This window comes from Glossina fuscipes, unplaced genomic scaffold (genome assembly GCF_014805625.2).
Source record: "Glossina fuscipes isolate IAEA_lab_2018 unplaced genomic scaffold, Yale_Gfus_2 43, whole genome shotgun sequence".
NCBI lineage: Eukaryota > Metazoa > Arthropoda > Insecta > Diptera > Glossinidae > Glossina > Glossina fuscipes.
The window spans coordinates 3136691-3208779 of NW_023998427.1; the positions used below are offsets into that span (position 1 = coordinate 3136691).

A 72089-nucleotide genomic window follows, 5' to 3' on the forward strand; every position below is an offset into this window, starting at 1 on the left:
CTAGTGGGACTTACTTCCTCCAACGAAACAGATTAGTTTCATGACAATTACTTAAGTATTTGCCAAGACACGTAAAGGAAACGGCCACGTCATTCGGAATTCGCGGAAAAATCGAACTCTACATCGAAAAAAATCAATATCAAGAAATATCAAGGAAGCAGATGAACCCCTCAAATAATTGTAAGTAAAGAAAACGAAACTTTATTATTTTAAATAAAGAAGATGGAGGAGTACTTAAGTCTACTTAAAAGATATTGGAAACTGAAGCTCTGAAAGCTATTGGTACAATTTATCGCATTAAAAAAAAAAACAAATTTATAAATTTCAAAGTACAAATACGAAGTTATATGAGGTTGCAAGAGGCAGGTGTGGATGGTATGCGAAATGGAAATTTATAATCCACCGGTATTTTATGGCGGTTCCATTAGACCACCACTGCCAGAACTATATGGTTCCTCACTACAAACCTCATCTTCGCAAAAGGGGCGGTTTAGGAGGCCTTATTGTGCGCGAAAGACGCTCCTCTTTGTTCTATCAAGGAGCGTCTTGCACAGTGTACAATGAACATGTTTAGAGTCCTTTTCTTTAGGGATATCTCTTATTGTTTCGTTTTTTTTTTTTTTTCTTTCCAAATAATTATGACGTTGCAAATATTGAACTTTAATTTACCCTGCCTTTCTAAATAATTAAGGCATTGAAGAATTCCTTTGAATAATGTCAAATACGTAATAAAATTTTGATTTTCAGTCTTGTGATTTTCCTCCTTTCATACAAAGTTTGTTTCCAGACACGAGTGTCTTCCCGTTTTTCTCTGATATTCCATCGTTGTTTAACATAATCAAATTCCTCCTTCTTTGTTTTCACTTAGCCGTTCCTCTGCTTCAGCGTCTTTTTGTACCCTACACCACTTGCGGAAGAAGGCACATAAAGTCTGTGCGCACGTATGTAGCACGCAAAAGGTTTTAAGATAAACGCATTTTTTATTATACCACTCGATTCAGAATCATTATTCTCAATAGATCAAAGCCTGCCTGTCCGTCTGATATCTGTCCATGTAAATTTGTGCTCAAGCTACAGGTCGCGATTTTTAAGATATTTTGATAAAATTTGGTATACTAACATACTTTGGCCCAACGCCAAGCGCTATTGAAAACTGTTTAAATTGGTCCCCTTTTTTGACCACATACCATATAACAACCTATTTTGAAAAATCGTTATATGGGAAAAATTGCAATTTTCAAAATATCTCTGCAAAAATGGCTAACCAATAGTATTTAGGCATTCTAAATTGGACCGGCTGGTGCAAATTTTTGAACCCCCTCTAATATAACAAAAACTAAATTTCATATGACAAAAAGCACTAATTTTCAATGCTTCATGATGAAAATCAGATTATAATAGTAATTTAAGATAAAAAAATCGTCTATATCAAATTTAGACTATTTCGACCTACTTTTTGGATCCTACTCTGTCTATAGATTTTCACGAAAACTGTTATTTTGTAGGGCAGACAAGTCCAGATTTTATAATATAATATAATATATACATAATAGTAGTTTGATGCAAAAATTAGCTACACTCTCTAGGGCACAACGATTCTTATGGAAAGTAAATCTTTATTTGCTACGAGATCTAATTTTTAGTATACAGTCCCATAATAGTAAGTTATTATAAAAATAAGGTATAATTTTTCTGTTCTATGGCATAAATAAGAATTATGTTAGACAATGTGGTGTTAAGCAATTAATAGTCGGCCTAGCCCGACTATAATACTTTCACATATTTATTAATATTTCCTACTTTAAATAAGATGTTTTTTTTTTTTAATGTTTCAATAGCTGGTAGGAGATAGAACTCCTTAACTTACAGAATGAGGAACACGCCTGCAGTACTACATCAAGTAAGGATATCTCTCTTTTTCAAATATAAAAACTTGCTTTTTATTCATTATTCATAAACTACAGCGGATAAATCTAGAAGTACATTCTGTGGGCAATCTCTGCAGAAATGCAAAAAATCAGCCACGCCTACTCAATTTTAAAATGCATCTTAACTTCATTTTTCATTATAAAATACAGAAGTACTATTCATGAAAAGCCTTATACGGAGTGTGGTCGAAGAAATAGATTATTGTAGTTTAAATTTGGTTCATTTAATTTTAACGTCAAATCATGACCACATGTCCATCATAAACGGTGATATCCAAAAAGTAGACGTACGTGGTCCAAATTCAATAAGGTAGATTTCTTTGTCGATTTACTATTATGAACTATTGAAAATTATACCTTTTCACCATAAAAGATTATTGAACGGGGTTTCAAAAATGTATCCCAGCCGGACCAAATTATTCATATCAGCATAGAATGTCGAAATATGATTGCCCAGCGACATTTGTCAAGAAATGCTGAAAATTGGAATTATTCCCCCCACAACTTTACAATACAAGGCTTTATATGGGACGTGGTGGAAAAAGTAGACCAAATGCCATCAAAATATATTAAAACCTCCGACCTGTAGACTGAACAAAATGACTTAAGTTTATCTTAAGACCTTAATATGCCCTTGTACCATAAGTGGTGTAGGGTATAAAAATACTCAAATGACTTTAAAAAAATGCACTTTCAAGAAAAAGAACATTTTGTTTTGAATTTTACTCTCACTAACCCGCAATCTATCTTTTATTTAAAATTCAAGCACATATCCAACAGAAGCACAATAATTCTGCTAATTTTCACTTATACTGACGTAAATCAAATAGACTTTATTCAAGTATTCATTTATTTACTATTTTTTTTTGTGTTTTTTTATTTTCTTTTTGTTTAATATATTTATTAATGTTTATTTAACACTGAAATATAATAATTAATAATTTTCCTTGTTGTGAGATTTGTTTTTTATTAAGATTTTTTTTTCACCGTTATTGTTATCTAACAGATTACTATATATTTTTAGTTTTATTCGTTTCCTTTCTCATCTTTTTTCTTTTCTTCCTTTTCATTTTGTTTTGATATAATTCTTAATCGTTTCGTATAATTTATTCATTCCGAATATATGAAGAACAGCGAGCGAGTCGTCTCTCTATGCTCGTTTTGTAAGTTTTAACGATAAATATTCAAAATCGATATAATTCATAATAAGTAGATACAATAATAAATTCACACAATTACAAGTTACAAATACGTACGCACGTATACGCTCAAAAATTTTTAATATAAATTTATAAAATACGACAAAAAACGACGAAATAAGGAAACGCCAACATGACATAACGATATAAAGTCAAATTGTGAATCCATCTCTAAATCTCAGTTAATGGTAAACAAATAACATAAGAAAATCGAAAAAATTCCTCAATTCAATCTTCAGAATGATATTTTATATTTAATATAAGCTTTTTTTCTCCTTAATATTTCTTTTTTTGTTTTTTTCTTTTTTTGTTTTTTGAGGCTATGTGTGTATGGGTTGACATCTTTTCGTTTTCGCTATTTCTTTTTTTTTTTTCTTAATTTTTTAAATAATTTGTTTTTGTTTCGTTTTTTACTGATTTTTATTTAACATCTTATTATTGTCATTTTTAATTAGTTAACGTCATTATTATTATTTTTATTATTATAACATTTTTATCATTTGTTGCCATCTTCCATCGTTTGCAGCAGTTGCATGTGTGTATTTGTAAGAAATTAAATGTAAAAAATTAAATAATTAAATTAATAAATAAATGAACAAGTCTTCTTAATTTAATTTCGTTCGCCCTCACAACACGAAAATCTCGCGGTCTTGTTCCTTTGCATAAAATCACCTTTATTTAAATATAAAACTGTTAACAGCAGTTACGCCTCTTTCATCTCAAAAGTTCCATCGAAAGACATGACATAAAAAGCCCAAATTACAAATAAAATCGAGACAAATTGGCTGTTGGCGAACGCAGTCGCAATTCGGAGTACCCGAAAGTACCCATGTGATAAAGAAGAATCACTTGTCGCTTGGCTTGACACGTATTACGACTCAAAACCATAAAAGTGATAATAAATGATTATTACCTTAGCACTTCCATGACACTGACACTAATAACCAATTCGAACATACATTTGATACATTCATTCATCTATTCCTTCATTCCACTCTTACATGATATGGAACTCTTCACACAATCAGCACAATCGCGTTGCAATTTAATCTGTCACGCGCCGATCTCGATCATGTCGTTGTTGATTTTCTATTTTCACATCTTTTTTATTTAGAACAGTGTTGCAGGTCATTTTATTTTCGTCTCAATATTTCCATTTGTGTTATAGTTCTTATTAAAGTAGTAACTAGTGTTTGTGTTAATTTAAATGCAAAAAAAAAAAAAAAAAAGAAGAAGCAATATTCTCATTAAGAAATGGTTAAAATAAAAATTTCAAATTATTAAAACGGGTTCTTAACATAAAAGCATAAATTGTCCAATAAATTTATTAATATTATCGTTATTATAATTCTAAGGCTAAAGAGTCGTAAAGCACTAGCCTATCTAAGATTATTTACTTTATTGAAAAACTCTATCGCACTATAGATTTGTACCTGCGACCATTGAGTTGCTAATCGGTATCCTTTGCCTACTCCACCACACAAGGTTATGAAATAAAGAACTAAGCTCTTTAGACTTTTCTTTTTTTTAATATCTTTTGGATAAATATCTTATCTAAAAAATCGTTATAATTTTTACAAAAATAGTTTTTAGAAAACGCAAAAACATTTCAAGTCATATTTTTGCCAAGAATTTTGATAAAAAAAAAAAAAGAAAAAAAAAAAGGTTTTTTGCTTAATTGAAAATTTGTTTTCAAATTTTTTTATACCTATTACCGAAGGATGAGGGGTATATGCATTTCATCGAGACGTTTGCAACATCCAGAAAGAAGCCTCAGATATCAACACCAAATTCTAAACCGATTTAACCATGTCCGTCTGTTTGTGGGAAATACACACTCGGTCGCAAATATGCAACAAATTTAGCACAAAGATTGAAAAATGCCGCTCACAAATTACCATAAAATTGGAGCCAAATCGATCAAAGTTTACCGCCAAAGAACAATGCAACCTTAAACCGCCTCTTTTTGCAAAAATAAAGAAAATTTGGTTTTTTGCTTACCACTTATAAACGACACAAATGCCAGCGTCTGTAGAAAAGTGGAAAAAATTGGCTACGCTTTCTCAATGTTATAGACCGTCTCATCAAACCGTTTGCAATACTCAGAAAGAAGCCTCAGAGACTATGCTTAAAGTCTACATATTATTGATCACTATCAAAAGGTTCGGTCTGAATCGAATATAATTTTCTTACTTATTTTAATTATTTTCAACAATATATTTTAAAGAATTTTCTATAAAAATTTATTCGAACATTATTCTTCTTCATATTTTTTATATCCACCACTGACGGATTGGGGTATACTCATTTTATTATTTTTTTCATTCTGTATGTAACACCCGGAATGAAGCTTCAGCCACCTCACAAGGTACATATATATTTTGGATGAGCACGAACTGATTAACCTATGCCTATCCATCTTTATGTCTGAGTGGCGTTAAACTTTTGAACACAAATTCGGATAAGAATGGCACGTGTTCAACAATTGAAGTCTGTAGTAAGTAAGACCTATTTTAACCCGTAGATTACCGTTGTCCAACACAACTTTATGAAATTCAAAAAAACCATTTAATTTGCGATTTGCTTTAGAACTTTCATGAAGCTTGTTCTCTATACATAAATTTTTCATACAAAAAAGTATACCAAAAAGGATTCTTATTCCGCTTTTTATACACGTACCATGCCTGTAAAGAGTAATAATCTTAGCAAAAAATCTTTAAGCATAATTATCAGAAAAATTTGCGCTTGAAAGGGTTTGAATTTGAATACAATTAACGCAAGTTGATCTCAATCGTTTCAGTGACACTAACTTGTCTACAAAACGAACAAGTTTTCATGACCTAGCGATTCTTCATAATTCTTGAATATAAATTCAATTAAGTCCACTTATATACATTTGAAAAGTCAAAAAAAAATAAAAGGAAATGAAAAACCGACTCGTCAAGAGATTAGGAGATACACTCTTATGTGTTGCCGATATGTGTTTCCTAAAGAAGACATAGATACATTCGCCACTACTTTTTTTAGTTCTTTTAAAAACATATTCAAATAATAAAAGTGAAATTCGTTATTCGCATTTACCAAAACCGAGTATTCAACACAAAAAAGAGCAAGACAGTGATGTAGTATTCATCTTCAGTCAAATTTTTTTACACCCATCATTTGATTGTTGAGGGTGCTTGGGCACGTAAGACGCAATTGTTGCGGCAAGTTTCAGTTTTCTATATAAATATTTTGCGAATGCGACTGTACTAACAACAAGCAACAGCCAGGCGAATGGACGAACAGAAAGACGGACGTGCAGATAGACCGACAGACTTAAATTGATTAACGCGTTCAGTGCCAAGCGAATACTTAGGGAAATCCCCAATAGACCGCGGGAAGTGCAGTTTTTATGTTTACCGTGCTTCAATAAAATTCATTAAAATGCATTAACAAAATTATTCCTGCAATAAATGAAAACTTTCAGCAATTACGTAAAACAATATGACTTTTTTAGTTTTATGTCATATTTAACAATGTCAGTAAATAGTGACTGACACTGAACTTTTCGTTTAGGCCATGTTTTTTTTTTTTTTGTATGTAATTAAAGGAATTTGAAAACAGGAACTTTTCTCTAAGATTTAATTTCCCATGTTAGCCTTAGTTTACTAAACGACCATAGGTTACTTTTTAAACCGAGAAATTTATAGGCTGCACGTGAACATGTTCGTGAAATATTGGAACGTTCAATGGCAAGCAGCTCATAATGCAAAATTATAAAAAAAAAAAAAAAACAAAGCTGAAGAGCCGAAAAATTATGTCTTGCTTCTCTTTTCTGCATGCAAACCTTCGATTTTTAGTTTTTGAAAACTCCTCCTTTAAACTAAAAAAATGTTAATTACAGCCTTTATTAGAAATTTCATATTTCATATTCTGACCAACATCACAGAGATATCATACGTCTCAAGACATATCTTTGTATATAGTCTGTTATTTGTATATAGTCTACAAACAACTTTAACAAGAATACACATGATTTTCTTGTATGAGTATTAATGACCGATCACAATGCCAGAATATAACTCTAGAGAAGTATACAATAGCAGGCACTCAAAGCCGGTTCAATTCAATCTATTTTTTCCTGCTCCATTTGATTACAAAAGCTACAAGAAAGAGCATAAAATTTGATGATGGTGCAGGGAAGCGGTCGCTTCTACTCATTGCAAAGGCTATCGGAAAACTCTTTTTCAGAAATACGTTTATTTCTCATTCAAGATGAGTAATTTCTATACTTTCATACACTCAAATATTGAATCGATGACTACAATGTTGTACGAAGAAGCGTTTCCATAACGTCGGAAAAATGAAAAAAAAAAAAAAGGTGTAGTAAATTCTTTATTAAATGATACTCTGTTGTTCAGACTTGAATATATTGAAAGTAAGAAAAAAATAAAAATAAAAATGAATAAATAAATAAATAAATAAAATGACCGATGAAAATAAATTATCTGCTATAAATATAATTAAGTAAAAGTCAGAGTTTAGTTGAGAAACCACCAGGTCTTTTCTTTATATAAACCTTAGCACTATATGGATATGGATAACAATAAAAACATGGGACTACGAAATCAAGTTGTATTAAAAAGTTTAAGGACTTTTGGTGCAAAAGAAATTCATTCAATAACTTGGACTTAGTTCTTTTCTCGCATTTCGCTGTTCAATGCTTAGTTTATATGCAGCAAATGGCTATAATGGAAAAATAATTAATTATTCGTCTTTGTATTTGTTATTATATACAATATATCGAGCATGCAATGAACTAAATATTATTATAATTTTTACGTTTGGTTTTGTTAGTAATTTTTTTATATTTTTTTATTTATTTATTTATTTTTTGTTTTTTGTTTTATTGAATTATCTCATTATTATCAGCGTGAACAACTGCTGCTGTTATCACGCTTCCATCATTTTGCAATTTTATCTAAAATTTTTTATTCGAGTCTTCGTTTTTTTTGTAACGATATTATGATTGCGATTGAAAAAACTGTATACAATTGTACTAATTTTTATCATTCCTGATACGGATCCAATTTATATAATGAGAATGAAAATAAATCTTAAAAACAAATACACAAAAACACGCACATACACACACATACATACTACATACATACAATCAAATTGAATTTCAGATTTTAAATTCTCTTAATTTTTTCTTCTCTTCTTTTCATCTTTTATTTTAAATAAGGAAAAAAAATCGTTTAAACATTGTTCAGCATTTTGCCTTTGTTTGCATTTGTTCTTTTACTGTTTATTTGCTTAAGAATTTTTCGAATTTTCCCATTAGTTAATTATTATTATTATTATTATAATCATTATTGTTGTTGTTTTTGTTGTTGTTGCTGTCTTTATATTAATAATAAGTTATTAATAAATATTATGGCTCATTTTACTTCTTTTTTTTCTAATTTTCTTTCTTTCCTTCTTTTGTTTTTTTGTTTTTTTTTCTTTTTTGTTTTTTTTTTTTGTTTTGTGTAAACATTCTTATAATTTATTAATAATAATATAAATACGAAATCTTGTTGTTGTTGTTGTTGTTGCTGTTGTGGGGAGGATGTTCGTTTTTCTTCTTATTTTGTTTGTTTTATTTTCCAAAATGTTTCGTTAATAAATTTTTCATTTTTGTAGGGGAAGATATATAAGAAATAAAGGAGAAGGAAAATAAGCGCGGGAAGCAGAATAAATTATATTTTATATAAACAATTTTTAAAAAAAAGTTTCTTGGATTTTTTATAATATTGCATTCATACACTTATGTGTTGCAATTCGTTTAATATTTAATTTTATTATGTGTTTATTACGTGAACGTGGCGTTTTGTCTGTGTACTTTCGTATGTTTATGTGTGTGCATGCATGTTTTTATGTGTGGTTTTGTGTGTTTTATGTCTTTCTTTTTTTTTTTGCTTTTCGTTTTTGTTTCATTGCGGGAACATAGGATGTGAACATGAATTGAAGGAATAAAGGCAGAAAGAGGGAGATAGAGAGAGGGAGAGAGAAAGTGTAAATTTGTGTGTATGATTAAGGGTTTTGAGAATTTATATGCCGTGTAAAGAAATTGAAGGGCTTAGATGGGTACATAATTGCCCTTGGGCTTGTAGAACAATTGACCGGTTCTCATTCGTCGGAAAATCTCGGCAAGCAATAAACGTTTCTCCTTTCGAATTTTCTGAAGCACACCCTTATTCTCTTGGGCACGACGTGACAGATAGGGCAGCACCTCTTGCACAGGTCCGTAGGGTATGTACTTATATGCAGAGTAACCAGATTGACCTTAGATGAGGTGATTAATTGCAATTAAGTTTTCATCCTTTTTTCCGTACTATACTAAATTTTATCGCTTACCTAAGGGGAAAGTGATATAGTCACACATGCCTAATAATTGCCCAAAGCATATGACTTTGTCTTCCGGGGAAATACCGATTTCTTTCATTTTTTGTATAGCATAGCGTACAGTATCTTCATTGTGCGAAGCTACCATAATGCCAATTTTTTTGGCATCCTCTCCACAATCTTTGAGTATCTATAATAAGCGTAATAAGCATAAGCCGTCTTCAAGTTCCTCTCTTTTCTATTCTACAGTGTTCTTTTCACAAACCTTAATTCTTCTCAAACATTCAGTTAATGTCTTATGATACATATCTGTAGTTGCGTCGAAGTTGGGATTTATTGGATCAGGATAACCCAACGCTTCGGCACGTGCTCGCTCCTGCTCCATGTAAGCACCGCGCACTAGTTTTGCACCGAAATAAAAGTTTTGACGTTTAGCTTGCTCCAAATCAGTAGTCACCTGGAAATTGTTATTTGCAATTTTATAAATTGTGCAAGATGAGATTCGCAAACGTATTTACCTCACGAAAGGCTTCACGCAAATAGCATTGGTATGTATTGAATACTATAGCCTTGTCTTTGTTGTATTTGCGCATCATTTCCAAGGTTATACGTGAGATGGCAGGTTGGAAATATGTCTGTTCAGCGTCAACCATTATACGTACATCCAATTCTTCAGCAGTCTAATGGAATCAAAAAAGTGTTCACTTAATATTTTTACATTATGAAACGGCATTTTATGTTGTAAAGAATAACACGGCTTGTCCTCACGTTCAGTATCTGATCAAAAGAGTTAGTCCTAGACACTTCTCTAATATCATCGCTGGCATTTTAGTCTAAGGTACTATTGAAATAAATTTCGTTTGTTTGAAATCTATTTACAACAATAAAATAAAATTTGAAATAAATCCAATTTGCTAACTCAGCCCCCAATTTATACGCAATCACTTGTGTAACAATAGCAAATTAACAAATAAGAATGGTATAGTCGAGTAAGGCCAATCATTACATACCCTACACCACATCGCTTAATACACTCGTTCACTTATATTGTTTATAATACACCGATAATTATACATGATTTTCATATGCCAGAGGGAGCCGTTTTCAGTTGGGTTCGTCCTTGGGCCAAAACACGTCAGTCTATCAAATTTCATCGAAATATCTCGAAAATTGTAACCTGCAGACTGAAGACAAGAACGCATGGACAGACATCGGATCGACAGATATCAGTTGGATCGATTCAGAAAATGACTCTGATCAATATAATAAAGGGTTAGTCTATCCCATATCCTTCTGAGTGTCATAAACGTCCATATCTAACTTAAATTAACGTGTACCAAAAGTACCTGCGCCGCTGTAGGGTATCAAAGTAATAAAAATATAATTAGTTTTGCAAAATTTCTATTCGATCGATAGTGAAGAAAGAAAGATTGTGAGAAGTAGAGATTGCGCAATAGACGGGATGCCCATATATAGCAGTATACAATAGATGACGTTAGAATCACGTAACCTCACAAACGCTGTCAACCCCTATTGTAATCCAAATGAAAGGTGACGGTTCACATATAACTAAAGTAAAAACCTCTTAGGGTTTGGTAGTCGGCTTGAGTCGAAAGTTCTGTAAAAAAAATCGCTATATTTCACAAATTCACTTCTCCGGAAGCGGTAACGCGTCCCAAGGTAATGAAAAAATTTATAGTACCTAATGGTGAAGATGCTTTATCGAAGGAAACCCTAATCAAAAAATGAAAATTTCGAAAAACTGAAGATGTGCCCCACACTATTCGATCAATCGCTAATAAAGTTGATGAAATTGTTCGCAAAATGGAGAAAAACGTTGCGAAATTGAACGTTGATGAGAAGACAGTTTTAAATCATTTGCGTAAATGCTATTTGCGCAATCGTTGGATAAATGAAACGAAATCCAGCTATTCTTAAAGAAATTGATAAGGGCTATAGAAATTGAGTCAAATGCAAAGACAATACTGTGCGAAAAAGATCGTGATGACCATTTATAGAAGCGCCGTCAGAAACATCAAGTCAATAAAATGATAGCTTTTGGATGTTAAAATTCTAACAAAAACAACAACATTTATGAATATTTTAAAATAACAATAACAAAATAATGTTCTCGTCGTATTTTTCATTTTTAAGAAAAATTCACAAAAAAAAAAAAAAAAAAAAAATTGGTCACAGCGTCTTATATTCTTTACTGCTGCTGAATATCGGGAAAATTTTTGTGTATTTTTTTTTTTTTTTTTTTTTTTTTTGACAGTAGAGATTACCTTGACAATTGTATTTAAACGACGTATCATGTTCCTAAACATCTCTTCCTCTTTGGGCGGAATTTGTGAGATCAAACGGCGCATTTGACCAGTCTTTGGATCGGGCACTCTAAATGTATCACTTAACTGGAATTCGTCATTGACAATACCCGTCCAGGGGAACAAGTGCAAAATACTGGAAAATTAATGAATAAATCATTTCAAATATATTTGCTATTTACTTAAAATTCCAAATGTTAATAAAATTTAGAACAAGCAACCGTACCCTTCTTTATCGGAGGTAACATTTTTCAGGAAATTTTTCACTTCTTTATTATCGATGCCCAAGCTGACATAATATTTTTCCAAATCGTTAATGGTTTTATGATAATTTAAAACATTACCATCGCCACCAACCAATTCTTCAAAATATTGACGGGCCCGCGAGATTACCTCTGACAATTGCAACTGAAACACAAATGTAATGTATGAGAGTTGAAAGAAAGAAAGGATTAAAAGACAAAGAAAGCTAAGAATAAAGCCATCAAACTTACCAAAAGTTGTGGACGACCCAAAGCGGTCAATTTAATAGCCGTAATACCAGTACCGAAGGTAGCACCTATATGAGAAGAAAGACAAAAAAAATGACGAAAATGATGAACATTTGCAACCAAATATAAATTTATATAAGAACGACTACCAAGCTACTTAAGAAATTAAATCTAGTTCTAAGAGAATATCGTAACTGTCGTATAAACCATGATATTATAAATAAAAGACATCATGTGATTGCATAAGCTTATGCGTACTACTAAGGAAGTTTGACGAAAATAAAAGACAAAATTCAGGCCTTTATCAAATATTACACTCTGAGAAGGAGACACACCTCTCTCCGCTGCAATGCTCGAATCAGATACGACAGAGATCGTAATGGGTTTGCTACAATCTATTCTCTTCGGGGTATGTACCGAGAGTGAACCATTTTAGTTATAATCCTTATCGCCATGTATTATACTACGACTAGAAAACGAAAAAGAATGTGTTAGTTAATGGATTTGAAACTGAAATGGTTCTCTTTCAAGTGTTTTAAGCATAATCTTCGCATTCGCAATTATTCGCTATCCGCTATTCTTTAAGCATTAAAGGAGAAAAGTTGCAAATTCGCATCTAAGTGAAATTTAATTTTTGCAAGAATTGCGACAACAAAGCAAATTGCGCTTAGGGAAATTTATGAGAATTGTATCACAGACAGAATTGGAGGCTCTAGCTGTCTGCCTCTCTCTGCCGTCATAATAACGTTTCACCATTTTTTTCAATATATAAATTTAAAAAAAAAAGAAAAAATCTGTTCCCTCCATCAAAACACAATTCAATTCCCATGAAAATATATTTTGAATTTGAAAAAGCGTTATTTTATCTCAAATTTTCTTCTTTTTTGCGGTCAAAACAGTTACGATGCTATTAATAAGCACAAACGGCACAGGCATGTGCGTGTATGCTTTGCTTACTAACAAAGTAATTGGCTACAAAAGGAAAAAACATCTCATTATCATTAATGATTATTACAAGTCAAAGCTGTTTTCATGAAATAGCGCGATCTGATCCAACTTTATGGGACTGTAAGCAAAAGCTGCAATTGGAACTGAAGTACGCTTTATTGCAAAGTAAGAATGAAGAAGATTGCAATAGTTTGTGTGCTGTTAATGTCTCTGCCGCCCATTCGTATTTCAAAGAATTTAAAGAAACAATCAATTACGTGTTTGTTTTATATTCAAGCTTAGTATAATCAAAATTTTCTTTTGTATACAGCTAAGTAATTAAAACAACTTCGTAAGCAAAAAACAATTTGAAATAATTAACATTTTAAATCTATATGATATATTCGGACAAGAGAATAAATATTAAAACGCAAATTATTGCATATAAAAACTGAGACAATATTATTTCAAGATCTATTACGAGACACAAGACGAGGTAGACGATTAAATAAGACGAGCATAAAAAAATAAAAATATATATTAAGAGAGAATGCAAATCCCTTTAGGATGATAATCCCTTTAAGAATGGACGACCGAATTGGAAGAGGGGGTTAGAAAATGCAGTCGTGACTTCATCAAAAACTTCATTATTTTTCGCAATCCCAATAGCCCTATAGACAAATTGTCATCCTCTTTCCTGTCTTGCGTACTTGAATACTTCTCACTATGGAATTTATCTCCATTTAACCTTAAGACCCTCTGAACACCATTAAGTATACGTTTTCATTGGTTCTTTCATTACTTTTTTTTTCTCATTCCGAGAGCTAAAGAGCTAAGACTTAAGAAATTCGATGAGTCAATAGAGTCAAGTCACTTAATAAGGAGGTGCGAGCGCAAAATCACACTATTTGAAAGAGCTTCAAGCGCGAACTTATGCAAACACTGATGGGTTAAGATTTCAGTTTATTTGTGAAATAATTTTTCTAAACACTTAATAATTTAGTTCCGTTTACAGAAGAGTTTCGAGCAGAAATATATTTACGATATTCAAGTGAACTCTTCTTTTTCTTTTTACAAAACTAGGAAGAACTGACTTATACGACAAAACAAGTAGAGCGATCGCTAAAAATATTACAACAACAATAAACATTTAATAAACAAAAAAAAAAAAAAAACACATTAGTAACTAAACATAATATAATTATACAGAAAAATTTTAAAAAACAATTTTTCTTTTTTTTTCTTGAAGCGTAAATCAAAAGCAACATCAATAACAACATAATAATAATTAAAGAATAACATAATAGAAGCAGCAACAAACTAAGTTACAAAAGTAAAGGAAATAATTTTCATTTGTTTTTGCATTTTTTTGCATTTTTTTTTCTTTTTTGTTTAGTATTGTTAGCTTACCCTCCGCAACGCGTTTAGGGACATATTTAGCATCATCGGCTTTTGAGAATTTCCCGAAATTTTGTTTTTTAGTAATTTTCAGTTTAGTATTCATTCACGTAACAAAACAAAGATTATAGCGAAAAAAGAAGATTGGATGGGATCCGTAAGTCGATGAAAAAAAGATTTATTTTTCGGTTTTTTTTTTTTTTTTTTAATGTATGCATGTGTGTAGGTGCAATGGCATGAAGAAATAAAGATAGGATAAAGTTAACGAGTAAGAGAGAGAGAGAGAGAGAGAGAGAGAGAAAGAGAGGGAAAGAGAGAGAGAGAGAGAGAGAGAAAAGAGAATCAAGATGTTGGTAACGATAATGATATATATGACGTTGATCGTGTTGTTGTTGTTGTTATTCATATTAATATTATTATTATTATTATTATTATTGTTGTTATAGTTGTTGTTGTCGTTGTTGTTGTTGTCGTTGTTGTTGTTGTTGTTAGCGTTGTCGACGATGATCATGATGACGTTGATGACGACGGCAAGGTTAATTGCATTCATTAGTTAATTGTTTATTAAGCGCGCATTCAAACACACACACAACAAACCACACAAATATTTATATACAAAGGCACATGCAATTTTATTAGTTTTTTATTTTTAATTTTTTAAATCAAAATGTTTTTTTTTTTTTTTAATTTTTATATTTTTTCAAATCATTTTTTATGATTCGTGTGTTGGGTAAACAGATTACGTAAAGTGAGGCAGAGGGTGAGATGGATGATGGTAAAGATTTTTATGCCAATTTTTTATTTTCCAGGTTTAGTATAAAGAATGAAAAGGAAAACGAAAATAAAAAAAATATTATAAAAAATAAGTAAATAAGCATAACTGTCTTTAAAATGTTTGTTAAGAGCTTTAATAAATTAGTAAATAATTTCCGTTTTTTTTTTAATGCAATTCATATTAAATTGTTCTCTTTTTGTGAAAATAAAATAAAGGGCCCAAGAAGTAAATTAATCAAAAAAAAAAAATAAATAAATAAATAAATAAATAAAAATATAAGAAATAGTAATAGACCATGAAGTTAAACGATGCGTTTATTCAAATATTGCATAAAAGCAATCGTTCGATAGATGTCCGATATTTCGGGCCAAGATGTAATGTGTGTTTATAAAAAATTAGAAACGTATACTACTACTCCCCACTCCCCACACCAGCAGATTATAATTTGCTCCACCACCATTTTAGAGACTTTCATACCAACAAGAGACAACAATTCTGATCAATTTCACTCACTCCGCTCATAACTTCATTATAAATCATGACAAATTTTCATTTTTTTTTTTTTTTTTTTTTTTTTTTTTTTTTTTTGGCAAATAAAACGCTAGCGCTACTTAATCTTTATGTAGATATCAATCGTATGCATATATAGTTTCAAGTACGTAAATAGTGTTTTCATTTTCCTTATTCCCCTCTGCAAGCAATTATGTTCCTATAACTGAAATTTATTTCGATTTTTAATATATAAAACTAGTCAACACACTCACTTCTCGAGGATTGTTTCTTCACATGATGCATTATTCCAATTGCGTGTTAGATTTTTTTTTTTATATCCGCACAGGCAAAGTAATCAACTGCTGAAGCGCTATAGCGGTTATCCGGCGTTAGCTGGATAGGTTTACTACTTGTCTGCCATTTTAATAAACATGAAGTGTATTAATAAGCATTTTTAAGGCGATTGGAAACATTTTATTAAAATCGAAGCTCAATTCAATTACAATTTTAAGTGAGAACATCAAATAGCGTTGATAACGAGATCAGGCCAATGCTAACAGAAGTTAGACCAGGTCAGAACACTTTTGTTCTGCCGTATAGAAAATGTTGAAATCAATGCCCTCTTCGGCATCATACTTGCGGACTTAATCTCCACGAAATAAGCTGAGATTTTTAGACATTAAACGAAAATTTTCATTTTTAGGGATTTGAAGATCAATGACTACGTCGCAGGTGAGTTGTTACTGAAAGGCATGGATGGAATCCGCTAAAATGCAATCGCAATATAAGCGAAACCAATTTTTTTTCTTTTTATATCACCAATTGCTCAGGAACGTTGCCTATGCTTGCGATATACTTTGATGTTTAGGAAGAAAGGGAGGAAAAGAAAAGAAAAGTAGGATAGAGAGTGTCCGCAGCTTAGCGGGTCTGTGCCTTTAACAATTGTGTCACTCACTAATCGACTATAACCAAGCACGGGTTCTACCCGGTTGGAATCTGTATTCGCGAACACCGACTTGATATTAGCTACTCGGTATTCATTGTTATCTACTCGATTATGCACAACAACATCAAACGAGAAACTGTAGCGAACAATGAAAATGGTCTTACATTGCAGCAATAGTTTGGCTCCACTTCTTGCAAGCAAGCAATCACTTTTACACTATGTTTACTAGACGTCATCTTATGATTCAAGGAAAATAATTTCTTATTCTCCTATCGAAACTCTTTTACAACTAACAACAAAAAATAGTTATACACTGATATTTCTATTTGTAAAATTGAGAAGTATCCGTATATTCCATATATAGCCAAAAAACGGGTCCCCAACCTTTACAATATTAGTGGTTAAAAGCGGGCCAAATATCGCTGTTCAACAACCAATGATACAATTGGGATATTAAATGCAAGGTTTAATGTGAAAACTCCTATATACTTACGATCAGAATAGGTCTTTTCACTCATCCGCTTCTCTATCAGTCTGTTTGAATTTGCCATGATTAGAGAGAAATGAAGAGAGACAGATAGAAAGTGAGCGCAGCTTAAGAGATGGGCTCTGTTATGCAAATAAAATATGATCTAATGTGCTGAGAACTGAAGAACCCGGGTATACTTGCTACTCATATGCATGTTCATACAACAGGTCGAAGTGAAAATATCAGGATATATTTTGTATATATTTTCGCGACATCATTAAAAGCAAAAAAAAGCTCTAGAACTTTTACATATTCACTTAAGACGATAGATAATCACGATACGATTCAAAGTGAATTCCGCCTTCTCGCTTTTTATACCCCACAACACTTGCGATATGAGGGTATATTCAGTTTGTTTGTGCGAATGTATGCAACACCCGGAAGGATTTCACATATACGCAGCTTTTATTATACCGATCGATTCAGAAAGTGTCTGATGAAGTGTATCTGAGAAGTCTCTCTGTCCAGCTGATTTTCTTGTGTCCAAGGTACAAATCGAAATCGTTTTGAAATATTTTAACGAAATTTAGTACCACGAACGTTCATTCACCTTACGAGAATTAAAAAATGTTACATTGGATCGTAAAACGATGACGTACGTATAATAAAAATAAGCGCTAAGCTATAAAATCTAGAATCAAAAATTGTCCCTATATATGTATCCCTATTGTCCTATTTACACGCGCTCAACTTTATCGATTGACTTTCTAGTTGCAGCGATAAACATTTGAGGTAGTGCAACCTAAGGGAGGGCAATTTTAATCAAGTGTATACACTTCGGTACTTACAAAATAAAGTAAAGTAATATTAAACCTATGTTAATTCGATAATAAAACTCGTACAAAACTTTATCAATCTTCTCTCAATGGCATGTTAACACAGATCATAGCGTCTATATTACGCTTTGAGTCTAGTTGGTTGGTTTTGGCCGCCTTTAGAGTATTCCTTGCTTAACGAAAACTGGAAATTTGCCCTTAGTAATAGCTAAATGTATTGATTACAATTAAACACATGAGGCTACAAGATGTTAACACTTTTGCTAGCGCAAACAAGTTTCATGCTTATGTAGTAAGCCGATCGAATTTCCCAACTAATCTCATTGATCAATTGACTCATGTGCGTTCAGCCGTATTTGAAAGCATTAAAAAAATTAAAAATGCCAGATAATTTCATCAACAATATATGAATTGTAAACTAAATCGTATTAAATATTTAGCCAAAAAATTTTTATAAAAGTTTATGCACGTTTGTTTTATTTAAATGTTCTCTCAATTAAATGAAAAATTTATTTATTTTCTCACACACTTAACTTCTAAAATCGGGCATATCAAAAAACAATAATAATAATACAATAATAGTGCAATAATAGTAACAACAATAATAACAAAATTCGCCTAATAAAGACTGTGGCAGGGTCTCTTGAGCTCATTATAATTTCACCTCAATATTTTTGAAAATAATACAATTTTCTTCTGATAATTTCTGTAATGTCACACACACATTGCCAAGTTAATTAAATGACGTAGAAACTCATGTCCGATTATATTGAAAATAATAAAAAAACAAAAATGTTTCGAACGATCTCCTCATTGGATACTGTTTACTTATAAACAAATAAAAAAAAAAAAAAAAAAAAAAAAAAAAAAAAAAAAAAAAAACACACACACACACCTATAAAAACATGCATAACTAAGTCTAAAAGTGTTTTATTTTATTTTATTTTATATATATATAAATATATTGTGTTTTGAATGTTTTATTGGCAATTCAAACTGTACCGAATAAAAATATACGTTTGTCTTTCTTTGTTTGAATTTGTTTAAAAACAGGTAGTAAGTAAAGCAATCATCTCGTTAAGGTTATCTTTGGATACCTCATCATTTCGAAAAATGATTTGTTAATTGTGAACACGTGTCACGTGAGCCATTTTCAAGTCAATGAACTACGTTCCTGTTCTGATCTTTCATATATCTTTACAAAAATGTCTATGTATTCGTTACGTGTTGCAAAGTCGTGCGACGTTATTTTGGAAAATTTCACATAAAAATTTCCCATTTTTTTAGTTTTTATTTTTTTTATTTTCACTGTAAATATGTTATTGCAAGCGTACTTTTATAAATGGAAATAGATTTGAGATAATATACAGATTGATTTAAAAAAGAAAACATTAAATTAGTGTCACTTTTTGGACACAGAAGTGTACAAATTTTTTAACTTATTATGGGATATTCTGGCCTTATGATCGGTCAGCAGCACGAAGCGCACGCTTGTTGTATAGGTGTTTCGATTTTGTATCAATTTTGATGTTCCGGAAGAACATCTATCGCAAGAAAATGCTTCGATGTCGATCTTATTATAAAAGCAGGGTTGTTACTTAAGTACCCATAAAAAATATCTTGTAAGATGTGTTGTCTCTTTGATAAGTCTCAGAATACGGCTATTAATGTGTCATATTGTTTCAAGCGAATATAAGTTAGCATGCTATATAAATACTGGAACAGTTCGAAGAAGAAGATTCGACGATAACAGACTGACTGACAACAACAGACTCAATAATAGAATATCGAAATCTCATGCTAATCAAGCATATCTTTTATAAGATCCCAAATTTCATACATATTCTGACCTGTTACTTATTTCAATGTAGAAGAATGGGCGGGCAACGCTTGACTTTCTGGACATAAGGGATACAAAATGATGTTCTTTGGACAAAACATATAATTGGAAAATTGAAAGACGCACTCAAGAGCTTAGATGTATTAAAGCGGCGCAAATTATGTCACCTGCAGTCGATATCCCTCTGCCATTTACGCCGCCAATATTCAAGCAAAGTTAAAGAAGAAGAAGAATGTGTGTGAAAATTATGCCAGTTTTTTAATAAGACATGATCTGGTCGCTTGCTGTGCCGTAAATTTTCAATTTTACAAGACCCATATTTCATTATACCGATAAGATTGTCTGTCCATCAGTCTCTCTTGCTTTCTTATGTTTAACCTACAGGCCACAGCTTTTGCAATATTTTGACCACTTGTGGTATGAAGTTTGCGCGGATGCATACAACACCCAGAAAATGGTTCGGATCGGACCACCCGATCGAGCACTTTTCATGTAATGCTTTATTTTCAAATGAATCGTTTTATGATTAACTACAGGACGATGTAGGGTATTCAATGGTGAGCCGTGGCCCACTATAGTGTTTTTACTTGGGCTTCTAAACAAATTTTGATTTCTTGAAAATAGCTTTCGGTACTCATTAGAAAGCAGTTAAACTTTCAAACATTTGGAAAAAAAAAAAAGAAATTGAATTTTGCGAACAGTATGCACACAATATAGACTATACATGCATAACGATTTTCAGAAAAACAAAATTTTTAATAATTTAAAATTTTTCCCGTTCGACACTCATCCTTTTACATACATGTGTATGCATATAAGGTGACATACTCAAGTCAACAAAAAAAAAAAAAAAAAAAAAAAAGACGCGAAAAATAAACCCCACTCGGTGATATTACCCGTTTTAATAAGGAAAATACAATATACCATTTATCTCTATTTCAAAGTTAAATCACATCATATATCAAAACGTCTATTAAGTGTATTGTCAAATTAAAGATAATCAATAGATTATTTGAGCATACGAGTTCAAGATATCACAAAAAAAAAAAAAAAAAAAAAAAAAAAAAAAACAGTTCTTAGATTTCCATTTCATTCTCCATACGAATTTGATTTGCATGCATGCATATGGTGACGTTTTATTAGCTCTAAATAGGATGAGCAATAATGTTTATAAAACCGTTCCAGCGAGGAAGATCGCGATCTAAATGAAAAAATGGTGAATCATAAGAGAGATCTTTGTATATATAATTGTTTTTTTTTTTTTTAACAATCAAAATCCAGTTTATTGATTGCTAAGTGAGGATAATAATGGAAAATTTTAATCGCGTTATGCTGACTAATGTTCGATTATTGATTTTTATTTCGCGCCCAAAACAAATGATACCAGAAAACAAGTTATAGGCTGCATAAGTTTAGGACTGCATTTTCAAAATACCCAACAGTAGATAGTTTTTGCACGATATATGTTTGCAACAGATACAGTTCAATCGTCAACTTTACGAAACATATTGACTACATTCATTCCATTGGCCATTGTACCAAAAGTGCTATACGTATCTACATATAATTATTTCGTAGTTATAGGGGAATCCCTGGAATAATTTTAATTCCTATTCAAAATATATCTATTTATGGAACTTCCTGTGTGAAAGCTAACAAAAAACTTATTCTAGAAAAGGTTTCGTGTTTACCATCATAAGTTGAATAAATGGACAGAGAGAAAGACAGACATGCCTAAACTATATGCTTTATGATCTATGATCTATGCTATTAGATCTTTATGTATTCGTATTTTTTTTTGAATTATCATTTTTTTGTTAATGTGACTAACAACCGAGAGCATGTCCCTGTTGTTCCACCTTCCATCTTCCACCCTGTTATGTAACATTTTTAAATGCTCACAAAGTAATTTTCTTATTCTATTTACAACATTTAGAAAGATGCAAAAAAGCCTCTTTAAATAATTTATTTAAACATATCGACTTATTCGGAATTCAGAAATGTTATCTTAAACCGATTGAACTTGGCCAAAATTACTTTAATCCGTCCGATTGCACTTAAAAATTCATTAAAGATATTCAAAAGAAAAGAAGTAAGTAGAGTCGTGACCGATTCTTTTGTACCGATTACCGTTCTCCTAAAAATTATTAAAAAAAAAAAAAAAGTACCTAATTTTTACAGTCTACAGTAATGAGTGGGCGCGGCTGATTTTTTTTTATTTTCAGAATATAAATAGTATATGTGTTGTATTTTATAAGTAAGAAGCAAACAACAGGGAAAGGAAACCTGTTCACAATTTTTGTTGTATACGTATATGTGAGTTGTAGGCGTGTTCTTTAAAGGGTTTGGCCCATTTTTAAAAAGTTTTGCAAGTTTGTAGGCGATATTTTCATTTTTGCGAATGGGAAAATGTTAAGCAGACCGAGCGATGAATCGACGGACATGTTTGTGTGCACGCCGAATTTGGAACTGGCCAAGAATTCATATACTTAATCGAGTGTTTGAAGCCTACTTCTGCGCTTTATAAATGTATTGAAAAAAAAAAAACAGTTAAAATTTCAAACAATATATTTAGATAGGAGTGGTCAATATTTCCTATTTCTGTGCAGGCCCGTAAAACACACGTTCCAATTTTAATCGATTTATTTGTCGTAGTTTATATAATAAGTAATGAACAATAAACCTTTCGAAAAACAAATGTATTCTTAGTTTACGCGTTCCGGTAGGCATATCCTTCAACCGATTTAGGCCATTTGCTTTTATTAACTTGCGTGCGAGAATTTCTAATTACCGATGGCTGCATTTTATCACAGACTTGAGACAAGCAAAGAGACGAATGGGTAGGCGGACATGCTTAAATCGGTTTAGTATTTGAGCCTGATCAAATTTATATATATATATATATGTCTTATGGGGTCTCTGAAGCTTTCTTCAAGATGTTGCAAAACCCTTTAATCAAATGAATATGAAAAAAAAAAAAAAAAATAGGCTTTAAAATTTTTCATTCCATTAGAGAGAAAACGTTGCGATTTCTTTACATTTACTTCAGGTGAGGAATTAAGGAAAATTTTTGTGTTAAGACGGATGATTACTTGCTACTTAACATATCCACCCTGAAATTGAAATTTTTAAGGTTATGTTCAAAAATTTTCTGTAGTTTTCTGTAGATTTCCCAATATGTCAAAATTATCACGATATTCATCATGAAGCTATTCACGCTGCAAAAACAATAATATTATATATAACTATGTATGCGAGAGTATTCACGATGACCCGATCGGGCACATTTCTCAGCAACTACGTACGACCGGGAACCAATTTGTTGAACATTTTTAATATTTTCATGACAAAATAAAAGAATGACATTCGTCGGGCATATGCTAGATGCCGCATATACGATGAAACGCAGGCCAAGCGAAGGTGTACATAACTCTGCGCTCTTAATGAAACTCGCTCTATACTTATTCAAGTCGTTAAAAAAGTTGAAAAACGGAAGTACAAAAGCAATGTGAGCGGTATTTAAGGTCATCAAAATTGAGAAAATTGATTTCTAAAGACATAATATATTTGCAAATGATTTGAATTCATTTAAAAATAATGGTAGGTAACCAGAAAAAGTTTAAATTAAATTAAAAAAAAAAAAAAAAAAAAAAAAAAAACCGATAATTTTAACAGTCGTTTTGCGCCAGCAAATCAATGATAAAAAAAACAAAATAAAGCAAAATACATTTTTTAATTAACAAGCCTTGCAAATGCATTCGTAATTCAATGTTTGCTTTATAATAAAATAGTAACTATTTTTTGCCTGGCACTCTATATTATTATATACTTATTGTATCTGGTTTTAAATAATTTTTTTTTTTTTTTTTTTAATTATTAAATAATTGTTTAAATGAATAAATAAATTCATTTCAATAATTAAGGCAGATTATTGAGTTGAGTATTCATATATTTTATAAATTAACAACTGTTTTCTTTTTTTAAATGAACAAAAGTTATTTAAATTTTAATAACTTAGAACTGTATATATATATGATAAAAAAACGAAAATTAATAAATAACTAAATGAAAAAAAAAAAAAACAGTCGCTAAACCGTTTAAACATTTGAAAAATCATTTAACTTTTCATTAAAATTGAAACTCTCGCATGCAAAACATTTTTCTACTATTTTTTTTTTTTTTTCTTTTAATAACAAAAATTTTTTTTTCTTTTTTTTGTTATAATTATTATTCCAATCAAAGAAATTTCATTGCATTTACCTGCAACTGCTTCCAAGCATTTAATGAAAACTTCCATATTTCGCTCACAAGTGGCCTCATTCAAGTAGAAATATGTACGGGCGCTATTGACTTTATAACGACGATCGGCAAAGGTTTTATCGACTTGATATTGAGGCAACGCATCTTCTTTATTTACAAAACTCGAAGTTGAAGTCGAAGCTCTGTAAGAAAGCGGGAGGCGGAGGGTGGGCAAAAAGAAAACAAAGCAAATTTAGAAATTTTTAAAACTAACAAACTGTGATATTTTTGGAAAATTATTTTAAAAAAATTACTTACTCAACTTCGCGCTTCTCGGCTTCCTCTTGAGAAATATCCTCTTCCACCGAGTAATCAAGAATTGGTTTAACACCAAATGAACGGAGTCTAGAAAATTGTCGAAAAGATTTAAAAAAAAAAAAAAACAAACATTATTAAAAACATAATTGTTTACCTTTTATAAAATATTTAAAAGAAATGTTAAATGAGGATTAATCAAAAAAATTAAAAAGTAAATAAAAATCCATTTGAGTTATATACTGAATATTCAACAAAAGTAACTGATGATTGTATGACAAATTTTGAAATGATTCAAGGGCCAATTTCTGACGAATTTATTATATTTAGATAAGATGATTGGAAAAATAATGAAATGTTAAGATATTTAGCAAAAACATGAACTTTGGAAAAAAAAAAATATATATATATATAGACAGATAGAGAGAGAGAGAAAGAGGGAGAAAGACAAAAAAGAGATAAAGCGGGCGGGAGAAGAGTACAACAATGCTCCAGTTTTTCGTTCTAAATATATATAACATCTTCGTATATATTCGCCGGCGCTTGTTAAGCATCGAAAACCTCTGCGATGAAAATGTCCGAGGTCTTGCAAAGCCCTTTGTCTTCAATTACATCATTGCAATGACTTTATTATCTCTCTTAAGTGTGAAAAAATCATTTTGTAAATTTTTGCCAATGGAATAAAATATTTCTGCAGTTATTTAATTATGTATGTATGTATGCACGTATACATAAGTTTATAGGTTAGATGGTATGATTTCCACTTGCGGAGATCTGGAAAGCCTAGTTCTCAAGTACGTATGATCAACCCAAACAGAAGAAAAAGAAGAAGAAGAATTAAGATGAAACTTCCGCTTCAATTAGAAAGAAATTGACTTGTCCGTGTTTTCGTTCCGCGTTCCTTTTGTGCTGTTGTTGCCGTTCCTTTAACAAACCCTGTCGAACCGCTGCTTTAACTTCTTCCACTGTTCCTGTTTCACGTTGCGGACATAGAGCTACTCCTTAAGTAGCAGCTCGATGGATAACATGCTCGCCAAGGCTGCTGCAGCTGACGTTGAAGCCTTTCGTTAGGCTGATATAATTCTCAGCGTACAAAGTCTTTGAACTGTTTCTAACCTTCGTATCCGATATATACTTTCGCAATTATTTCTCTGTGCGTAGGCTATGCTGCGTATGAGTTTTCGCCTGTCCTGCTTAGGCCCGCTGATGTTTGAGATCATTTTGCCTAAGGCAACGCTTTATCCGGAAGCTTCTCTATATGTTCCACAAATGCTAACTTAATATCTAACTCTACTCCGAGCTGTCTGAAATTAATACTAAATTCAACAGGATACCTATCGGGTTCTATATCCGGCAGTCAGGATGCTCTTCGGTTCGCCACCCGTATCGCTTCACTTTTTTCTGCGGCCAGTTTTAGCTTGTGCTTGTACAGTCACGTATTTATCCGACTTAAGCTATCATTTGCAACGAGGTCATAACCTAACAAATTCGCGCTTCTCGGAAGTTCCATATTAAGCGGCCCGTCATGTATGAGATTCCATAGGATGGGGACACGGGATAGCTCCTTATAGCACCCCTTGCGGTAAACCTGTATTCTCCGTTGTGCCATTGTCTGCATTATAATGCAGAGTTATATCTTGCAAATTTTTATAGACTATCTTAACTAGATAAGGGGCGGATTCTCGTGTAATTAAATTTTCTAGAATATGCAATACATATGTATGTATGCATATACATACGTACGTGTGTATGTTTAGACATACACACGCGTACGCGTTTGCCTACGTGTATTATGGGTGTCTGAGGAATTTTTCGCTATGAACAAAATATTTTACAAAAAATTCAAATCCTTTGTTTAATCGATGATATACATGATTTCTGATTATCACTTACATTTCTTTTTATTTTGGTCGTCGGGTTTTTCGAAAATAATTAATTTTCTACACAGAAAAATTCGAATGAAAACTTACTATCTTTCATAATGAAAGTGCTTATTACCTTATTGCATTAAAATAATGCATGCATTTAAAACTTGTCGACAAAACTTATCGAAAAATTTCAAAAAGAAAGGCCAAGCATGTAAATACAGTGTGTTATCCAACTAATAAGTTACAAAATATACGATATACGATAACCTATCCAGGGACGAATCTTTATCAATTTATAGTGAATAGAAAGGGAACCGTATCATTATTTTTCCGTATTTTTATTTATGAATATAATGTTGGTTCACGTCTTTGCTAAAATGTCTTATGAATCCAATAATGCACTGTGCGTATATATTATATTATATATTGAATGTTTTTATAGAGCTCGAAACAATTATTACAATGATTTTGATGGAAAATTGCAATAAAAGATTATTTAAATGACACCTGAACGAAAATACGGTGAAAAGTAAATTATTTTACAATAATAAAAGATGACAATAAATTTTGATTTGAGCTACAAAATCAATTTATGGCCTAAACGTTTAATTTGTAAGTGGGTATGTTGCCAATAGTTTTTGTTAGAAGGTTGGAGAAAACGAATTTATTTCTTTGCAAATTTTGTTTAACACTCTTTTATTTTTTATTGGTTTTTTTTTTTTTTTTTTTTTTTTGAAATGAGAGTGAGGATAAATGGGAGCGGATGTGAAGAACATGCCATTGGGTCATGCAAACGTTTATTATCACACATTCCAACTGAATTTTCTGGGTTAATTCAGTTCGAAACGTAGTAAGCAAATAAAAAAAAAAAAAAAAACAGAAATTTGAAAATAAATGAAACCTCTCAAGCGTTGGTATAATCTTCCAACGATCCTCGCCGGCAACAAAATGACCATAAAATGTGGATTTCATTAACATTTCGAACAGTTTATCACCCAAAACAGCTTTAGCAATTTTCAACAGCTTTTGTTGCATTTCGTGTTTGTTTGTTTTCATTTTTTATTTTATCGAAATTGATTTTAGATTATTTTTATTTATTAGGTAGGAGAGTAGAGCAAAAGATAGAGGACGTGTTTAAGGTAAGAAAGCAACCCCACGATTTGTAAACGCATGTAAAAACGATATATTTGCAGCGTTGTGCAGGTATCAATCAATCAATCAATCAATCAATCGAATATTTATTTGGTGCAGGATGTATGTGATGAGTATTTATATTTAAATAATTTGTTTTTTTTGTTGTTTTGTTTTACAGAAGCCATCATCATCATTATCATATAAATTAAGAAGAAAATAAAAGAACAGAAAAGAAAAGGGAAAAAATACAAAAATAAAAAAAAAAAGAAGAAAAAAACGGCATTAATAATTTGTTTAAATCGTTTAATTACCTTTCAAGGGTCGGTATGATTTTGATTTGATCCTCCCCGGCCACAAAGTGTCCATAGAATGTTGCCTTCATGAGGACTGTAAACAATTTATTTCCCAATACACGATTTGCCAATTTCATGAGCTGTCAATTTTTATGTTTTTTTTTTTTTTTTTTTTTTTTTTTTAAAGGTTTTATTTTTTTTTGTGGTTTTATTTTTTATTTTCATTTTTTTTTTTTTTTTTTAAATTTAAGCAAAAAGTAAATACGAAAAATTTTGAAATCGTTTCTCTAAATAAATTTTACTTATTATTAATTTTTTTTTTTTTTTCTCTTTGCAAAAAGCAAATCATACTTTTGTTAAACAACAATTCAATAAGTATCTATACAACAATAAATTATGAATTATTTAAATAAAAACTAAAATATTTCCATCAGAATTTTTCGCAAATATTTAACGAAATCGAATGTCTTTGAATATATAACATAAGCTTATACAACAATGCGATTGTTTGTTGCAGATATGCCAGTTAGCGAGCCAGCCAGCCAGCAATATATAATATACGTATATAAAGTGACTATGAATTTGTAGCGTGTGTTTGTGCGTGCGTAAATTAAATTAAATCTTCATAATTATATAAATTAGAAATAAACATTTATGAAAAAAGAATTAACAACAAGTAATTTGTCAAAGCAATTTGATTTCATATTATTATCATACGCTACAACACTACAACGGTATAAGGGTGCATTGAATTTGGCAGGATGTAAGCAGCACCCAGAAGAACCTGATATAGATCCATTTTTCATTATACTTGTATGCCAGTCTGCCTGTCTGTCCGTCTTGTCTTCGTGTGTTGAATCCAAAGGTCGGGGGGATGGGATATTTTGGTAAAATTTGGTATACACACTTTATCGATCGTTTTCCATATGAAACCTTATTTTGAAAAGTGGTTAAACGAAGCAGTGTAGGGCGTTTAATGGTGGACTGTATCCCATTCTAGTAATTTTACTTGTTCCGCGAAAGGCATAAAAAGAAAAGAAAAGAAGTTTACTTCACGTTTCTTCATCACAATGCATGTGATATTGTTCTCATCTTTCTTTCGTTGTTTGTTTCCTTCTCTATGCAAAAAATACGAAGTCCTCACAAAAATTGAGCGCTATCGTATGGAAACATTTTTTTACTTGACGTTTCTTTATTACAATGAATGTGGTACTATTCTCCTCTTTCTTTCGTTTTTTTTTTTTTTTTTTTCTTTCTCATACGAAGTCCTCACAAAAGGAAAGCGTTTTCATATGGAAAAATAAGAATTTTGTTGCTATGTTCTTGTTGTGTATTGAAGTAGTAGTGAATTAAAATCCATGATAACCAAATTGTAGGAAGAGCTTTAAGGTAAAACCATCTTTGATTATAACGATCGTTTCAAAATCATTTTCTAAATTAATCAAAGCATGTCTGTTGGTCTGTTGTTTGTCTTGTAGTTTGCGGGCTTTTGGTATAGCACCATTTTTACGACCACCTTATCCTTCGTTACATTAATAAAAAATTTATAATTTTCCAAATTTCTCTCGCAAAACTCGCAGAGTAATAATATTTCGATATTAAATATTGTTGTTAAAAATTTGAATTGCGAAAGGGATTTGGAATGGAATGTTTTAAGCGACTTCGTTTATAATAGTTCATATGAAAGTTGAATTTTTATATGGCAAAACGATCTAATTTTTAAGACTTCGCAATAAGAATTGGACCACAATAATAATTTGGCATAGAAATGATTCGTACCATATTTCGACTACGTAGATGGGTTTTGCTGATCTCAAGAATAAAAATAAAAAATGCTCATGAAAAATGAGCCTTTCCGTGATAATAAAAGCTCAATTTTAGTATTTTATGCAAAATAATGATCCATTTTTATGGAATATTATTATTACGAATATAAATAAAATATAGTATTGGGTGAAATGGTTTAGGTTATCTGAGGGTCGGCCTTCACTGATTATAATTTTTTTACATCGTTTACCCGCTAATCACGTATAAAAAATCTGATTTTCACGTTTGGAGTCCCCTGCGAAAGCTAATGTTCAGCTAAATGAATTCCACCCCATTTTTCGGAGAAAATACTTTTGAAGAACGTGTTAAAACGCCTATTGAAATAAAAGTGTAAACATTTTCGATTTTCTTCCTTCCGATTATTCCACTTGTGCTCGATTTGTGGTTAAACCTGTCTCTCTCTCGGCTTAGGAAGAAATTGAAAATTATTTTAAGGATACTCCAAACTAATACACGAAAAAGAAAACTAAAAAAATCTATAATAAAAAACGTTATATAAATATTTGGCTTTTATTATGAAATTTCCATGAAAAATTGTCCCAATCAGTCAGTCAGTAAGTCAGTCAGCCTCTCTCTCTTGCACTCTCTCTCTCTCTCTCTCTCTCTTACTCACTCAATTACTCTCTCACTCACTCACTCACTTGCTCACTTCCTCTTTGTCTTTCCCTTTCCCTTTCTGCTAAATCGCTATCTAGAATATCTCGCCAGTTAATACACCGGTTATTATGATTATTTTCTATATGTTGGTTTAAAATAAAAGCCACAAATCAGCATAAATCGAATATAACTCTTTTATGTTATCGCAATTAGCTCTAATAAGTATATATATATATTTCAGGTATCTCTCTCTCTCTCTCTCTCTCTCTCTCTCCACTGGCTAACGAATGTGAACACGAGTAAACATATATGCATTCAGTTATACAACAAATCTAAATAACTGAAATTATAATGATTTCATTGTTTAATTTTCGATTTTCATGTTCTTCGTTAGTTCTTTTGTCAAACAACTTTTTTGATGCTGACAGAGTTCATATTTAACTCAATATAACATTGAACGCATCAAATTTGTGTCAAGTTACGGATCTAAATTACTAATGTACTTGTATTTCCATTGAAAAATGGGTTTAACAAAAATGAGCGAGCAATAGAAATTTGAGTGAGACGTTTTGAAATTTAAAACAAAAGGGCGAAAACAAAAGATGCTTCATTGTAAAAAAAAAAGAGAAAAGTTTCTGCCGATTATGCATTATTTCATCTTCCTATGAATTGCGCATATATTCTCGCATCACACTGACCCGCTTACCGTGAGCAATCGATGTTTATTTACTTAAAAAAATAGTATTTATAAAATATTTATTATTTACAAAATGTGCCTCAAATCGATTGAAATCAATGCGAATCATCTCAAAAAAAGTTACACTTCGCTTTGGGCGAATGCCATGCACAGCATAGCAATCTTAATCAATCTGACATATATTGCTGGTTTTTTAAGTGGCTTTACGAAACATTAGTGCCAGGTTTCATGTCTACATCTTTCTTCCTCTTTTTCTCTCTCTCTCTCTCTCTCTCTCTCTCCTTTTTTCTTTCTTACTCTTACATTGTGTATGCGAAGGTGTTTTTAACCGGATCACAAATCTCGTTGACATATTTTAAATGGTTCCCGCAAATGTTTCTGCTAATTTTTGAAGCAATATCAGCTATTGTTTGCTTTCTTGCATCTCCTTTTTTCTGGCTATTAAACGTGTCCCTTGTTCAGAGTTAATTCGTAACAGTCATATAAGAATGTTTATGCAAAGTTTTAGTTTCCCGTCCTAAATTTTACGTTGCAATGAACGTTTTAGGGCGTAATAGAATAATAGACGGGTGGTGGCAATCAAATCGGTCCAGAACTTTGAATTGATCAATACCCGTGTTTTGAGCAACGTGCTAGAGATTATAGCAAATTAGAAGAAACTTTTTTTTCTTCTGTGATTTGCAGGACTTAACAATCGGACTTGGCAGCATTTTCTGATGACTACCTTTTGAAATACTAAAAACGAGACACACACACACACACACACGCGATAAAAATGCACACACACACACACACACATAAAAACTCAAAAACACAAATAAGAACTGCTTAAACAAGGATAAACATTGTCTTACCGTACCATACCTATGAAAAAAGGGTATATTAAGTTAGTGCGAGTATATGCAACACCCAGAAGGATTTAAGCGCGAGCCAACCTTTATTGTACCGATCGAATGAGGAAACGGCTTAAGCTTGCCTGCCCGTCCATGCATCTTGTTTTGTCGTGTTGAACCTACAGGCCGCAATTTTTGATATATTTTGATGAAATTTAGTCCAAGTACGAACACTACTAAAAATGCGTCGCAATGAACCACTTTTGCAAACACTTCTCCTACAACGTCTCATTTTGAAAAGTCATTGCATGAGTGTCGCGACAGTGGTGTAGGGCACTTAATGGTGAACTGTGGCCCACTTATAACGTTTCTTATTTATTTTTTTTTTTTATAATCGATTACACTGCCAAGAGCCACACGTCAGCCGATCGATCATTTTCGAAATTTTTAATGAAAATATTTTGAAATTTTCGACCTTTTCCGTTGTTGTCATTTCTTTTCTCTTTTTACTATGGGCGTTAGCGAAGGTTGAAGAAAATCAAGCACTTTACTGAATATAGCCAAAACGTACCGAGTTTTTGCCTCAGCTAAAGATCTTTAAAGGTCCATAAGTCAAAAAGATTCATGTTTTCAGTTTCACGAAGACACACACAAATACACACACCCAGAAACAGACTCACAAGTCTCCATCCCTAATAAATAAATTATCTGAAGTTTTAATTATAAAAAAAATTAATGAAGGACTAGCCGTCGTTTCTTGCAGTCTTTGAAAAAATTGATTTAAAGATTAATTTTTACATTCTATGCATAGAGCCTTCGAAATCTATATATTATTGTTGCAATTACTATTATAGGCAGGCAAAGAGTTTGACATACTTAAACCGGTAAACTATGTGTGAGGTGATTGGGAATATCTCGTCTAGTTTTTATGCGCTATTTGTTGGTGCATTTTTTTTAATGTCTTTCAAGCGTTTGGCACACTTAATGGGCACTTCTATGGTGGCCGTTAAAACACAAAAAAAAAAAAAATATTTTTTTTTTGTCTTTCACTCATGACAACTGCTAGTTTGTAAAGACCGTGAATATGTATGTAGACATATTTTTTTGTCATTACCTTGTCGTCATTGTCATTGAATTGTACTTGAATAGTATTCAATAAAATTTGAAAACAATTTGAAACTGTGGGAGAATTTCGCCCACAACCAGACATACATCTATAAACATTATGGGTGAAAATTCGATAGACATGCAAATGCACATTTTATGCACACATTGAAGAATCCCTAACATAATATATTTAAAAAACTAATTACTAACAAACACACTTGTTCAGAGGAATCTTCTTGGAGAAGTAATCACTCATAATAGGGCAACTAATACCATTTATAGTAATTTAAAAGTAACATAATTACATTTTTTTTATTCTTACGCAAAATTATTCGATTTTCTATATATGAGAGCGCATATATTTTAAACACACAAATATACTACTCGAAGCTTACTGAAACAATGAAACTGTAGTAAATACCAGCTGTGTTTACTACGAGCTTAATTATGAACAATTAAGAGAGCTATATATATAATATGTAAATTTTGTGTAGAATGTAACCGGAATTGTTAAAAATTACACATTACAATGAATATTGAATGAAAATTGTTTGGTCATCAAAATTTCTTGCGTCGACCCAAAAGTAAGTCGTACAATGATTGGATCCAAATTGCTGAAAGAAGTATAGCTTTAAGTCAAATTTAAACCCTCTCAGCAAATGCATTTTTTTTATCTTCACATGATACCCATACGAATGTTTTAGTGAATGGTTGACACAGTCTTTCGTAAATTTTTCGTAAACTATTTGAACGAAGTAGAGCTTTGAGACTTTTAAGCGAGCACACTTTTAAGTGTGGTAAGGCATCCCTTCGGCAGTAGATGAAGAACGGAGAAGGCAGTTAGTTCTTCTTTTTTTTTTCTTTTTTTTTTTTTTAGTTAAAAAGCCAAGCACAGCCGCATAATAATGACTTAATTCGATGGCACGTTCTCTTGATGCCAAGAATATCAATAACAATGTTACGAATCTTGAAAAATTCATTTACTCCTTAAAGCACTAATCACTTATATTTATAAGCGTTCTTAAGCGATGAAGATCGAACAGACAACCGTGATAAATCATCTAACATCATATCCTGGACATCTTCGAATGCCTGCCTGTGTTATATCCATTCATGCGTCCGCGCTATTATACTTTGTTGGATCAAGCATTTCGCGAAAAGTTAAACAAAATTATTATATAAATATATATGAATATATATAAAATTATATACCCTAAGTATATCAAAATTACTTAATTGCCGGGGGAAGATCTCAGGGAGTCAACAAAATACCTATTAATGTACAGAGAAATAGAAAACTTTAATATCTTTCACGAGAGTCTTCAACATAATAAATTCCGGTTACTATATACACTTGGTGTATGCATTCGCCTTGACAAGGTTTTGTTTACCCGTCAACATCTACTATAAGTAAGTAGAAATCTCTCATTTTCTTGTAAACATTGCAAACACGATCAATCGAAATCCCGCACTTGCCTGCTCGGGGAAGTTTCTCATAAATTATTCTCCCCTTTTGTCAAGTGACTTCTTATACACACAAACAGATATGAAAGAAAGGTTTCATTACAAAAATTCAACCTAATTATAATATGTTATGTATGAAAAAATGAACTAAAGATCGTTGTAAAATAATTTAACATATATATGTTCATAGACACTTTATGAAAAACACGAAACAGACCATCTTTTTTCATATCTTCCTTCATAACTCACTCAATAGGCAAACAAAGAATAGGTTTTTACGAAATATTCATACAATAATATTTCTTTAGAGTGGACAAACAAACTAACATTTCCATATCTATATACTCAGCAAATTTACATATTGCGTGGAAGAATGACCTTTTTTATATCCCTCGACAGCTTATTATATCGTTTGGTATGGCGTCGCTTTTTGAAACGATCTAAGCTTGCCTGTCCATCCGTCCGTCTTGTTTGTTTGTGTTTAACCTAAACCTAAAGACCACTTTTTCCATCACTTCCCTTACAACGCCTTATTTTGAAAAGTCATTATAAGAACAACTATATTAAGCGAAGTGACGTTTCCGTACACAGCTTGATTTAAAAACACTGCAAAGTCCTCATAAAAAAACTTGAGTAAAAAGTTGGAATCAGTTCTGATTTTAACTTCGGTGTCAATACAATGTTGCGTTTAAAAAACTTAAACGATGCACCTGCCAGGAACCTACCAGAATATGTTCATAAAAAAACAATAAACTTGCGTATTGATGAAGCATAGGAAATCTTTTACTTCAAAGTTCAAACGTCCTGAGAAGATTAATCATCACAGCCATAACACGTGGGATGTACAAGGATTTGCAAATGTTTGTAAAAATATGTATTAGTTACCCCCTACAGTGTATATATATACCGCTTATTTGCCGACCGCATGTTGTTTATCCGTCAGTCTATCTGTCCTACATACACGAACGAAAGTATGCTATAGGATGCAAGTTAATGGGGAGTATTTACTACGCATCAATCATCAAAAGTGTTATTCGAGTAATCACAAATATTTTTCGACTGCATTTTTAAAGGCGTTAAAATGTATTCGCTGCATGTTTTAAATCAATATTTATATAAATGTCGTAAGATATTTTATAACCCATTATTAGCTATTGGTCGTAAGCAAGCCAACCATAAGAACTATATATAATATTTAAATTTTCACTTTAAAGCCTAAATTTTTCAGGCCCTAAGCCTAAATGACATCCATATAAATAGACTAACGGATTTATGAATTTAGAATAGTACGGTAGTCTAGAGTATGTACACTTTTGTTGCATACTTTTGAGGCGTTACATACAGATGAATAGATCTGATATATATCATCTGTCAGATTTATATATATTATTCTTCAAAGGCGCGTATACGTATTCTCTAAAATAATTTAAAAATCAAAATAAAAATTAGTGAAAAAGGCCCTTGAAGTAGAAGAAAAATGCCGTAATTAAATATCTACTTCGCCCGACTAAAAACTACGATTTTTTATTATTTGCAAATGAAAAAATCCCTTGAACCTGATATCGTTACTAAAGTGAATACCAATTATACCTAAACACATATATATATATATGTATATATATATGTATATATATATATATTGCAATTAAATTTAAGCGAAAATATTATAGTCAAAGCAGGTCGATCCTACGCCATGACGCCTAATATAGTTTGAGATTTATTTTGGTGATAAAATGCTAAAGAGATTACACCATATTTCTATGGAAAGGCATACTCCTTATCAGAACCTTTACATAGGATTGGTCTCAAGTCGGAACGAACAACATGCTCCTAATTTAGTAAATTAATTTCTCTTATTATTCTTCGCTTATTTTTTTCATAATTTTTTGCCTATATTTCGTGAGAAGCTTTTTAATAGACGGCTTCCACAAAATAGATCTACTAAGTACGAATTCGATCATTTTTTATCAGGCAATTATTAAGAACCGGTTTTCATGCCAAAATATTAAAAATTACACTTTTCTGTCACATACTTATATAAAACACGATTGTATGGGTGGAAGATTTTTGAAAAAATTTGCCCATCGGTCAATTCGTTTTCAAGAGGGTTCGTCCTTCAACCCAAACGATTCAGAAAATAATAATAGAATCGATCGATATAATAAAGGGTACATTTATCCTAAATTAGTTTAAGTGCTACATACATCCCCGCCCAAAGTTAAAAAAAAACCGCTTACTACTTCCGAAAAGGAAGTATTCTTTTGTCCACAATAAGAAGCTACTACACCGTTCATTCTTCGGCAAAATCTGAATGTACCGAGATGAATACAAATGCATTCTTATGAGGTCATTTTAACATTCGTTAATGTAATATGCAATTTGCATCATTAGCTCATTTCTACAATGAGTTTTGCATAGGATTTCGGGCAAGAAAAGCAAAAAAGTTATATACTAGGCGTTTTAATAAAACTTGATTACTCTCGAACCCAAGAAAATGTATTCAACAATTTTACATTTGGCGGTCGATTGCGAACGCTTCGAACGCGATGAGCCACACAGAATGATTTTACTTCGGATCTGTATGCAAGATATGCTTAAAAATCACTATTATAATATATATTTTAATCAATATGCATATATCCATATCTCAAGGGATTAAGAATAAGTCGCAAAAACCGAAAAAGTAACAAACAAACTCACTAATATATTTAAAAACAATATGATTTATAAAAACAATTTGCACAACAATAGATAATTATAGAATTCACAAGACCAACAGTCTGTTCTAATGCCAATGAAATGCTCTTAGCTTTTTGACATTTTAACAAACAAAGTAAAAACATGTTTTTTTTTTCGTTCTGTATAAAGAAATTGCCAAAAATAACGAACACGTGCCAATCACAAGCAGAAAAAATCGATAAATTTTCACAACTGTATACTTACATATCTTTATAAAAAATTCAGAAGGCACGTAAGGCCAAAAATGTATATGTATTTAGGTGTGTGTGTGTGTGTGTGTAGGTATTTAGGTATAAATTTAAAATATTTTAAAAATGAAAAAAAAAACAAAAAAGATTACGTACGATTTTGATCGAACCTCTTATACCTTCGCTACTTTCTCCAACAAAAAAAAATTAATTTTCGATATACGAATGATTTTTTCCATTTTTGTATAAATACTGTAGAATGACTCACATAAGGTACACAAGAAAATGAGCAAAAGTAAAAAAATCCGGAAAACCTGAGATTTCCTCTTAATTTCTTTGATCAACTTTCAATACCAATACTACCTGAAAGAGTTTCAACTTTCAGTTTTTAACGATATCTTGATGTTTGCGACCATAAGAATATTTATGACAGGCTTTACGCAGACGAACAGCCGAATGGATGCGTATGCTTAAATCGATTGAAAATTTCGTCATTTCTGAAGATTTTTTCTGAGGATGGTTGCAAACTTTCTGACAAAATTAACATACGCCCGGCCTTTGGTGTACTAGTAAAGTGAAACTAAACGCCAACATTTATTGCACGTCGGGGATAATGGATCATGAAAAAATCCCTGGCTAATTCATACAAGGATAATAGAAACTAATACAGAAATGCAGGAACAGTTGTCAAATTCAAAAATCGTATTTCAGAGCCAGTGATGGTCACTATTATGAATAAACTGATATTTTCATAATAAACTTTATTGCGGCCATATCGCTTTTTATTAATCTTAAAAAGAAAAAAACATTGAACAAAATTATTTTAATCTTCCTATACAGATATATCTAGCCAACCATGTGTATATATATTTCTATATAACTTGCAAACTGATTTATGTAAAAATACCACAAAACTGGTACGGTTTTCTCGCATAATCATCATTACCATCGTGATCACGATCTTTAAGAAAGACATAGAGAGATTGAGAGTGACAGAAAGAGATAGATAGATAGAGAGAGAGATAGAGAGAGGGAAAGAGGGAGGAAAACAAAAAACGCATAAAAATGTACAACTTATTTAAAAACAACAACAATATGAATATAAACGCATGAAATATTTTAAATATTTACCCAAAAAAACCCCTCCTCACACACATTTATGCCGACGTAATTAATACGTTAAGTCATTAAACATGTTTTTATTTATTTATACATGCGATACAAAAAACAACGTAAGCATTATTAGACTAATAATCGGGAAAAAAAAATTGAAAAACGTCACAAACCACATATAATTCACGGTTAGACATGTAAATACATGTATAATATTACTCGTTTATTTATTTATACAATAGCAATACACATATGTATGTATGTAATATGTATACCACTGCACAAACGTACATATTTAAAACAATAAATAAATTAACCCTTCTTCGTGTTATCGTTTGGCTTTAACTTTAATTGTTAATTTTATGTATTAGTAACCTCACTAACAGCAGTTGGTTCATTTTTGGGGGCTTGTCTCTTTTATAAGCCAGTGTGAGTGTAATTCTCTCTATACGCAATTATGGCTGAACAAACTTATGGCCTACACAAATAAATAATAGCGCACATTCATATGTATATATACAAAATCATAAATATATGCATGAGCATATATATATATATATATATATATATATATATGTACATTGCACAAGTTTAGTGGGTCGTTAGACCAGTCATAAAATTGAAAAAAAAAATCATTATTTTCTTTAAAAAATCACATGGTGTGTGTTTTCGACAAATTTATAACCTTTTTCTATATTAACAAAAACTCTCTCTCTCTCTCTCTCTCTCTTTTTTTTTTTTTTCTTTTTTGTTTTTTTCTTGCTATAGTGTTGTTTTTCTCTGAAATGATTCATGAATTGTATTAATTGCGAAATTCTACAGTTTTAGCTTTTCTCCAATAGTAATAACTTCTCTTTTTCTTCATCTCTTTCGCCATCGCTTTGTCTCTTTTATTAAATAATTGAAAAATTTTCTGGTATAATTTTCAATTATAAATCTAGGAAAATCTATAAATTTTTTCCTTCTGCAATAGCTAAACCTAATCACCTTTTAATTATCCTTTGCTTATCTGCTTGAGACTACTTGAGCTTTTTAAAATTAACAAAAAAAATTAAAATATACTTTTTTCGCTTTATTAAACCGGCTGAGTTTTAACTCTTCCTTGCTATTGGGGAACTTTTTCATTTTTTTTTTATACTCTTTAAACAACTAGTAAGATAATAGGGCGCATGTGCTTAAAAAAAAAAAATCAAGAGAACGTATTCAGAACTTCTTTCTGTTGGATCCTCGAAACTTTATTAAAAATTTATAATGAAAGAAAGATTAAAATTGTAAAGAGAAAGGCATCATAACTTCATAAGAAGGAAGAACATGTATAATCGTTGAATCGTTGAATCGTTGAATTATCTATCATCAATATTCTCGATGCTCAACGCAAATATAAGAAAGCCGTACGTTGACTCCACCGCATATGAAATTGTCACAGCTAAACTCAATTTTTTCACAGATATTTTTGATAGCATGGAAAAAGGGTTCCTTCTATGAAAGTTCGCAAATTTAGGACATGTGTTTGTCATGGCTATATCATTAGAAAAAGGGAAAGATAATAGTACACCATAACGTCACTATAAAAAAATCGAATGTTCTCGTTATTGACTACCGAACTAAGACAAATATTAATTTTAAATAGAATGCTTCCCAGCAACACAACACAACATGACACTTTGACAGAGAGATCGGTCCACAATACACAATGATATTCTTACATACATAATCCAGATGGTGAATGTTTATCTGAATATGCCTTCCTTGCACATATAAACGATAGCAATCTGTGATGATTGAAATTTTTACTTCCAATATTTTGCATGAGATCGTTAATTGTTTGTATATCGTCTTGAATTTAAACTTCTGTAGCATTACGTATGTACAATCGCATTGATAATGCATTAGCATATGTATAATTTTCTAAGACATTCTTTTAAATCAATCTTCATTTCCTTTCATAAGGATGTGCGAAAAGAAATGTAAAAAGCGGCCTCAGAATTTATCAAATCAAAATACAAAAATAAAACTAAGCTAAAAACAAAAAAAAAAAAAAATAGATGAATTAAATAATGTATAAAAAATTCTGAATGGTAAAGCAGAGGTTTGCCAGAATAAAAGAGATAATAACCAAAGCTATTTCCATTGACATTTTCACATTACTTGATTTGATTTTACGAAAAAAAAAAAAAACAAAATTTAAGCTAAAGTTAAAAGGATTTATAATTTTATAATTTCCTCGACTTACCGTCATATTATGCTCAACAATCTTTTCAAAGGAACAAATCATATAAACAACATAAGCGCGTACTAACTCCCATGTTGTTTTGCTCTTGAATGCCGCAAGCGGGTCATTGAAGCCAACGTCTAACGGATCCCGTTGAGGATTTTCTGGAATTTTTGGCGCTGGCGGCCGAAAGCGGGCTTCTTTCTTAGGGATTGCTTTCTCTTCTTCAATAGTCGCAGCTGTTACAGTTTGCGATTTAGCCGCATCGGTGTGCACTAACTGCCTGTGATTGAATACAGGCGCAAATAGGACCTTAGCTAAAAGCTGCTTCTGCTGATGAGGTTGAAAATATTGATTATGGTTTTGTTGCAATTGATGACGATGATGATGAAGACGTCGCGACGATGACGAAGTAGATTTTAACTCGCTTTCATTATCATTATCGTCAGAAGCATCATAACTTAATTGGCGAACGCTTGACGGCACCTTCGAACCAATAAAATAATAATATTTACCGCCGACACCAAGGCTGCTACTGTTGCTGCTACTGCCGCTATAACTATAAACTAAGTTTGTTGTTGAACGTTGAGCACAAATGGTACGCAAAAACGCCATTACACACACACGCAGCTCGGGTATGCTCTTTTAAATTATTTGATAGGTGCTACAACGATCTCAGGATAATTTAAAACACACAAAATTATGAGAAGATTTTGTTCATTTAACAATCCTAATCTATATTGAAATACTTTCGCAGCCGCGCACTTTGGGAAATCGAAAGAAGTTTAATTGTTCTTTTCAATTTGTGTCGTTTTGTACGATTTTTTACAAAATGTTCTTTACAGCAGCTGACACTGAAATGAAATGAAAGAAATGAATATAAAAACAAATTGCACAATTTTTGTTTTTTATATAATAACAAATATATATATATGTATGTACATATACATATATATATATATATATATATATATATATATATATATATATATATATACATAATATACATATATATATATATATATACATAATATAAATATATATATATATATATATACATAATATACATATATTGTTTTTTTTTTTAATATTTTTAAACTGATTTCATAACAATTTCTTTTTCAATGGTAACGCCAACGCAACAAACGCTTTTCCATTTGCCCCGAATTTTTTATATTCGAAATAAGTGCGCCGATGAGCACTTGAAGACTCTCACTTATTAACATTGTTAGGAACACAAGAGAACCGTACGCATTATACAGCAATTCAACTTCATCGTGTTTTAAAAAATCGTTAAAATCCTTTCTTTTTATATAAGCAGGCCGTATCCATTCAAAAATTTTATCAAAGCGTTTATTATCAATTTTTTCTCCTAATAATGAAAATTCGAATTTTCTCAATCTCTTATAAAAAAAATTTTTTGTTTATTTCCGTTTTGTTTCGAACTTTGAGCTTTTTTATACATGTCTTTTCTTAGTTTATATCGTAATTTTTATTACATTTATTTAAAATAAAAATCGGTTTATACTTTGTTTATTTATTTATTTATTTATTTATTTTTTTATTTTTTTTTTTTTGGAATATTCATTACCAATATTTATATTTTTCCTTCTTTGACACTTAGATACCAGTCATATCTATTATATATAAGAAAAAAATTTCCTTCAATATTCTCTTTCTAACTTATTTCCATATTGTTCCCTTTCTGTTTTATTATTGTTTCGTTTCATTTCATTGCGTTACATTTCAACCCATTAATTACCACAAGAGTACAATAATATCTCTGCATCGGTTCTTCTTTCATTCACTCTTCCAATCGCTTTGCCACTCTCGTTCCTATAGAGATTTGTTTTATTGTTTTCAAATCTCCTCAGAAAGAATTTTTTCTTTTTTTTTTTTTTAAGAAAACCACATATTTTATCTACACTCAAACTTTTATACATTATTTAATTAATAACAAATAATACGATTTCAATTAAACTTAACTTTGGCATTATTATTAATAAAAATGAGTGCTTAAGTAAAATAATCAAACACATCTCGTGTGACTCTTAAGTAAAATGTTACTATAGCAATAGAAATTGGAGATGTAAATTTCATCATTCATTCATTGTATGTATAAAATGCAAAGTTGTCCTCTTTACGCCTATTAGTAAGTGTGTACGTATGAATATTAGATTGATCCAAAATTAAACTTTTTCAATTTGTAATCAATAACGATAAAGAAATTTATAAAAATTGTAGAAATTATGATCGATTTTTATACGCTGATTAGAAAAACAACTTAACCGCATTTTGACCTTGATGCGAAAAGCGGTCACAAAATTAAAGGTGGAAGCCATTGTAAAATTCTTTAAAAAAGAAATTATTTTAGACAACTTTAATAATATTTTAGGAGTTTGGTAAGCACGCATTTAAGTACTAAAAGAAAATATCACAAAAAATTTCCACACACTAACGCCAGTCTCAAGAGCTATCAATTGATTTGACAAACTCTACGGCACACACTCTAAATTTTAAAAAATCTTGATATTGTATAAAATTCGAATGAAGAGATTTAAAATTCGGAAAGAGGTCCTTCTGGGAAAAGCGCATTTAAAGTTTCGAAATGTGTTATAGATGTTTGTGTGTTTTATTATTATTTTTTTTTTAAATAACTTCCTGATAAATTTTTAAAAGTAATCATTTTATATATTTATATATATATATATATATATGACCAATTACTCAGGGATTACGTCCCCTATTCGTGTAACACGGTAACAGTCAGAAAGAAATCATGAAAGAGAAATAGTCACTGAAAGTAAACCGCGACCGCATGGCCATAAAATTACCTGGTTCATGCCCAAATATATATAAAAGCTGCCACTTTTAGCGAATATGTCGAAGACAGAATTGTACATTTAGAATTTTACCTGTTGCCACAAATGGCAGAGAAAATCGAGGGAGAATTTATAATTCTTTAGACGAATTGTTAATTAACATCAAAAAGTTTTATCTTAGCCAACGTACTGAAAGCTTTCGAAACGCTCTCCGCCTTATATCTACTTATGCTAGGGGATTAATAAAGTTAGAAATCAACAGGCGGCACGTTACGTTGTAACTTCGCAGAAGTGCCTTATTTAACACAATTGGGCTTCTTGCATTACATGCTTGGGAAATACTTACGAAATTTTCTAAGTAATGAACATTTTCCCCGATTTTTAAAGGATTCAAATTTTCAATTAATTCAATAAAAAAAAAAGTTTTCAAAAAATATACAATGATTTCCCCATCGTCCCTTTGAATGTATTGGCAAGGACTCTAGACTGTTTGCTTGCACACAAGCATTAGCATGCATTCTAATAATTTTTGCTTGCACAATGTTTATTCGTTAAAATCATTTAATAACTTTTGAGTTTCAGTTTATCACATGCGACGTTCAATTGGCAATTATCGAAGAGCTATAAGCTATAAGCATAGAAAACTATTTACTTATGTCAATTTTCAAGAACCTTAAGTCGTTCACTCAACTATCTCTCCCTTTTTTTTAGTTTCTTGTATGGTACATATTAGCTGAAAATTTAGATATATTTAGTTCAAAAAGATAACTAATCATTGAAACAGCAAGTAAGGTAATGTAATGGGAGATTTAAATCATAATTTCTTAGAAAAAAAACAAGTAATAAACTTATACTCGGTCGTGACCGAATCCATTTTACTTATCACCAGCTAAAAAAAAAAGACGGGAAGAGAAATAAAGTTTCATACTCTATAACATTAAGTGGACAAAGATGTTTACACTACTTCTCGCATAGGCGTTTCTTTTGAAGAGTTTAGATCGTTTTCAATTCTTTTGCAAATCTTAAATCGATTGCTGCATTTTCGCGACCTTGAAAATGTTTAGCACACACATTAGACACTCGGCCAGACAGACATGCTTAAATCGGCTTAGAATTTGATGATGGCCAAGATAAATATTACATATATTTTATTGAGCATCCTTTTGAATGTCACAAGCCTTGGGTAATGGGTATAAAAATTGAAAATCAAAAACTATATCATATATCATAGAAGACTGGTTACGAAAAACAATTTTCTTACTTTCTTAATGTAGTGTGTTATACAAGAAGCCTTTGCCTCAAACAAAAAATACAAAATAATTGTCAAAATTGAGGGATATGCTCAGTTTGTCAAAACGTTTGCAACGCCCAGTAAGAAGCGTCAAAAATCCTATAATGTATATATATTCTTGATCAGTATCAAATCGTGAACCATTTTCAATTTGAATATATTGATTGGCATAATTTCAGACCAACATTTATTTAATCTAAACGGCATATTATTGTTAAATGTTCCCTCAAAAAAATTCGGATTTTTACATATTCGCCTTGTCGTAAACAATTTAGAGACTTTTCTTGTTATTCAAAACAATACTGATATTGAATATATGGTATAGGCCATACGCTAATTAGGCCATGACTTATTAAAAAACCTTAAAAATACTTATTCGATTTCATTGATTGATATCGATTTTCTTCTACGACCATCTACATATGATAAATAACAGAAAAAGATACTAAATGCTTTGCAGGCAATCAAAAGAACATATATACGAATATATATGAATATCTTTAATCAATTTCGAACGCTTGAGTGGGAAATTTAAACAAATTAAATAAATAATCACTTAACGCCTGAAAACATTTTGAATGTGAATTGAAAATTTGAACAAGGATAAACTTATTAACACTCTGCTAAATGTTAAAACATTTTATGGAAAGCATTTCTACACATTTTTATTGCAAATTGTTTATAAAGCATGTAATCCTCCTCACTCTCATTGCATCACTTCAAAATCTCTTCCTGCCGCTCTCTATTCGGTCTTCTCTTTTCAAATGTTACACAACATTTATTTTCACAATTCAATAAGAGACTGAGAGAGAGAGAGAGACAGAGGGAGAGAGAGAAAGATTATTAAATAGTTCAAATAGCTAAACGCACAAATCCACATTATTTTTTCCAACTGAAACATCCATTATGTGCGTGAAAATGCCTTATTCTTCATAGTGAGAAGAAGAACAAAAAACAAAAACAAAAAGTTTATTGCATAACATCCAAGTAGACTCCTTGTAGTCATTGATTTGTTATAGAGAATTGTTTTTTTTTTTTTTAAGTTAGTATATATTATATAAATACATTAAATTACTAGAGATATTGCATTAAGAGCGAAGGTGAGGCGGCATTCATACATGAAATCATGTATAAAAACTGTTTTATATTTATGTACTTATGCCTATGCATGTATATAATACATATATGTATGTGTATAAAATTTTTTTTATTTAGCTCCTTTACACACACTGAGAGAAATCTACGTAAAATAAAAAAAATAAAAAAAAAAAAGCGCAGAAAGATACTAAAGGAAAGAACTAAGTTAAACTAACTAGAATAAACAGCTTAGAGGTTATATTATGAATTGTGTGTACATTTATATCTCAAAATGATTTTAAGAAATTTCAAGATGGCAGCGGCGCAAAAAAGTGAGAATTTATATATTATCCAAAAATTTATAAATTTTTAAATACTTATTTCTTCTTACTTTTTAACAAAAGCTTAAGAAATAAACCCATTCAAAGTTGACACCCTTTAACGCGCTCGCGCACGCACGCACGAAATATTTGCTTTGGCATAAGTGATTTTATTAGAGGCGTACGAAGAGACGGTATAATATAATTGCAATACAATTAACAAAAAAAAAAAAAAAACGAAAGGAGCAGTAGGAAAACATATATGTAAACTCAACATGCAAAACGTAAAGGACTAGCAGACGGTTTGACATTCCAGAGCATTTATGAGAAGAATACTAAAAGAATAATAAAAGCAAAATTTACGCCTTCTTTCGTTTAAAAAATGGCAACCGCTTAACGGTGTTGCTATGTTTTTAGAAGCGATTAAGCGCTTATCGTAGACGATTCTGTCACCCGGTAGAAATTGAGACTGGATAACCACCGAATGAATTTCGAAAAGAATCTAAGCTTGTCTGCCCATCCGTCCCACTCGCATTGTTGCGTTCAACTTACAACATTTTTATTATAATCTTTTGATAAAATTTCCTATACCGACATTTTTTGGTCCAACGACTAAAGCTTTTGAAAATGATTCGAACCGGTCATTTTATTGCATCTCTTCCCGTCTAGTGTCTCATTTTGAAAACCGTTGCCGTTGAATAATCGTATTAAGCGACGTACCATACAATATTTAAATAAACTATAAATCGTTTTACTAGTTCTTCAAAAAAAAAAAAGCGGTTCTTTAGAAAATATAAACAGAAAATCAAACCTTAAATCTAAGCCAAAGCTTTAAAATAATAATAACTGCACCAATTATCGAATGGTTAAATGGTTTATACAAAAATAGTATCTCATAGATACATGTACAACAACTTTCTGCTTAGACAATGAGTCTGTATAACGAAATATCTCTATAAAATCATCAAATTGATATAAAATTCATTCAACTTCAGCAAGGCTCGTTATGTTACTAACGTTTACTTTGCAGTTTCTGTACGCCTTTAACAAGTATGTAAAGGGTTTTATCGGCAATAAGAAGAAAGATGGGAGATGTTGTTTTCCATCGAACTGAACTTTTCTTAATACAAACGAAAAGGTTTTCAATAAATTTCGATTCCCCATTGCTTTCATTAATTACGGATATAAGATCTGAAAGAAGAAAACTGATATTTAATTGCTAGATAAAGTAAGAGTTCAGGGCTGAGCGTCACGCTCCAAAACATATTAAAAAATAGATCTTTTTTGGAGTAAGTTTTTCCAAGTTTTTTAGAATTTAAGATGATACAATACCAAAAAGGAAAAATTTAGAACAAAATTTTCTACTACAATAGCAACAGAGAGTCAAACAGAAGAAATTAGCACTGATTATGAATGGATTTTTTTTCTTTTAAATATGAACACTCATTTAGGGGATGTCATCTATTCGTGTACTACGGCGACGGTCAGAAAATAGTGAAGGAAAGGAAAGAGATAATGACGCCCAACGCTTAAAAAACATTTGATAAATTCGATATGCCCTCTTTAATGGATTTAAAAATGCTTTTTTAATACACATACATTTCATGTCCGACAGTGATAATAATAATATTGACAGAAAAAGACTCTGAGTAATTTGCCTTAAGATGTTTAAAAGCATATAAAATGATATCTCTTATTCTCTAAAATGATTTAACAAAATCCCAAAAGGATTTCTGCAATAATATGTCTTTTCTAACTTAAAAGAAAAAAAAAACCTATAAAATTCTAAATATACTAAGCCATTACTTATGAAACGCGTGCTTACGGTATTGATCTTTGAAAAAATATCCATATTCTAGCACGTTTAACGCAAAAAAGAAAAAATAACCGATCTATGTCCAATCTTTTTTCTTTCTTTCTTTTACGACTCTCTAATGGCGACCATGCAAGCAAGGTAAATGAATAAGAAATTAGGTCTAGACATTGTTGAAAAATAAGAGCACGTTGACCATAAACAATAACAACTTCTCAAATATGTAAATTAAAAAAGCAGAGCATATCTTTCTCTCTCTCTCTCTCTCTCAATCTTTCCGAATTTATTATACTTTGAGAGTAAATCAAATACATGTGCACATTCTACTCTAATGCTCTCACAAAATTCTCTCTCTCACTCGCTCGCTGTCGCTCTCTCTCTCTCTCTCTCTCTCTCTCTCTCCATCTGTATGGAAACCACAACAAAATTCAAATTACATAAGTTTATGTCTAAGAAAAGAAAATAATAATACAGAAAATCAATTGTTGTTGTTTCGAAACTCGAGCAACTTATTTAAAAAAATATTTTTATGTTTGTTTAATATTCATTTTCAAGATGAACGACCTTTAAAGCAAGTTTTAAAATTGATCACAATTAAAATAAAAAAATTAAAATAAATATAAAAATTATATGCGTTATTATTACGCATTTACATATTTTCTAGGCAGTGTATCTCACATGTCCACATGTACATATATACAAAAGTACCTATTTATCCACACATGTACCAATTTATGCTCACATAACACCCTGTTCATGAAAAAGAATGAAATTGAAAAAAAAAAAAAAATAATAAAAAAAATCACTCCTTGCCTCCGTCTTTTATGAATCGTTCAATTTCATTTAGTTGTGTGTTGGTACTCGTTTTATTTTTTTCTTTTTCTTCAATTCCTTTAACAATATGTGCTCTTATTTTTGCTTGCTTTCATTTGCTCGCCTCTTATTTTATTTTATTTTTTTTTTGTTTTTCATTTTATATATGTTTTTTTCAATGATATTATTTTCTTCTTCTATATATTTTTCAGATTGCTAGTGGTTATATAACATTATATGAAAAAGAAAAAAAAAGAAGATGAGTCCTTTTTAATCTTTTGCTTTCCGTATAGACATTCTCTTCATGCCTGCTTAACACATTTATTGATTTTTGATTACGGGTGTAGAGGTTTTTTTTTAGTAAATTTTTTCACTACTTTTATTATTAGATCATAATTCTCGTTATGCTTGCGCGGATCAATTGTGTGATTTTATTTTTCTTTTTAATTTTCTTATTTATAAATATTTTGCTTGCGCTGAACAAAGTTAAGTGAACGACCAACACAGACGGGTTCCTCGTGTTTAATTAAAGGCTTGATTAAAAAACTAAATTTCTCTAAATCGGCTCAATTACAGATTAAAACGAAAGTAATTTTTTTTCTTTTTTTTAGAAAATGAAGAATTTTCCGCTGCTAGTAGTTCTCCCACACATGGGTTAATATATTTCCACACACCCGCAATTATCCAGAAATTATAAATGTGTTGGTGTGTTAATGGTGGTGGTTTGTCTTCTATAGCACTATATGTATATATGTATATGTATATACACATATTTATATATATATATATATATATATATAAATATATATTGTCTAGTCTACATTTTGGTTACAATTTTTTTAGTTTTATACCTTAACCGTTTTATTTTGTCATAAGAAGAAAATCTTTTCTTTTATTTCTTGCTATATGAATATCACACACTGGGGAAGAAGAATAAGAGAACAATCACACGTCGCGCGTTCAACGGTGCACGACAAACTGCTGGCTACACTGAACTGAACTGACACGATACGACCGTTTGAATGAAACTGAACTGAAACGAACCGCATAAAATTGAGTTAAATTATGGCTAATATAGCATATATATATATATTATACCTATATATCTATATATACATACATTTCAGTGGCTGCGCAAAAAATACTAAAGAGAATTTTCTCCACATTACATACGTAACAGAATGTAGCAGAAATTAAATAACACAGAAAAATATATTTGTTATCCAATAGTTATCCGGAGATGCTGAATTTTAGATGCACAATATTTTAATTCTTTCCTTCTCACCAAACATTACGGCGGCAAATGATCGTCAATTTATAGCTTAACAACAACAAAAATGTAAGAAAGGTTTAAAAATAGGATCACATTCTCTTTGCTTCTTTTCTCTCTCTCTCCCTCTGCTTCTCTCGCTCTTTTTTATTCTCATCTATCTCTCTCTCTCTCTCTCTCTCTCCCTCCCTCCCTCTCTCTCTCTTTCGCTCCTTTAATTACAATTTTTTTTTTTTTTTTTTATCATACACATAAGCAATCATGAAAATGTAGTTAAGTAGGTTTTGATGAATTACTGCTAAGCTCTTTTTTTTTTTCGTACAAACGCGTACCCTACCCTTACGCTTTTATTTACTATTTCGCTCTTTCATCGGTTTTATTTCACGTGTTTGAGGCAGAATGGTTAACTGCGCGGATAAATTATTGTCTATATAAAAATTCAATGACACATATGGATTTAGTTGGGAAATCAATTTGATTTATTAAAAACGGTTCTCTCCACTGCATGTTATTTCTCGCTCATAGCATACATATATAGGGAAATAAAGCGTCGGAAGTAAAATCCAATTTTTATTCCTTTTTGCTTAAATCCAGTTTTGCGTTTGCTCAGCTCTAATAAAAATGAAAATGTAAAAAACAAGTTCTGAGTCGAATTTTAAATGCCTACCACGTCAACCACATTTTACATACAAGAATTAATTGTTTAGCATTTTGCGTTTTTTTGCTACATCTCCGGTAAGCGCATCAATTAATGCTTGTAGATATGATGTAGATGTTGGTGGAAAATGTTTATGCAAATAAATTTACCAACGAAAATGAAGACGATTTGCAACTAGTTTACCTATTCATAAAAGCATAAAAAAATGATATTTCTATCTCACTAATCTAACTAAGTAAGTTTTTTACTTTCTCTTATTAGCTTTTTTTGCAACTTTTTTGTTTTTTTTAAGCTTTCATTTAAAGATTGACTCTTTTTGTTTCTTGTCTTTGCCTCTAAGAATTTATCTCATTAATCGGAAAAGTAATTATTATAATAATAATAAAGTTTGAATTTTGTTTCTTCCAATGGTAAGCGATTTTATGAAGTATTACAATCTATTCATGATGTCAAAGGCAAATGGAATTAATTAATGTATTTATGCTTCTCTCTAGGAAGCATATTTAGTACAGAAAATAATTCACTCCACTCATATAAACTGATTGACTATAAATAGCCCAAATATCGACTATACTCAAAAATTAAAAATAATAATTAATTAAGATTTTTTCTTTTTTAATATAACATAATAAAAGAAGTAAAAAGAATACAGTGGGCCGTGGTCCACCATTAAATACCTTCCGCCAGTTCGCTTACTTTGTGTTGATCCAAACCACGCCGATGTACCAAATCTCATAAAATAATTCAAATTGCGGTCTGTAAGGTGCCCATAAGATCCAATATTCCTTAACCCGATCCATTTCAAACTTTGAGAAAATATATATCGCATATTATTCTATTACAAATAAAAGTTGGAACCCCTTTGGAAACCTTTTAATGAAATGCAAAACGTTGACTTGAAGACTTAAAGATATGGTTTTAATTTACTTCGTAAATCGGAAGTGACGTGGTGGACGATTAACACATAAATCGTAAAGATTGGGGAATATAACGGGGCGGGTGCATAATACGTTAATAATAATAAAACAAACATTTAAATACAATTAATATAAAGAAAAAAATGAAGCACACACAACAAAACTACATATAATCTCAACTAATCTCTACCTTTCTTAAGGTTCAGAAAACTTCATGTTTAATCTGTACCTCTATCCCTCGGCACGGCACATAATCATTTCTCGTTGATTCGTTAATTTTTGGTAGAAGAAGAAATTACATTAATAAAAGTTGTGAGTGTTTGATTTAATTGAAACCGAATCAGTTTTTATAGATAAAAATGGCACATGTATGCTTCGAAAGATCTCTGATATCTATGCTATTTTCGTATTTTTCCAAAGAATTGATAAACATGATTTAACTTAAAAATATCAATAAAAATTTGGAATATATTCTTTCATAAATAAATATAATCTCTTGTCTGATATATAATAAAAGACAAACAAAAGGAACCTTGAACGGATAACCAAGCGCCTACTAACCATACTTGCATGAATTATGATTAAATGCCTTCTACAATATGCTTACTAACCACGCTAATAGTATATTAGTATACAATTTACGGTTTTTGAGTTAATTCATAAGTCTTGCATTGTACAGGGTGCCTCAAAATTCTTGCAAGAAAGTTTACTATTAAAAATTCATGATTCATCATGGGGACTTTTGCCGACGGCTTTGCAATTAGCAAAAGTATTATTTAGCTACTGTTTTGTTTCATTTGATAATAAAAAAAAAAAATAATGGCGGTCTACTTTTAGGCTAACTTATAAAATTAAATAAGTAAAAGTAAATAATAAATAAGTTTAGTTCGCGTATTTTCCAAAACATCTAGAGGAGCCTGTTTTTTACAAGAGAAAAACGATTTTTAAAGAAAGACTAGTTAGCCAATTTTGACAATTTATCAATATGGCATGAAAGATTGGCGGCTTTGCATTTAAAAATCTGTGTTTTGTTGACGGCTTTGTGCTTTTTTGGTCTGTTATTTCACAGAATTGAATCCCTTTTGTCGGTAAAGTTGGGTAGTTGGTCTGTTATTTAACAGAATTGAACCCCTTTTGTCGGTAAAGTTTGGCATTTAACATAGCTGATTGGCTTTGCCATTTAAGTTCTTAAGTTGGGCTTTTAACCATTTATTTATTATAAGCGACTCTGTGCTTTGCCTTTCAACAGGGAATTTAGCGAGGACTTTGTTTAAAAATTATCACGATTTAATTCTAAGCTAACTTGTAAAATTATTATTATTATTGTTATTATTATAAATTTAGCCGGAGCATAAATTTTTTTCTCTTAAAGCGCTAGCAAAAAAAAAAACTCTACCGCACTTGAGATTTGAACCCACGACATTGAGTTGATAACTTGTAAAATTAAATAAGTTCGCGTATTTTCCAAAACACTATATATACATCTAGAGATGATGATAGAAGAGGACATGATGGAAGAGCAAAAGCGACCAAGTCAAGGAAAAAGAATCGGAAACAATCAGGAAACCATTAAAAAGAATAACAAATTCTTTTATATATATTTTTATATATATTAATAAAGCTATTTTAAAGCTCTCTACAGGTCTAACTACTGTAAAATTTAAACACTTTTATTAATAGTAAGAATCAGCAGATTTTGAGGACAGTATGAGATCATAAGTTTTATGGTGGCGGATATACAAGCTCTTGTCAATATCACTTTTTTTTATATACTATTGTCATATATTGAAATTTTGTATTGGAAATATAGTAACACATTAGTAGGATTACGGAATAGTACGGAATAACATATAACATATATGGGACATATGGCCTGTTAGACTTTGCTGACGAACAGTACTCGCTTTGCAACAGGTAGGCTTCAGTTCTGCAATCAATCGAATTTTGGCATTACACTGTATAAAGCTTCTTGCAATATTCAACTTTCAATTGATGTCCTAGGGATCCTAGCAGCACTCTCTCGAACTACTTGCGAGAAATTAAAAATTTACCTTTTGTTGTTTCATTTCTCCATAAAAAAAAATTATGTTTGAGAATTCCTTTACATTCACCGTACTCGATCCGCTCTTAAGAAAGTTTCTTTCTTATACTGCTTTGCCAATTGAACAGACTTTCTTGCTTTGCATTCTTAACAGAATTTTTAACATTGCTTTGCCAGTTTAACAGAGTTTCTTACGAGTGCGTTGCCAATTTAACGGAGTTTCTTGGGGCTGCTTTACCATTTTAACAGAGTTTCTTACGAGTGCGTTGCCACTTTTTTCTATTAAGATTTTTTATTGACGTTTTTCTTTATTTATTAAGAACAACTCTGTGCTCTCTTCATTCTTCAAGCATGCAATTTTTTTTTATTTTGGTGTAAAAGAAAAAACCAGCTAACGGTTTCTTTCCTTAGTGATAATCAATTGCTGTTCGCAGCGTATAATTTTTGTTTTTGTATTTATCAGCGAAGATGAGCGGTATATTCATTTTGGCAAAACGTTTGCAACGCCCAGAAGGAAACATCAAAGACTTCGCATGTATATGTATTCTTGGTCAGCGTGAAATCTTGAATTCAAGTTCAAGTATCGAAAATTCTTATTATCAAAATATATTACTATACGTATTTCGAGTTTATGTTAAATCAATTAGAAGATCTTTGTATTATGTTCAAATGCACTTCAAAGTTTTCAAATGAAATTTGAAAATATATATTTATGAAACCAAAACTCTAAGCAATCCTTTTTCTTTGTTTAACTACATCATTTAAATCGATCTCCATGTTTCTTCTTTTAAGCGCATTCTTCTTCTTTTTTTATTTATTATATATTATTATATATTTATTATCAACAAATTTTATTTGCTTTTACATTATATTTGCAATGATAATGCTTTTTATATTTTCGATAATTTTGTTTCTTCTTAAAGCACGTGTTTTTGTTTATAATTACTCTCATTTCCTTACTTTTTCTTATCAAATAATATTATAACTCAACATATCTTTGTGTTTTCGTCTTTGAACTTATTTATCCAAAGAAAGTAATTAGGCTTAATTTTGTCTTCGCCGCAAAGCTTTATTGACTAAATAACGGCTTTAGTCCATATACTTATTGATGAGATTGTTGATTGTGATTAAGTACAGATAGCATTATAGAAAGATTGTGCTTTGTTATAAGCATGAAATAATATCTTAGTAATAAATGTATTTAAAATGTAACATTAAATCCAATACATGATAAATCAACTGTGTTAGTAAACACTGAAAATTGAATCAATTGGAGCAACTTTTAGTCCAATGTCCATTTCGAGTTGTGAATTACATATATCTACTTATTCTAGGTGTGTTCGTAGACAAATCGTGTCCAGATGCGACCCTCTAACTTCCTTTTTTGGAAGCATCAACATTTAAACAATAGGTGACAGATCGATCGAGTCACTATAACGAGCAAAAAGGTTGCAGCCATCGACATAGTATGCATTTTTTCTTTCTATCGAAAGACAAACCCTTCGGTCATTGTTAAAAAGGACTAGTAATTGCAAAGACCATTCAAGATCGGCCCGTCTATCTTTTATTTTTATACGAAGCACTTTTTCATACAAACGAAAATATGCCCATAAGTTGGCTTTACAAAGTAAATATAATCTCGATTAGCACAAACTTCGCCGTTTGCGTTTCTGCAATGAAATTGAAGATACATTGGAGACAAAAATGCAGGTGAACATGTTCGATTTCCTTCTAAAAGTAATTGAGATAAATTTGTTCAGTGTGCATGTAATAAATATTTATTTGTTATTGTAAACATAAAAAAATTATTTCGAATTTTTAACAAAAATTCTTATTAAATTTTTTAGCACACATTGCACACACCGCTACATTCAATTGCACATATAAATTACGTGCTCTTAACATTTTCTTTGGCATAAATTTTCGAGTGAATTACTTTGGGTTTTATATCTCGTTTCGTTCCATTTAACACAACAATTTTTTTTTTTAAATGTCTATTGCTTTTATGGATATGTTTGGAATGTTATATTAGGTGCTTGCTTGGATTATGATCAGCGGCATCTATTGGTGAAGATGATAAAGTAATGCGAAGTACCAACGCGCCAACCAACAATTAAATTCGACGATTTTGATTTTTCTCTACCAAAAAAAAAGTTGTGTTTTCCCATTCATTTAGTATTATTGAGTTATTCAGTGTTTGCAGGCGTTCCATAATCATGGAACGTTCAAAATTGCATTCGCCATTAATTATTTGTGTTGTTTGATTGAAGAAACCTGCTGCCGAAATCCAACAAACACTTTTAGACGCTTACGGTGATGCTGGTCGATCATATCCAAATTGTCAGCGTTGGCTTCAACGGTTTAAAAATCATGATTTTGATATCAATGACGAAATGCGGCCTGGAGGATTACAAAAGTTCAAAGACAATAAATTGCAGGACTAATTGCACGAAAACCAGCTCAAACTGCGTCAACTCGATGCCTACATACAGGGGGAAGGATCCAAGAGGAGGGAAAATGGATATTACGCGGATTGACTGACATAGACCATTTCGAATTGTTTCAACATCGTTTCCTTTATTGCTGGGCAAAAAGAAAGAAGAGTTTTTTGTGGCGTGTTTGTGTACTGACCAAACATAGCGCCTTCTGATTACCACTTGTTCAGATCGATGCAACACGGCTTGGCTGGTACGCGGTTTCGAAATTGCCGACGAGCTGCTGCGAACATTCTTTGATAATTGGATCGCTGCCAAATCAATGTCGTTCTTTCGATACGGTGACGTCACTATAGCAAAAAAATAAGGAATAGTTGTAGAAATTGATCGAAAATATTTTGATTAATATATATTGTACCAATTTTTCGCAATAAATGCTATATTCAAGAAATAAACTGATCAAAATACATGCAAGCACCTATTACATGTTATTTTGGTATTTGGAATGATAGATAATGGTTATGAGAATCGTTTATATTAATCCATCGAAACACGTAATCCAACTGAACACGAATATAAACGTTGGCCTTCAAATTTTCCAATGCACTTTTCTTTGCTTAGGGGAATATACGTTTACGATTTTATTTTCTAACGGTTTCGAAGCTACACGAAACGAAAAAGCAACTGCCGAAGATGATATTATATATTTGATTAATCAAAATTAAACATTTTCCAAGTACAGTAACTACAAGTATTACTTTGTTTAATAATGATTTTGTATCATTTTGTTTCAAAAACGGTACAATCTCAACGCTACAAAACATTTTTGGGTTTAAGTGGATATATTATGATGTGTTGGTTTCTTACTGAGTGTGTATTAAATTCGTATCAGAAATATCTAGCTCCGTGAACCCATAAACCATATATGGATACATGGTAAACCGACTTTTAAATTTTCAATCGATTCTCTGCTCGTGCGTTTTTTCCTTTGTTGAGTGTATATGCTCTCTTAGCTCACGGTCACAGATCATTATGGGAAGTAGGTATGACCCGCCCGTAACCATGCCTCTAATATGCAAAAATAGCACATGTAGCAGAAACTGACCATGAAGAATTCATTGAAGAAATTGACTTGATTCACTGACAAAAAACGCCCCCGATACTTAACGGATATTAATCTGAAATTCCATGGAAAGATTTACGGCAGTCTGGAAAAACGTTTACAATCTGCGTGCAGAAAAGTCCACAACTTTTTCAAAGTTTAAACATTAGACTTTAATCCGCCTAAGTTAAACAAAAAATTGTAGGAAAATTAAAGGACATTTTCGTTTTAAATGTGATATAAAGGTAAAGTCAAAAAAAAAAAATGAACAGATACCCCTATAGGTGGTTGATCGACGCGCCGATATTTAACAAATTACTTTATACTTATAATATAATGTAATTTGTTAGCTTGAGATAGATGATAGCTATAAGATGTTCGATTTTAGGTAAATATAGTTGTTCTATTTGTTGGAAATTAATTTGAAAGCAATCAGCAATTGAAAACGAAAATTGGTGAAACAAGATCATCAGTTAGATCATTTTTCATAAAGATAAGGCAGTGACTATCGTAAATACTCTTGTGATGGTCATGTCGAAAAATGTACACACATCATTTGCAAGTCAAACATCACAAGCGATCTTCAACGATGTAGACATGACTACCCTAGAGTATGTTCATTAGAAACTACTTTCCAGTATGGAATGAATAATTGATAGAAATACTAAGCTTCAGGAATAATAAACTGAAGTATACAAAATTTTCTCCAATATATGAAAATTTCTTCGAATCTAACGGCTTGAATGATGAGAGTCAATCAGGCTTCATCATATCAAATATTTTCATAAATTTCATTAATAAACTTTAATTTCAATTTTTTTTTTTTTTTTTTTGCTTCATGTTTAACTCTTCTTCTAAGAATTCAGCAAATCAATAATCAACAATAAAAGACTTGTTATGTTAAGTAAAGCTTCATTACGATTCGAAAAGCACCCTCTAAAAATTATCTTTCTCTTGAAAGACGAGCATTGAAGTCTTGTTTTTCTCTTTAGGAAACGTTCTCAGAAAGTTATTATCTAATGGAAAAATAATGTAGCGTTTAGTTTGGCGAGAAAAACAATGGTAAAATCCAATATCCACAGTTGTAAAAGCGTAATTTATATATTGTATGCTGTAATAACTCGTTTAACATCGCGGGTTGAAAAAAAATAGTACTATCCAATATCTTTCTCTTATATTTGAGCAATCCCTTCCCTATTTTATTTAACATGATCATGATAAACATATATTTTCCCATAATTCTTTACTTCACTAACCATTCAAAAAAATTCTTCTTCTACGACTACAGATCATTTACTGTGTAAAAAAAAGTTCAATTTCGACACGACGGTTCTTGTTTGAAGTTTAATAGCCTGACTATTATAACTGTTGATATACATATATGTATATTTTTGGTGTTTCACGTCCGCCATGCGAGAGGTAATTGAAAAATCTCATTTACGTTTACACTGAAGTTTTTATTTTTCTGTTTCATATCTTCTTCTGCTTCTTCTTCGTGCATGTGCAGAGTGAGTCAATATATGGTTAAATTCCCTATTAAAAGGCAAAGCACAGAGTCGCTTATAATAAATAAATGGTTAAAACCCCAATTTAACAACTTAAATGGCAACGCCAATCAGCTATGTTAAACGCCAAACTTTACCGACAAAAGGGGTTCAATTCTGTTAAATAACAGACCAAGTACCCAAATTTGCCGACAAAAGGGGTTCAATTCTGTTAAATAACAGACCAAGTACCCAACTTTGCCGACAAAAGGGGTTCAATGCTGTTAAATAACAGACCAAATACCCAACTTTGCCGACAAAAAGGGTTCAATTATGTTAAATAATAGACCAAATACCCAACTTTACCGACAAAAGGGGTTCAATTATGTTAAATAATAGACCAAATACCCAATTTTACCGACAAAAGGGGTTCAATTCTGTGAAATAACAGACCAAAGAAGCACAAAGCCGTCGGCAAAACACAGATTTTTAAATGCAAAGCCGTCAATTTTTCATGCCATATTGATAAATTGTCAAAATTGGCTAACTAGTCTTTCTTTAAAAATCGTTTTTCTCTTGTGAAAAACATCTCCTCTAGATGTTTTGGAAAATACGCGAACTCAACTTATTTATTATTTACTTTTACTTATTTAATTTTACAAGTTAGCCTAAAGGTAGACCGCCATAATTCTTTTTTCATTATCAAATTAAACAAATAAGTAGCTAAATTTTCTGCTATTTACAGAAAAAACGTAATACTCTATGCTATTTACAGAAAAAATGTAATACTCTATGCTAATTTACAGAAAAAACGTAATACTCTATGCTATTTACAGAAAAAACGTAATACTCTATGCTAATATGCAAAAGTCGGCAAAAGTCCCCAATTTCTTCCATTCTTCTTATTCTCTGCTAATCAATAAAGAACATCTGTTGGAATTCTATACAAACAAACAAACAAATAAAAAACATCTGTTGAAATTCTATACAAACAAACAAATAATTTGGCAATTTAACAACAAAAGCAACAATAGTAGTGAATAAAGCATATAAATAAATAAATAAACCGTTTGTAAAAAAGTTAAGCATATTGTGGCTTTTCTTTCCTGAGTTCACCTGATTTTGTGCTGTGTACGCCGCACAAAGCAATCATGGTGCTTAGCACTAAGTGGACGCCGTATGAAAAAAAAAAACAATTTTCTGCTTAGGTTATTTATTGAGGATGTGTCCGTTTTCGTGGCAATATTGCTCCAAATGACTAATGTTATTGCCTTTATATGAACAATGGACAAATATTAAATATTATTCACTTAATTTGACATATAATTCTTAGGTCTTCAATATGTTTTGGTTTATATATATATCGATTTCTCTAATATAAGGAAATAAACTTCTCCTAATTTTATTATTGATTTGAATTTTTTTTTTATTAACCTATTTATCGATTCTCTTTATATGGAGCTTGGAGGCAAACATTACTGACGCAATAAAACATAGCAAAAGAAGAAAAGATTTGACAAATATATATATAAAATTGGACATAAATTGAATTCATTTCTTTTGATAATTTAAAAAATATTTAAATTAGTAGAGAATAAAGTTAAATTAGATAAATAACGCTCAAATTTAAAAAATAAATTGTTTTTAAATGTTCACTGCTTTATTTTCGTTTTATTTGTTTGTAACTTACAAATCTATATGGGATTGGCCAATCCCCACAAAATCCATCAAAAAGTCGGCAATGTAATAGTTTCATCCCAAAAAAAGACTAATATCGTTGATGTGTTAAAAAACGCACTTAGTCGCCTTTTAAAGTCAATAATGCTTTAGTTGGTTAATTGGCAACGCTTCCATGCTTTACCTTATTCTAATATAATAGCGCGGTAAAGTAATAATTTATAAGCACTGGCAGCTCTAGAAAATTTCACATCATTTCACAAATTTTATATAATTCCGCTATTCTATTCCTGCTACCGGCAATCTTATAAACAATGTTGGGGAAAATTCTAAATAACGGTAACACTGACCGCGTGAGATATCAATATCGCGATATACGGATGCAAATCCTATAACGTATAATACAAGATACGCGGATGTAGTCAGTTGCTGAAAGGAAAGTGGGGGAAAACATTTAATAAGAATGTAAAAAACAAATTATTCAATAAAAGTAGTGAAAACAGTGAATTGAAAAGGTGCAGAAATACTCAGTTATCTATATTAAAATTAATTTGTTGAAATTAAAAGGAAGAGAAATAAAAGAAATCCCAAAAATTCGGTGCATTAAGAAGAAAATATGTATTCTTTGGTTTTCTTCTTTTTTTTCTTTCTTCGGTCTCCTATCGACCACACTTCCACATTCTTTCCAGTTGTCAAAACTTGGTATACAAAAGCGAACGAAAGCAAAATATGAAAAAAAAACTGCAAAAAAGAATTTAATAAAAAAAAAAAAAAAACAAAAAAAAAGCAATAAAGTAAAGAAGATGAAATTCGTATATAAATTATTAAAAAAATAATAAAAAGATTTGAATTCATTTGAATTTTTAGGCTACGCTATAAATGAATCAACAATTATCGTGTATGAGAGTGTTAATGGTAAAGAAAGATATTTGAAAATATCGGTAAATGTTGACTAAGTAGAGATAACGATAATAATATATGAGCGATTATGCTTTAATATAAATATACACATATTTATGGATGTATGTATGTATTTTATACATACGTAAAGAAAAGGAAAAAAAAGTAAAATACTGCTTGAGTTGTACATAAACATATGCATGCACAGAAAAGTGTCGTATCGAAATTCAAACACTGCCATTTGTTGTGCAGCAAAAGAATTGCCTCCAGTTCATAAAGGAGCAAAAAACGAAAGAAAAAAAAATATATAAAGAAACCTTTCTCTAATTGACTTCAGTTTTACCATCTGTGCTGTATCACTATTTTTGCTTAGAGTTGAAGACAGTCAGAGCTGTTGTTGTTGTTGTTGCTGCTGCTGCTGCTGCTGCATGAATTTCAACCGGGAGTGTTTGCTGTTAAACTTAGTGTTGCTTTAATTTTTTTTCTTGCCGAATGGATTAAGACTTTTTTCCAATAAAGGTAAATTTTTTTTTTTTTGTGTGATTGGTGCTTTTTCTTCATCTCTTTTATTTCACAATTTTTTTTTTTTTTTGTTTTTTTTTTGCGTCTGCTTGTCTTTAATAATTGAGCGAAAGTTGTCTTCCCGCTTTTGTGGTGTGTAATTCCTGCTGCATATTATGTATATTTTGTTAACAGAGGCAGCCAATAGTTTTTATGCTGTGGTTCGTGGATGCACAACCAACTTCAGCATATAACTCAACTCGACCAATAAGTGTTCATTTAAAATAGAAGAATTCATAACCTCAAAGTAAAGAAAGAAGAATTAAGCAAGCAAGAAGTTCTATAATATCAACAAATATTAACGTAACAAATAGATGGATGTATTATTATTGGTGCTATCGTTAACAGGCCTAATCCATTTGTGTAAGCAAACAAACAAACAGTTTACGATTTATACAAAGTGCATTAAGAAAATTGCAAATTGTTTATGTTCCGGTTACTGGCGATATAGGCCTGCAAGAGTAAGGCCTCACTGCAAACCAAAACAAGACAAGAGGTAGCCAAACAGCCAATAAGTTAGTTTGACAAACTCTTGATCCCAATAGTTAAATTTTCAATTGTTTTTCATTTGATGTCTTTCTAAAATAAAGCTCCAGACTAAAATTTCTATCGTTCGCCAATAAGTGTTTAATTAGTTTCCCTTTCTGATTCGCTTTTCAATTTAATAATAGATGTATATTAATTTAACTACGAGTCGGCGGAGATCGGGTAACGCGTAAAGCTTAAGTAAGTAAGAAAGAAATAAATTTCCAAAAAAATCATTAATCTAAAATAATTAATCTTACCATACAATTACGGAGGTGTTATTGCTTTCTCATTGCACTTTCAATACACTTAAGTAGTAGACATAAGACGCCGGTGGCCGGATTTCAATTGATCGAGTCCAAATAGATATCAGGTGTGCATATAAATGCGTTCCACTGAAATTAGTTACTTCATGAAACGTACCTGACTCGTTCAATTGAGCAATAAAGTTTGGTTTGAATGAAATGATGAAATGTTGGCTTGGAATTAAAATTCAAGCAATTCATTTCCTATTTTCAATGTATTCTATTTTCGCAGACTACATTTATATTACGACTGCACGAAGCTTGTCTTCAGGTTCCTAACCGATTTTTCTTTTCTTGCTCTTCTCTTGTCGCATAGTTAATATGTCTTGTTCATCCGTTTGTCATCTGCTATTCGAATTATTTGAATATACAAAAATTAGATTTAGAAATGAGAACTTGGCATGGACCAAATCTTTATTGAAATACTCAGATTGAACTTGAAAAAGAATTGATTATATTGAAAAAGTACTGCTTATATCGTTAGGTAAGTTCGACAAAAAATAAAATGGACGAAAATTTTTTCACGTCTTATTGGTAGTGTATATAGTAATGTATCCATGCAAAATTTAGACGATAACGTCAATATTTAACAGAGACTGTCAAATAAAGGCCTTGATGGATGACACTTTTCATCTTACCTCAAATAAGAGCAAATTGTTTGAGGCGGTGAGCGATGCAAAGATCACTTTAAAACTAATTAGTATTATTTTTGATATATATATGTATATATATAGAATATATATCAGCAGAAAAGTGCTTTGTGTCTCACAATGAAAGTAAAAGCTTTAACAACCTGTTGTACATTATTGAACACTTACTATACTATGTTATCGAATAAAAGGAGATCTGTGTTACTCAAACCTTCCATAACTCGTCTTATATTCATTCGCTCCTTCACTCAACAATATCGAAGGATCAATGAATAATGAAAGCTCATTACGCTAGTGGATGTGTTGGGCTTACCATCCATGCGTCTCATCAATCACCAACCAACCAGAAAAAAGAAAAGACGCCATAACCGTTTTTGCTAATTGTATACTAATGCAATGATCCATTTACCTGAGCTTTATAATCAAACTGAAAATGATAAAGATCAAGTTTTCTTTCCGTTCCAGATAGATTTTGATAGCATAAAAGTGAGTTCAATCGACATATAGATATACTGATATGATTGCCGATAATCGATTCTTGCATGCTACACATCATACTAGCAGCACCGCTCTTTTAAGAGAAAGCAACGCAATTCGAAGCTTTTTAGTGTTCAGTGTTCATGTTAATTAGTAAATATTTTGGACTTGCCTTGTGTAATGGGTGTACAAGTGAAGTCCTTCCGTTGAAATTGATTGCGTCGTAAAACGTACCCACCGAGTTTAATTTCTGGCAGATGTTGTTGTTTAAACGATGCTTTATATCAAAATTTAAAGAGTTGGATGTCACCTACGGCATTGCAGCAGCTCTGCAAAGCTGAAGATGGCCAAAAATGGGTCGAGACCGTTCATAAATGGCAAAAGTCTAGATATAATGATGCTGCGCATGTATTTGAGTAGTGTATTAGGGTTGAACTTAACTTTCAATTTGGCGCTCATGACGCGGACACCGAGCGACCAATATCAGTAATATTGAAGAATAAAAAAAAAAAAAAAAAAAAATTTGACTTAGCAGTCGGCAGCTTTCTACCATTTTTTTCTCCACTTCTCGGGCTTCTCTGAAATGTGATTTTTTTTTTTTTTCTTGTGAAAAAACTGGCAACAACTTTCATATGTTAAGATTTATTTTTAATGTTGCGAAAATTGTAGCAATGTTACGGTTAAAGTAAAGTAAATGTTACGCTTTACAAACGGAAGGATATGCAAAAGCCGCTGTGTGTTAAGCTTATTCCAGACTGGCTTGCTACTAATATGAAATGAATCATATATATTGTAAGTAATTGGTGTGGAATGCAATATTTTTAGAATGAAAAAATTTGAAAGCAGACAAGCGTGCGATTAGTGCTTTAGTGTTTAGATTCGGCTCCCGCATACTAGCTAAACTGGTGAGAACTCAGGTTAAGTTTTATTGCTTTGTGTGTTCCTTTTTTTAATTTTCTGTTTATCATGTGGAGATTTATAATGTAATTTAATTTGAAAATGTTTTCTACATCATGCAGATATTTTTAAGCAGTTTGCTATCAACTGCTCGCAGACGTGCTAGCAAACCGGCGGGCGTCATTTTCATTTCAAAGGCATTGACGAGCTGTATTTTTCAGGTTTTAGGTTAATCGAATTTCTAGTTCTCTCTCGCCCTCTCTCTCTCTCTCGCTCTCTCACCTATTTTTTTTGTACCCTACACCACTTATGATACAGGCTATGTTAAGTTGTAACGTGCAGAAGGGTTTAAGATAGACCCACCTTTTTTGTTGACATGATCTAAGCCTGTCTGTCCCACTGTCTGTAAGATTGTGTTCAAGTTGCAGCCCGCAATTTCTAAAATATTTGGATGAAATTTCGTATACTCATGTGTTTGACCCAAAGTCGAACGCTGTTCAAACGGTGTTGGATCGGTCCGCTTTTTCGATTACTCCGCATATAACGCCCTATTTGGAAAGCTCCTGATGTGGAAAAAAAAATTGCGATTTTTAAAATTTCTCTCTACAAAACTCGCTCTGTAATTGTACTTGGACATTCCAAATTCCTATATACCTCTTCTACATACGTTTCCTAAATATGCTTCTACGAAAACTGAACTTTCTTATAGTAAAAAAGCATCATTTTTAATATTTCATGGTGAAAATTAGTCCATAATAATAGTAAATTGACGTAGAAAGTAACTTCACCGAATTTAGACCGTGTAGGGCCATTCGTCCAATATGCGAGAAAAGTATGCCTTTGCATGAAAATAATTTGCACTTTTGGTGTGTTATTATCAAAATGAATGAGTAATTAATTGTATTAGCCGAAGTGGTGAAGATGATTTCATAGTCGACCTTTCCCCACTATAATGTTCTTGTTTGAAGATTATAGAAGAGATCTTTTTTTTAGACCATTTCCAAGGAAAATTAATCATTTTTCAATAAGCTACTGTGTGCCTCCGACTTGAGCCGGATAGGTCGAATTTAAGTTCTATTATATTATTTGCCTATTCATTGTTGTAATAATCAATTTTTGTGCATTGAATTTGATTGTCCCGCAGGTAAACTTGGTAAGCTTAATAAGAGATAAAAATATAATTAATAGATTAAAAATGATTTTCAATAATATATGTATATAAATACACATACATATATCGAAGTTTTTTTTCCCACTATCCAATGTGTTGATTTGGAAAAATGGATTTTAGCTAAAGAGATTAACAGCAGTTGAAATCATTTCACTTATACCGCCTCTTTCTTTTCTTTCTACACATTTTATTTTAATGGCCTTACAGCTTAATCATAATATGTTTTCGGAATTTTGAGATAAAGCAAATAAAGAAAGAGGGAGAGAGGCACATATGAAATTGTTGGGCATTTCACTTTTAATTGCTTAACATTTATGAAATTTCAAGTAGTGCTGGCTAAATGGCACATAGACTAACTAATGGTTATTACATGAATGGTTGCATGTTGTTTAATAAATTTTATGTTTCACGCTTTCAACGTTCATTGATCGTTTTACAAGACGTCTAACTACAATACATAAATTAGCAGCAGCAACAACAGCATATTTAATGGTACCCGTAGTAGTAGCAGAGAGTAGTAGTAGTAGTAGTAGTAGTAGTAGCAGCAGTAGTAGTAGTAGTAGTAGTAGTAGTAATAGTAGTAGTAGTAGTAGTAGTAGTAGTAGTAGTAATAGTAAGAGTAGCAGTAACAGCAGCAGTAGTATTACTAGTACTAGTGGTAGTAGTAGCGGCAGCAGCGGCGGCGGCAATGGTAATATGAACAACGATAATAAGTACAAACATTGTATATAATTTTTTCTGATTTTTTTATTGGTTTCATTTGTCTTTTATTTTTTTCTTTTACTTACTTTACTTAAAGTTCTCTTACTTATTATGTTCATCTCTTTCTCTACGTTTAAATAAAAATGCTTTCAAATAATAATTAACCACTATCATCTGCATCCGCAATTTAAAATCTTTCATATATCTTTGGCTCTTAATAGTTGGCTGAACGTAGGTAGTAGTAGTTGTAGTTGTGCTTCGTTTATTTAACTCAAGTCGCAGACATTTTTCATTATTATTAAATCCATTATCGGAGGTGTTCCATTTGCATTGCTATGTACCGTATGCACCGCTAGGATTGCAAAATTTATAAAAAAAAAGGGTCTGAGGATAAAAGCCAGCTATCTTAGCAGAGCATTAATATAGGCTCCGCGAAATAATTAGCATCAGATTAAATGTTCGATTCGAAAGCATAGTCTGCCCGGATTCGAAAACTTTAAATGTTTTTTTTTTTTTTTTTTTTTTTTGTTTTTGTAAAAACCACGTGTGTGTAAAATGATGTGAAAAAACAACAGAAACATTTCTTAATTAAAGTCCTTCCGTGGAGCTGGGCTTGAAAACGGTTCCACTGACCACAAGCGACTGTATCGATCGTAATGATAGTGTATTCAAAAAGCTAATGACCGCCAAACAAGCAAATTCCACCAATATATTCACTTATCTATTATGTGAACCTCGACGAAAATACCCTTCAACTACGGTAAACAAATATATATTCCGCCTTTCATAGCTGGGGGTAGAAACGATTCGTAGACGAAAAAGCTTTTAAATGTTCGAATCCGGTCAAAATACACCGACACATGTTCTTTTATTATTTTCATCTCGTAATTCTTAAAACATAGTTAGAAACTAACATTGATTTATTCATTAAATTCTGTAAATAAAATTAAAATAAAAAATCAAAGAAAAACGTGATACCGTTTCGTTGTGGACATCTCTGTGGAAAGCTCCTTCTCATGGAATTTCGATCCCAAGTTAAGGACGAGAAATGTCTACATGTATACATGAGTACGTATAGCCATCAGTCGATAGAGTTCGCTATGCCTTTTTAGGTATCGACCGACCATCAGTCGAATATCTCCGCCATCGCTAGGATAGAACTGAGGAAAGCGAGGACGCCAACGCATCGCTCTGCGTATGACATTTCCTCGTCGTTCTTCCATCACCATCGCCATCATCCTTCTCAAAAATTGGCTCAAGTATACGGATAACAACAAGCATGGCAAGCAGCCTTGCCATAGCGTCTGATGGTCGGCCAAATATCTCATTCATTGCTTCGGACTGGGTGAAGTGATAGTTGCACGTTTTTTTGTTTTTTTACTTATGATCAGCCGATCAGGGAATGTCAATTATACGAACAGGCATGATGTTGGTCCGGGCTGGTTGTCGATAGGGAAGGATGGAAGTAGGGAATAGTGGTTGTGTTGGTGTGATTAAAAAGTGGAAACAACATGGAAAGACGCTCCGACTGGTGAATTGTCCCAAAGGCGTGCAGCGTGATTGAAGAATGACAAGTCGCGCTAGTGCGCTGTGCGATACATAGGACATTCGGCGAGTGGTTGGGTCTGCTGAGAAATTTTTATTCAGTTTGCGGTATTCTCGACTTAGAGTTGCTTTGTAAACACATATCTTACGGTTGGCAACAGAAGAAGAAGTGCGCACGCATAACATATTTTTCATGTTATGTGTATGTTACGTCTCTTGCTGGCATTGAGTGATGATGTATTCCTGTTGCGGACTTAAGCTGGAGATATCTGTCGCGTCGCGACGATATAGGTTTTAAAATGAAATTGAAGTTTTCCTATACTCGCCTATAGGTTTTTGAGATTTAGACATCCAAACAAGGCTAAAGGCTTATTTGCATCCATATGAGGTCAAGTTTATTGTGAAGTCCGACTTCTCTTTTATTTATTTATTTATTTATTTATTTATTTTTTTTCGAAGAACATAATGCATATCAAGTAGAAAAAGATTCGATCCAAGCCGAATGTGCACCTTTTCTCTTGCATTGCAAAATATACGGTAGCCTCTCCTAAGCTCAAGACAAAACAACAGACAACAGACAACAACATATAATGTTGTAATTGTAAATTATGCTTTAAAATTAACTTGCTGGCTGGTATTTAAGTTTTTGTTTTTTGTTTTTGTTTATATTATAAATACTGTTGCGGTTGTTAAAGCAACAACAATAACGACAGCTTGCAATAGCTTGGCATTAAATTACATTTGTATGTATTTCTTCGGAAAGATAGAAATTTTTTATTTTTCTTTTTTTTATATTTTTTATTTTTTTAACATAATCAAACGCTGTTGTATATATATATATATATATATATACAATACTAACGAACGAAGGAAAATAACTGTAATTACAAATTGATTTTAATGCAATAGCAATGGTAATATAAACAAAGTATATGCATATATATATATATATATACATATATATATAAATATATAAATATCATGAAAATTATTGATTGGCTCTGGTTGGTTGCGGTTATAATTTTTTAGTCTCTCTCTCTTTGTAACGCTAGACATTATAAAAAAAAAAAAAAGAAAAAAAGGAAAACGAACAAAAACAAAACGTGAAGCAAAACAAAAGTTTTCTATATATTATAAATTATTTTTCATATTATTCAGAAATTTTTTTTTCTTGTGTGTTTTAATATTTGTTTCCAATCTCCAGCTAATTTATGGAATTGCAAAACTCAATCGCCCCTTATCATTTATAATTAGATAAGGGCGTGTTGTACAGCATTTCCTTATTATTATTTATTAACAATTCGCAAACGTTTAGCTTGATAAAAAAAAGAAGAAAAAAAAACCTCATAAATATTATTATTAATATTCCATTATTTATGATCATTATAGTATTTAACTAATGTTAATTAAGATCTTAATTTACATAATTGGTGTTTTCATTTCTTAAAAGTTTCTCACAAGCTCCATTGAATCGATACTAAGTGTTGTTGAGCCGAATATTCCAAGTTTAGATACCATGGAAAGACTTTCACTTGATCTCTGGAAACGTCTTCGAACTACATAAGCGCATAAGATGTTGATGAACTAACTCAACTTCGATAAACTTAGCTATTCGTCTCCACGGCTATGACTGTTGCGTAAACTTTGGATCGCTAGGCGAGCTAGTATTTGCGACACTCCTTTGGGCTTTATGAACGTAAAATTTTCTGTTTAGCATTACATAAGCAAATTGTTGGGCAACCCAACAAAGGTGATCTTGGCTAATCAAAGCTCGTTGAACTTTAGTATTATTGTCATGCAATTTGTCAACGGGCTGAGCTTTGCCTATGCCTAATGAAAGTATGTCCTGTTGCAAGGTCCTTGCTCGGTTATATTTATCGCATGCTGCTGCATTTTCTTTTGCGCTTTTGGGTCACACGCTTTTTGTCACACTATTGCTGTCACTTCAATAAACGGTCTGTAACCTTTTTTGGGTCTGACTTAATATCTGAGCGTTTATTGAGCCCGTTGATAATCTACTTCTTTGAACTCTTTCACACAACAGCTGCTAACGATATGCGCTATGGCAGCTGCTGGGCCATTTATAACACCTTTCCCTGCACAATTGATTCTAGACATTGTCATTGTATTAATTAGTCTGGCCTACAAGTGACAACATTTACTAACATTTGATCTTCTTGCTTTCGCTGTTGTGGAGCTCGCTGTGCCATAACATTCTGATGATTGCAGATCTCGAGATGGGAAATGGTAGTATTTTTGCTACCATTTCTCTAGATTTCCTCTATTATCCAAGTTTGTGTGCTATTGTGGACTTATGCGCCCACCTGAAGGATGGCTGTCAAATTTATTTTTTTTTTTTTTCAACGTTATATTGATCGGTTGCATTTCCTGTGATTGTACTTGAACATTCGATTTTTTGGCAGCTTTGGCCGGCACAAGGATATGGTGTATGCAGTGTTTGTTGCAATGGCGTTTTATTTTCCGTTAAATTGACATCAAGGAATAATAAGCGTGCAAAAATGGCGATCAAGTCAAAATTTCGTTTCTTAAGCACAACCGAACCGTTGGTAATTTATGTAATAAAAACTTCGGCCCAGTCCGAGTAAGACTGAGGGTTAGCTGAGTGAATTTTCATTTACTTTGTTTTCACTTTTGTCGACGTTGTATTGCAGCTAATTGTTTTTAGACTGTGTAAAACATAGTAAAAATTCATTGTGTGGTTTTTTTTTTTTCGTGAAAATATGGTATTCAAGTGACATTTCTATAGTTAGGGTTTGGCGGGTAACAGGTTAATGGTAGAGGTATTCGAAGACCAATCATATCCGGGAGCAGAGATCACTTGAGATATTATTGAGCTTGCATCCGAGTTGGAAGGAGTAGTAGCACTTTCATGAACAGGAAGCCTTCCGTTTATTTAAAGTGAAACTTCAATCTTCGGTCGTGCATTGAGGCATTACGCAAGGGTACTCCAATTGGTTTTTCTTCTTGTCCAAAAAAATGCAAAGAGTCGATCCTATATCTTAACGAATGTTTGTCTTAACGAAACTTGCAATAGACATAATGTACATGTTGATGCCTCTCCCCCTTTGTCTAACACCGATAAGTTTCGCCCATTTGAAAAGCGGCAGTTTGTCATTTAAGTTGCACAGCGCTGGTCTCCAGTTTGCTTACTTTTGAAAGTGTCGAAAAGCGTGGAAGAGCTCTTCTAACTTCGCGCGGGCTCTTTGTCTTTGAATATATTTTTAGTTCGCCTGGCAAATCTGCAAGATATTTTCAGTATACAAGGAAGCCTGTATTGTTCGTCTCGATCAGTAATAAACATTTTTCTGGGTTTTCTAAACTCCCAAGAGGTCAGTCACTTCCATATGCCTGTGAGGCGCCGACGTCGGGACTTTTTTCTTCCGATTGATTTAATGAACACGGCTTTGATTATCGAAAATGTATTTTATACCAATAATCGTCCGTTGATATACTAGGCAAAGGGAGGAGAACGTTTACAATTAATATTGTCTGCGTTTTTTATTCTCATTGCTACACGAACCAAACTGACGTCAGCACTCTTCTCGAATCACAATTGAGAGATAAGATGTGTCTCGACTTTTATATTGATATATTTTAATTAGCATAGTGTATTCTTTAGATCAATCTTGACATGTCCTTCTGTTCGTCCGAGCGTTTGTCTCGCTTAGGAATGCTGCAATTAACCTACAAAAATGCATTAAAAAGCTAACTATAAAAACCAATAAGAAAGAAAAAATCCATATAAAAATATTCAGCGCATTGATTGCTCTTTAGGGCTAAAAATTAGGTGCATATATTGATGGATAAGCCGCGAAAAAAATTTTCTAGGATTATCCTTACCACGGGGTATTATTTATATGAATGCCAGAATTCGCTGTCGGTTAAAACGCATGTCACGATGCCTTCAATGAAAGTCGCCATAAGAATGTATGAAATTATAAAGCCTCGATTTAAAAAGAAAATGCAAATAATTCCTATCACCCTTCTTTTAT

The 72089-nt window shown here is 31.5% G+C and overlaps 1 protein-coding gene across 2 annotated transcripts; it reads right to left on the reverse strand.

Annotated features, from left to right (window-relative positions):
* Positions 1 to 9060: 9060 nt before the first annotated feature.
* Positions 9061 to 49756, reverse strand: LOC119637171 (proline dehydrogenase 1, mitochondrial). Of its 2 annotated transcripts, none has more exons than XM_038033021.1 (12): positions 49611 to 49756; positions 40645 to 41477; positions 27865 to 27986; positions 24555 to 24641; positions 24258 to 24439; positions 12318 to 12382; positions 12050 to 12231; positions 11785 to 11959; positions 10018 to 10179; positions 9765 to 9956; positions 9512 to 9689; positions 9061 to 9439 (listed from the first exon to the last, which is right to left on the reverse strand). In XM_038033021.1, exons 2-12 carry the CDS (start codon positions 41236 to 41238, stop codon positions 9234 to 9236), a joined length of 2145 nt encoding a protein of 714 aa, XP_037888949.1. In that variant the 5' UTR covers positions 41239 to 41477; positions 49611 to 49756; the 3' UTR covers positions 9061 to 9233. The 2 variants fall into 2 exon arrangements, with proteins under 2 accessions (XP_037888949.1, XP_037888947.1); XM_038033019.1 differs by lacking the exon at positions 27865 to 27986 and adding an exon at positions 27321 to 27442 and having other exon boundaries at positions 49611 to 49755.
* Between the last annotated feature and the right edge of the window lie 22333 nt (positions 49757 to 72089).

What these genes read in the sequence shown, in the direction of transcription:
- LOC119637171 (XM_038033021.1), bottom strand. Translation starts at nt 41,238, where the DNA reads ATGGCGTTTTTGCGTACCATTTGTGCTCAACGTTCAACAACAAACTTA. An exon ending in GTTTAAATACAATTGTCAAG is followed by an intron (nt 10,180 to 11,784) that starts GTAATCTCTACT and finishes TGATTCCATTAG; the next exon opens with ACTGCTGAAGAATTGGATGT. An exon ending in AATGTTTGAGAAGAATTAAG is followed by an intron (nt 9,690 to 9,764) that starts GTTTGTGAAAAG and finishes CGCTTATTATAG; the next exon opens with ATACTCAAAGATTGTGGAGA.